The 56,198-nt window shown below is 42.9% G+C and overlaps 4 protein-coding genes across 4 annotated transcripts in view; 1 reads left to right on the plus strand and 3 right to left on the minus strand.

The window, feature by feature from the left end:
• LOC112237728 (kelch-like protein 41b) overlaps positions 1–2,159 on the minus strand; it is a 3,648-nt gene extending 1,489 nt beyond the window's left edge. The window contains exons 1-3 of the mRNA XM_024406329.2: positions 921–2,159; positions 537–694; positions 303–410 (exon numbers count right to left, since the gene is read on the minus strand). Coding sequence (XP_024262097.1) covers positions 303–410; positions 537–694; positions 921–2,030 — 1,376 coding nt within the window. The 5' untranslated portion in view covers positions 2,031–2,159. The remainder of the gene's footprint in view (positions 1–302; positions 411–536; positions 695–920) is intronic.
• Positions 2,160–3,953: 1,794 nt separating this feature from the next.
• LOC112237727 (collagen alpha-1(XXVIII) chain) lies at positions 3,954–34,095 on the minus strand. The gene is given in 37 exon segments (XM_024406326.2): positions 3,954–4,928; positions 5,028–5,219; positions 5,516–5,753; positions 7,219–7,472; positions 8,033–8,590; positions 8,727–8,763; positions 8,855–8,890; positions 9,014–9,094; positions 9,183–9,251; positions 9,359–9,427; positions 10,208–10,276; positions 10,405–10,473; positions 10,558–10,626; positions 10,775–10,803; positions 10,806–10,842; positions 10,954–11,022; positions 11,116–11,187; positions 11,321–11,389; positions 11,504–11,575; positions 11,687–11,755; positions 11,870–11,938; positions 12,047–12,115; positions 15,128–15,196; positions 17,331–17,399; positions 17,558–17,626; positions 17,727–17,795; positions 26,836–26,889; positions 27,093–27,137; positions 27,624–27,668; positions 27,759–27,785; positions 27,966–28,010; positions 28,099–28,152; positions 28,898–28,957; positions 29,088–29,108; positions 31,886–32,460; positions 33,430–33,577; positions 33,738–34,095. Coding segments are annotated over 35 exon segments (3,636 nt in total). The 5' UTR covers positions 33,572–33,577; positions 33,738–34,095; the 3' UTR covers positions 3,954–4,928; positions 5,028–5,031.
• A 6,201-nt stretch (positions 34,096–40,296) lies between these two features.
• Positions 40,297–45,393, plus strand: LOC112237725 (ATP synthase subunit beta, mitochondrial). Its single transcript, XM_024406324.2, has 9 exons — positions 40,297–40,454; positions 41,325–41,498; positions 41,722–41,896; positions 42,061–42,182; positions 42,271–42,455; positions 43,475–43,756; positions 43,889–44,101; positions 44,464–44,665; positions 44,987–45,393. Exons 1-9 carry the CDS (start codon positions 40,352–40,354, stop codon positions 45,082–45,084), a joined length of 1,554 nt encoding a protein of 517 aa, XP_024262092.1. The 5' UTR covers positions 40,297–40,351; the 3' UTR covers positions 45,085–45,393.
• A 1,913-nt stretch (positions 45,394–47,306) lies between these two features.
• LOC112237726 (retinol dehydrogenase 7) lies at positions 47,307–54,350 on the minus strand. The gene is made up of 5 exons (XM_024406325.1): positions 54,246–54,350; positions 48,755–49,069; positions 48,302–48,560; positions 47,963–48,126; positions 47,307–47,722 (listed from the first exon to the last, which is right to left on the minus strand). Exons 2-5 carry the CDS (start codon positions 49,065–49,067, stop codon positions 47,499–47,501), a joined length of 960 nt encoding a protein of 319 aa, XP_024262093.1. The 5' UTR covers positions 49,068–49,069; positions 54,246–54,350; the 3' UTR covers positions 47,307–47,498.
• Between the last annotated feature and the right edge of the window lie 1,848 nt (positions 54,351–56,198).

Here is a 56,198-nt window from a genome sequence, read left to right on the forward strand (position 1 = left end):
TATTTTCCCTAACCTAACCCTAATTGTATCCCAAACCCTAAACATATTCCCTAAGCTTAAAATAGCCTTTGACTTTTCCCATGAATTTTCCTTGTTTTACTATCCTCATGTGGAATTCAGGTCCCAACAAGGATAGAAGAACAAGACCACACACACACACACACACACACACACACACACACACACACACACACACACACGTACACGTACACATACACATACACATACACATACACATACACATACACACACACATACACACACACACATACACATACACACATACATACACACATACATACTTGTCATCAGTCTTTCCTCCAATGCAGTACACCAGGCCCTTATGGGAGACCACAGAATGGCCGTGGATCTTCAGGGGAAGCTTTTTGGTCTCACTCCACTTCATCTTCCTGGGGAAAGCCATTACAAAACAGGAGGGTCAAAAAACACTTCAAATGGTAGAGAGAAGTGCTGAGAAGTCCTATATCTTTCTACTGTACTGAGTGAATGATTCATATGAATGCTATTCCACTCACTGGACATCATAGCACATCACAGAGTCCAAACACTCGTTGCTTTGGAGGTCTTTTCCAGCAATAGCGAACAGCAGGTTCTCACACTCTCCCATGTTGAAAAGGGCTCTAGGGGAAGGCATGGGGGGCAGAGCTACCCAGTCAGCTGCAAGAGTGTCCAACTGAAATACACAGGGTTGAATGAATGAATGACTGATTGAATGACTGCACTCATCTATTACGAATAAGTGTTCTGAATAAAAACAGTTTATTCTAACATCAAACAAAGACTTTGTCGATGTAACTTAGGGAGCTAACGTAGATTCTGAAAGGCAAATATTACCAATAGAAGATTTGAAACGAAGTGAGAGAAGTGAGCCAAACTCTAAATGAACAATAATTGGTTACCTGATAGAAGTAGCACTGTAGGGGAGCGTCCTTGTCCTCCTCGTCCACAAACAGTCCTCCGATGAGGTAGAGCTGGTTCTTCTGTGACGCCAGGCTGACGTGGTTCCGGGGGATCTGTTCCGACATGGCCGCCAGGAAACACTCGTTCTCGTTGACGTCGTACGCCACCGCTGCCGTGTCATTGATCATCAGGATCAGGTCGCGGACGTACATGCCGTGGCGACGGTTATCGTTCAGGAAACCTGGGAAAACGTCCTCTGCCTCGCCACCCTCGCCATCCGCCCCCTTGTCCCCAGCTACCTTGTCCTTCTTCTCTGGGAGCTTCCCCTGGAATGCGTCTTTGATAATCTGGACTTTCTTCAGAAGTTCCGGGTCGGCCTTGATGATCTCGTCTGTCTCCACTTTGTCGTGGAAGTATTTCTCGGGCATGAGGCGAAAGCGGATGCACTCAAAGGCGTCACACAGTACCTGGACACGTTTGTCTTTGTCGTTGCGGACCCATTTCATGAGGGCTTCGAACACCATCTCCTCCTTCTCCACATTGAGCGAGTCGCCACCGATGACAGCGAACAGTTCATGAGCGGCCAGCTGGAGGAACTCCTCGTCTTTAGAGAGGATATCGAAGCGGTCTGCGATGTAGTCACGGGCGGACACCGCCAACCTGGGCACGTTGAGGACCAGACCCATCCTGAAGATTGCCAGACAGTTGGTCACGGAGAGCTTCTTCTGAAGATAGTTAACACACACGGTGAAGACTGAAGGAATCTGGAAACGATTGGCTACGGCAAATATGTCCTGCACATTTTCGTCGGTGAGGTCAATCTCGGCCGAGTACAGATACGTGATGATCATGTCCAAGATGGCGGGATTGACATCGTCCAGGACCACCTCCTTGTAGGCCTCCACCTCCTTGCTGTCCTTGGAGAAGAAGATCTCTCTGAAGTATGGGCTGCAGGCAGCCATGATGAGTTTATGGCAGGGGAAGCTCCGATCACCCACTTTCAGAGTGCAGTCCACAAACTTGTTTTCGTTCAGCAGCTCCTTGAGGCCATCCTGGAGCAAGGTGCTCTGGAAGAGGCGCAGCTCCTCCTTCATGGCTTTGGGGTCCATGGTGTTGGGAAATCGGTGGCTTGCAGAGGGGAAGAAATGGTGGCCACAGGTCCTCTTGGCACCCAGTCCAGGCTAGAAAAGGCTGAGCAGAGAAAAGGTTCCCAGCCTGAATCCCCCACTGCCTACTGCAATTTAATCCTTTCCCCTCTAAATATAGCTGCCTGCCTGCCTGCCTCAGTCGGTAGGAATCTCAGCACTGCCAAATCTGAATGCGGAGACCGACTCATACAGCTGTCACAGACTGAAAGAAGCAACTGGGGTATTCCGGGCTATAGTCCACTACCATGATTCAGCCTCAACACTGTCATTGGTTTAGTAGTGGCTAAAGAGGGATAATGCTGTCAATGCTAATGGTTAATAACCCAATATTGGTTGTGTTGACCACTGGCTCCACCCTGTATCTCAGTAGCTTTAAATAATTTCAAAGGAAGTTACATGTTCTTTCATTCCCATTCCTTCATTTCCAAACAGCCATACAAGCTACGGTAATGCCTCTCAATTAAACTTTTTAAAGTGGATTCTTGGATAATATGTCCCTATGCTACTGTACAAAATACAATGTACTGTCATTTTGCATGAATTTAGCCCTAAGACTGACAAGGCTTGGATTCTACTGAGGAAGGTTGAGAAAAGTTGAGGATGGTCGAGCGGCAGCAGCTGGCCTCTCCACCTATCAACACTCCTCATTTTCCCCTTCATTGTTCTGGGGGGTCATAGGACTGCTGACAGGGGGCGAGGCCTTCAACTTCAAGCCCTGAATATAGCCACTTTGTCCTGAATTACACTGTACTATCAGAGTAGGCTTTAATCTCTGTAAAACTCAGATGACTACAGATAAAATATATAGCAGGTAAACTTAGCTTAATTATAAGTCAAAGTGTTTGGAGTTGGGCGGCAGTGCGGACACTAAATATAGACCATTTGGACAGGAGTGGAGTGTCTCACACGTAATATAAATATAGTGTAGTGCACAGACTAGTGTCACCTCGCCAATATCAGAAATGGATCCCTATGGATTGCTGTGGCTACAGGAAGAGGTTCCTAAGTCCATAGAAAGTGGGATTTAAAGAATACTTTCAAAGTACATTCATCTTGTTAGTATTGATGAAAATATTAAGTGGTTTAGTTGAACTCACAGACGTTTATTTACTCTCTATGAAAAGTAATTTTCTCGGAGCATGATACATTTGTAGACAGACACCATCCATATTACTAGGACAAGTTCCACAAATGGTTGACATCTCATTACAGGCTCTCAATCAAATAGATTTTCGTTTTAACTATGACCATTTCTTCTGACCATGTAAGTGTGATCTCTGTCAAACTTGATTGAATTTGCAACATGTGCACATATTATATTGTTACAGTTCTATAGGCGTTATCAAGTGAGCTACCACTGGAACAGCTGGGGGTCCCTGATGAGAGAATTGAGAACCACTGACTGATTCAGTCAACCGTTCAATGGACACAAGGTCATTCGTGAGTCTTTCACAAGACACTGCACTGGCCATAGACATATACAATATTTAATAGCATAACACAACGGATTACATAAACTGGATTGACACACTCATTCAAAAAGAGCTGTGAGCAAACCGCGCCGCAAAACATTCTAATGAGCCGGCGCACCTACATTTTAATTATCACTAAAAAGAGCAAAGAATCCTTTTGTGAACTGTAAAGAACCATTGAAGAGCTCAAAGGATTTTTTGAGTCATTATGGTTCCACATAGAACCATCACCTTTCCCAAAGAACCTTTGACGAACCCTCGTTTCTGGTGTGTATCAGGCAAGGCAACTTTTCACCAGTAGAGGACACCATACAACTATAATATAATCCATGTGAACCAGTGTGAAATAAATGGCAACAATTGTAATGTAGAAAACTGTACACTAATGTACTTGTATGACAAACATTGCAAATTCAGACAAACAAAATCACATTTTTATTCATAAAAATCTCTAGACATGAATGGTAGAGCACCGTTGGTTGACAGCATAGTGAGTTGATACAGGGTTGCTTCTTGGATATAAAATGAGTTGCTCATAGGTTCTGTAAACGTGTTAATACTGGGTCACAAGCAAGATGTATAGCATTATTGCAGGAACATGTTGTGGCACCAATGTTGTTATTCCTCAATTTGAACAAAGCAGATATTACAATTACGCTAGCAATATAAAATCAGTGATCAGCATAAAATAGTTATGACATGAGATATATACAATACATACGGATTCTATCGAAACAAATCTATAGACCATTCTGATTTGGCACTGGAACCATGTATGTATTAATTAATCTGTGAATCAGTGTCTACTACAGAAAGTGGTATTTTCTATTATTTCTTGACTACATTCCTGAGTGAGATTGACTGAATTGTGTGTTAAAATGATGTTATATGATGAGCTATCCATTCATTTTGAATGAAAATTTCCACGCTATAAGGTTGAGAAATGACTGAAATTTCAGCCTGTTTTGGTGGGTTGGAGTTTTGGCCTTCCATGGTGACATCACCAGATGGTAAATTAGTTAATGGACCAATAAGAAAAGAGAGTTCCAAACCACAGTAAGGTACTTAATTGTTACCCAGAAATGATTTGATATTGAGATAAAAAAAACAGCTGCATTGGACCTTTAAGGAAACATTTGACAGAGATTGGCGGTAAAATTAAAGTTCAAATCAGTCACTGGAATTAGTTTAGGAATATTTATAATAAGTGCGTAGAGTTTTAGGTCAAGGGTAGGAGAGAGGAACTAGGGAGTGTCAAAGGAGCATTTATTCAATAGTTGTGTCATAGTGTCATGACTTGACCTCCTTCCATTGTGAAGTACACAGTGCCATGGAACATCAGTTTAAAGACTGAATTGAGCGAGACAACGACAGATGTCTTCTCAGCCTGTTGTGAAGAAACCACATGACAGCATTCACAGAAAACCCATACTTGATGAATATTCAACCGAAACCAAAGATCATTGAAAGAGGAGCTATACAATACCGGCTCATTCTTGCACACATGTCCTCTTGCACTCCTCCTCTGTGTCGAAGCGGTTCTGGTTCCCCTCACAGGCTCCATACCAGAACTGGGCGCATGCGTTGGCCTGCTTGTCGTAGTACCAGCGCATTTTGTAATCCCGACATGGGCCCTGGTCTAGGACCAGTGCACAGCGAGGGTCCAGAGGCACAAACTCTGACCGGGCAGAACACACGATGAAGATTGTTAGTGAAGGCCCACTAAATAAACAGACGTATATAAGGATGTAGGGGCCATGGCACACTAGTATACTGATTCTGTTCATTGGCAGATATAGCTAAAGCATCAACAAAATTAGGGTCAATTTCAGTTGGAATCATTCAGTAATTGATTTCGACAGGCTTTGTAGTAATCTGAACGGCTCATATGAATCAACAGACACAGGGTAGACTGCCATGACTACATAGATATAGCACAACGCTCAGCTGTTGTTGGCAGTGGGTCCAACATACCTTTGGGAAGTTTGGGTCGGGGTGCAGGCACTAACTGGACAGAGCCTGAGGACCCAGAGGATGAAGATGACGTTCCTGATGACGTTCCTGATGAGGAAGAGGACCCTCTTGTATTTGAAGATGAGGATTCCCTGGCGGAGGAGGACGTGTTGCGGTTCAACGTGGGAACGTCCCCGCGACCAGTCTCCCAATCTGAGGTGTAAACACTTCTATCCTGGCCTCCCTTACGCTGCCCTTTCTGGAGCCGGAGGAATAGAAAACACACAAGGAAGAATGAGGACCAACAAAGTCCTTACCCTATTGTCAATTAGTAACAAAACACAAATACACCGTTTTAAAGCCTGAAACAGAGTAACGAGACCAGTGTTACTATAGTGAGATAATGTACAGTAGACTAAGAGGAGACAGTGTTATTATAGTGAGATAATGTACAACAGACTGAGAGGAGACAGTGTTACTATAGTGAGATAATGTACAGTAGACTAAGAGGAGACAGTGTTACTATAGTGAGATAATGTACAGTAGACTAAGAGGAGACAGTGTTACTATAGTGAGATAATGTACAGTAGACTAAGAGGAGACAGTGTTATTATAGTGAGATAATGTACAACAGACTGAGAGGAGACAGTGTTACTATAGTGAGATAATGTACAGTAGACTAAGAGGAGACAGTGTTACTATAGTGAGATAATGTACAGTAGGCTAAGAGGAGACAGTGTTACTATAGTGAGATAATGTACAACAGACTGAGAGGAGACAGTGTTACTATAGTGAGATAATGTACAGTAGGCTAAGAGGAGACAGTGTTACTATAGTGAGATAATGTACAACAGACTGAGAGGAGACAGTGTTACTATAGTGAGATAATGTACAGTAGACTAAGAGGAGACAGTGTTACTATAGTGAGATAATGTACAGTAGACTAAGAGGAGACAGTGTTATTATAGTGAGATAATGTACAACAGACTGAGAGGAGACAGTGTTACTATAGTGAGATAATGTACAGTAGACTAAGAGGAGACAGTGTTATTATAGTGAGATAATGTACAGTAGACTAAGAGGAGACAGTGTTATTATAGTGAGATAATGTACAACAGACTGAGAGGAGACAGTGTTACTATAGTGAGATAATGTACAGTAGACTAAGAGGAGACAGTGTTATTATAGTGAGATAATGTACAACAGACTAAGAGGAGACAGTGTTATTATAGTGAGATAATGTACAACAGACTAAGAGGAGACAGTGTTACTATAGTGAGATAATGTACAACAGACTAAGAGGAGACAGTGTTACTATAGTGAGATAATGTACAACAGACTGAGAGGAGACAGTGTTACTATAGTGAGATAATGTACAGTAGACTAAGAGGAGACAGTGTTATTATAGTGAGATAATGTACAACAGACTAAGAGGAGACAGTGTTACTATAGTGAGATAATGTACAACAGACTGAGAGGAGACAGTGTTACTATAGTGAGATAATGTACAGTAGACTAAGAGGAGACAGTGTTATTATAGTGAGATAATGTACAACAGACTAAGAGGAGACAGTGTTACTATAGTGAGATAATGTACAGTAGGCTAAGAGGAGACCGTGTTTTCATTAGTTCAATGGAGCATGCAAGTCAGGTCAACTATAGATTGACAGTAGATTGTTCTGGCAAGTGCCTCTGCTAAATGTCTGTTAATGTGCTGTAAAGACCTGTACTGTGGCAGTGCCAAGGTCGATAGGCTGGGTTAGGTCTACCCTGCCACCCTGACTTTGAGTGCTGGTAGTGGTGACTGTTCGCCTCCCGTTGTTGAAGTCCTCCTGGTTGGTGGTCCCATAGCCATTGCCATAGTTCCCGTTGCCATTGTTCCCATTCTTCCCGTTCCTGTATCCATTGGTGACACGGTTGTATATCAGATCACCGTTCTCGTCTTCACAGAACTTGCTGACTAGCTTGGACTCCAGAGCTGAGAGAGAGCGACAGAGTAACAGGAGTTGTGATGACTGGGAACAGGTGATGAATCACATTGTACCGGTATTAGCCTTGGAGACTTTGCAGCAACTTGATGCAGTTAACTTGGTACATTGGGTCAATTTACAGACTACACCGTATAATAACAGTAGACCTAATGCTAACGAAGGGGCAGGAGTTTTTCTTCACTATGTCAGCTGACCAGGAACAACTCTAGAGGACAAATATACCAGGGCCATTCAACATTCAGCTAACAGTGTAATGACCTAAAGCGTCATATGACACCACCTACAGATAAAATACTATGGTGTCTTAAAGGAGGCCTGGGTAAGGCAAAAACGTTATAAATATTTCTCATTTTTGCTTTTCGATAGAAATGTCAAATATATGTCAACAAAACTTCCTGCAAAGGACTATTCTACTGATTATATTGAGTGATAATCCCAAAAATCATGGCCTTTTTTGTTTGGGTTTCGTGTGGAATCACTGATGACTACACCAACACAATAAACCAAAACCAACTGAATGTAACACCAACTTGGCATTTTGCCTTACCTGGCAGTGTGTTGAAGTCATCAATGAGGTACATGTGTTCACTATCAGGGTCTGACGCAATCAGGTTGAGCTCCCTCAGGAACTCTGACTGCGTGGGGTCCGACGTATTCACGATCCCCAATGCGTACATCTCGATGTTGGCTGCGTGCGCCTCCCGCACCGCAATATCCAGCTTCACCGGCTCCCGCTTATCCGTCTGTCCGTCCGTAATAACTATAGCCACTTTACTCACCCCTTTGCGAGAGTTGTAGAAGGCCTCCTGGGTGGCCTTGTGGATGGCGGTGCCTGTGTGGGTGCCCTCACCTATATAAAGGATATTTCGTATGGCCCGTTTGACGTCCTGCTTGGTCATGTGGCGCGCCAGGTTGAACTCTATCTTGCCCTCCAGGCTGTAGAGGACCAGGCCGATGCGGGTGGCGTTGTGGCCCACCGTCACGCGGTCCACCAGGGCCGCCACAAAGTCCTTGATGATTTCAAAGTTCTCCGGCCCAACGCTCTCCGAGCTGTCAATGATGAACACCAGCTCCATGGGCCGCTCCTTGCATTTGATTCCGCAACCTGGAAACAATGCAGAGATATACGATTCGGACGTAGAAAGGATGTTTTCCAATGCACTCTCGACAAAGGCCTACTGTATGTTGGAATCAATGTTAAATTATACTACACAAGCACAACAAATAAATGCTTTATTTACCACAAATCTCCTTGATCATTTTAATGATGTCTTCTCTCTGTGGGTCAAAATCCAGATTGACATGGTGACTAAATGGAATAAAAAAGACTAATGTGAACTCAAAAGACAGCTAAAGACTGAGAACTTACTGTGAGGCCCATGTCGCCTTTGAATCCTGGTCTGCCCTAAAAGGAAGCAGTAAAACATTGGTCTGATCAGTTTCTACTCTGATTGCAGTTAATTGTTTATTACAGTATGTATCCCTGTTATCGAATGAATCGCCCTGATTGACCCATGACATGACTCACTGATTGGCCAGGAACTCCAGGGTCACCCAAATCACCTTTGACCCCCTTCAGGCCCCTCTCCCCTCCAGAGCCGCGGTCACCCTGTCATAGAGCCAGATAACACAAGGTCAAAGGTCACAAAAGTTCAAATACACTGCCATATGTTTCAAACCACTGTGTCTGTCGTCACCTTGGCCCCTGGGAATCCTTCCCCTGGTGGCCCCCGAGGGCCCGTCACGCCCTGAGACCCCGCCTCACCCTGAAACGGTCCACAAAATACAGAGAAGATTTGTCATGCTCAACTCAACATTTTAAAGAAACAAGAAAATGTTTATTTGCTTGCTTAGTTCGAATTACTAGACCTACCTTTGGGCCCTGAATACCCTGCCCAGGGGGCCCCGTTGGCCCTGGTGGGCCCGGTCGTCCAATGCCACCCTAGAAATGAGCAGAAGTTATAACCATATGTACAATAGCAATTAAAAAGTGTCAGCACAACACAACATAGCCCAACCACACTGCACTACCTGTGTCAAACCTAGCTAGTCACACAAAATGAGCTAAGCAAAGGGACAAATCCTTCACTTTTCACTTAACAAACCTAGAGTTAAAAAGTGACCTGATCTCACAGGGCAGCCGTTTCACGAGCAGGCAATTTCACAGCTTGACTGTCTCTGGCTTTACTGTTCATAGCCTGACACACATTAGCAAGCTTACTGTAGGAGACCAGACCTACTGATGTGATGGACAGGGCTACCTCAACCCTCAGGTCTGCCCGCTCCCTAGGGCTTCTAGGGCTATAGGAGATGAAAAGCCTGGAGAGAAACCTGGATGTAATATTATAAGCTAGACTGCCGGCTCTGGGTATTGTGTTGGTTATAGGCACCCTGGTCCCAATGGTTCTCATTAGACCCTTATGTTGGGATATATTCACATGTTCTTGGAAGTGTGTTAAAATGATATATGTCCTGTAAGAATGAAACGCTGATTACCGCAGCCTTTGAATACAAGGTCCCTGGGGATATGTGTTCACACGTACAAGCTGGATCTGAAATGTGGTGTCTGCCAGCATGAGGTAATACTAGTATCGATCACCATGACTCAGTGGGTTTATGATGGCGCTGAACAAGGCTAAATCGGTTTCGCATCAGAGCTGGGATTGATTCTTTGCCAACTGTTTAGCAGGTCAGCTTCTTCATGTCAGACTACAATACATACCGGTAGACCTTGTAGCCCCTCGCCGGGGGGGCCTGCTAAACCTGGCAAGCCCCTGAAGCCAATATCGCCCTAAATGGGAGAAAACACACGGCTATCATGATGTCCTCTGCTAATTGAGGTCTTCTGTTCACCCAGGGCTGTTGTCACTATCCAAAATAACCCAAATCCGACACCCTCACACAGAACCATATCTTTACCTTCGGACCAGGGATGCCCAGCCCCTCCAGGCCTGGTTCACCAGGAAGCCCCGGTAGACCAGGAGTTCCCTACAAACCACAGGTAAACACTGGGATCAACACTGGTACAACTCATGCAATAGCAACACATGAATAAGCAGCAGTGTTGCTCACCGTAGGGCCAGGATAACCATCGCCTTTGGGCCCAAATGGACCAGATGGACCAGGACCTCCACGATCACCCTAAAGGTTTGTGATTAAATAAAAGTACATCAAGATTCAAGTAAATAAATATCAGTACATCAATGAATTATGCTGATTATTCCGATAAATATGTAAATCCTATGAATTATTCCCTATTATTCTAGTAGTGTGACATAGTGTGTCTCACCTTAGGACCAGGCAGTCCATAGCCTGTCTCCCTAATGGTCCAGATGGACCAGGTGGGCCAAGATCGCCCTGAGACAAGAGTTATAATATGGTTAAGAGACAGTTATAACATGGTTATGATATGGCATAAACCTCATCTACATGGTGAATTGTAGGCATTTTGGGACAGAGGGCTGTTACCTTAGGTCCTATGATGCCCCGCCCTGGGAGTCCTGGCATACCAAGTCGACCTGGTGTCCCAGGCTCCCCCTAGAAGAGGTCAGAAGTCAAAGGTTGCAGTGTGACCACATTACACTACAATACAGAGTGTTGACTGATGATAATTGAGGACAATGTCCTCACCTTTGCTCCAGAGGGCCCGGCGATTCCAGGAGGCCCACCCAAGCCCCGAATGCCCCTCTGGCCCTGGTCTCCCTATGTTGAGAGACATCATTCGTCAAAGAAACAGCACAGAAAACCAACCTCAGAATACCACAGCTGTCCAGATTAATGAAGATTAAAATCTTGAAGCAGCGATGTGAGGAGAAAAACCTGGGAATCTTCTTACCTTCTCACCCTGGGTGCCAATCCCCGCAGCTCCCTCTGGTCCCCTCAGACCACCAACACCTGGTTCACCCTATATAGACAAACACAAACAGACAAACAAGCAAAGCATATGAATCCAATGGTCACATTCAAAGAGGTACAGTATCAACCTATGGTGACGGAGAGATGGCAGAAGATGAAATACCTTCTGTCCCGGGGCCCCATCCTCTCCTGGGAGGCCAGGAAAACCAGCCAATCCTGACGCTCCTGGCTCACCCTGAAGAGAGATCGTTGGTTGTCTGTCTCACATTGCATCGACTACATATCCAAATGTGACACCACAACGAGGACAAACTACACATTGCGTTTCCATTGGAAGAGGACTCACCTTAGCTCCAGGTTCGCCAGCCCCTCTCTCTCCTGTTGAACCTAGCTCCCCTGGTAAGCCCTGATCACCCTGTGGATGAGAGGAGCACCCATACACAGTCATTAGCATTAGCGATCGCCTAAACATACCATAACCACAATTGATCCAAAAGTAAAGTCAAGGAAGAAGCATTCAAACACAGACCTTGGGCCCTGGATATCCATCTCCTTGTGGACCCCTGCCCCCTGGTGGCCCCCGAGGCCCCTCCATACCCTGGTAGGACAGGAAGCACAAAGTAGGCACATTAGGACAGTAATCCATAAACTATGTATGGGTGATACTTGGAGAAACCTGTAATAATGAATAGGTGGGCCTACGTACCTTCTCCCCCTGAATGCCCAGCCCTGGCAGGCCGAGAGGCCCTGGAAAACCTGGAGGGCCAAAGCCACCCTGAGGGTCACAAAGAGAGTCAATTTTGGCATCATAGCTATAATTACACAAACACAAGCTTGTGGATGTGTTACAGGAACAGTGAATGAAATAAATATACAAAAAGGACATATACATACATATATATTAGTTTGGATTTTCACCCTTTCATTAACTGTTATTAAATGAAGGGAAAGTAGTCAACATAACACAAATACTGTGCTAAAAATCCTCCTGCTAGTCACCTTGCTATTAAATATTGAGAATGTTCATGCAATTTACTATTTTGATAGGCAATAAAGTAAACCAACTCCAGATCCAATGACCCAGTAATACAGTGGGGCAAAAACGTATTTAGTCAGCCACCAATTGTGCAAGTTCTCCCACTTAAAAAGATGAGAGGCCTGTAATTTTCATCATAGGTACACTTCAACTATGACAGACAAAATTAGGGGGGGAAAAAAAATCCAGAAAAATCACATTGTAGGATTTGTTAAGAATTTATTTGCAAATTATGGTGGAAAATAAGTATTTGGTCACCTACAAACAAGCAAGATTTATGGCTCTCACAGACCTGCAACTTCTTCTTTAAGAGGCTCCTCTGTCCTCCACTCGTTACCTGTATTAATGGCACCTGTTTGAACTTGTTATCAGTATAAAAGACACCTGTCCACAACCTCAAACAGTCACACTTCAAACTCCACTATGGCCAAGATCAAAGAGCTGTCAAAGGACACCAGAAACAGAGACCTGCACCAGGCTGGGAAGACTGAATCTGCAATAGGTAAGCAGCTTGGTTTGAAGAAATCAACTGTGGGAGCAATTATTAGGAAATGGAAGACATACAGAGACCACTGATAATCTCCCTCGATCTGGGGCTCCACACAAGATCTCACCCCGTGGGGTCAAAATGATCACAAGAACGGTGAGCAAAAATCCCCAAACCACACGGGGGACTTAGTGAATGACCTGCAGAGAGCTGGGACCAAAGTAACAAAGCCTACCATCAGTAACACACTACGCCGCCAGGGATTCAAATCCTGCAGTGCCAGACGTGTCCCCCTGCTTAAGCCAGTAAATGTCCAGGCCCGTCTGAAGTTTGCTAGAGAGCATTTGGATGATCCAGAAGATTGGGAGAATGTCATATGGTCAGATGAAACCAAAATAGAACGTTTTGGTAAAAACTCAACTCGTCGTGTTTGGAGGACAAAGAATGCTGAGTTGCATCCAAAGAACACCATACCTACTGTGAAGCATGGGGGTGGAAACATCATGCTTTGGGGCTGTTTTTCTGCAAAGGGACCAGGACGACTGATCCGTGTAAAGGAAAGAATGAATGGGGCTATGTATCGTGAGATTTTGAGTGAAAACCTCCTTCCATCAGCAAGGGCATTGAAGATGAAACATGGTTGGGTCTTTCAGCATGACAATGATCCCAAACACACTGCCCAGGCAACGAAGGAGTGGCTTCGTAAGAAGCATTTCAAGGTCCTGGAGTGGCCTAGCCAGTCTCCAGAACTCAACCCCATAGAAACTCTTTGGAGGGAGTTGAAAGTCTGTGTTGCCCAGCAACAGCCCCAAAACGTTACTGCTCTAGAGATCTGCATGGAGGAATGGGCCAAAATACCAGCAACAGTGTGTGAAAACCTTGTGAAGACTTACAGAAAACGTTTGACCCCTGTCATTGCCAACAAAGGGTATATAACAAAGTATTGAGATAAACTTTTGTTATTGACCAAATACTTATTTTCCACCATCATTTGCTAATAAATTCATTAAAAATCCTACAATGTGATTTTCTGGATTTTTTTTCTCATTGTCTGTCATAGTTGAAGTGTACCTATGATGATGGCCTCTCTCATCTTTTTAAGTGGGAGAACTTGCACAATTGGTGGCTGACTAAATCATTTTTTGCCCCACTGTACATGCATGCCTCATCTATAAAATGCCAGCTTGGCTCACTTTATAACAGCTCCGTTGACACTATAAAGTTACATGGCGTAAACACAGAATATTAGCTAACTGCATTCTTGCTGAAGGATTGCACTCATTATATGATGAACGCACTTGCCAATATCCCAAGGATGAATTTCACCACAAGGCTAAACGTGCCAAGACTAATCTGACCAAGAACAAACACAATTTTAAGGTCAATTAATGTTTAAATCTGTGAGGATGATCATCAGCTACCGGAATTCTATCGCTGTTTGCTTCATTCATAATGGTGTAATTAAGCAATAAGGCCCAAGGGGGTGTTGTATATGGCCAATAAACCATGGCTAAGGGCTGTTCTTATGCAGGACGCAACGCAGAGTGCCTGGACACAGCCCTTAGCTGTGGTATATTGGCCATACATCACAAACCCCAGAGGTGCCTTATTGCTATTATAAACTGTTTACCAACGTAATTAGAACAGCAAAAATAACTGTTTTGTCATACCTGTGGTATACGGTCTGATATATCATGGCTGTCAGCCAATCAGCATTGAGGGCTCGAACCACCCAGTTTATAAACGTCATCAATTCATATCCCATAATCAGTGTGGGACCGTGATTCTATTTCTGACAGTACACACGTTGTTCAGGTAGAATGAGGATGCATCCCAATAGTGTTAAGTAGCTTCCTCTCCTTGTCTCCTCCCCTTTATCTGAAAACACAGACTAGGTGAAATCAAAAGACAGGAACCCTTCTGAACTAGGACTATCCATCCACCTGTCCAGACCTTTAAAAAACAATGAAGGAAAAGAGATGAGGAGAGGAGGCCACTTTAGACAATTGATATGAACCCTTTACATCAGCCTTTACTTCACCCATGAACTTTCTCACAGCACAGCGTCCAGGCCTTGACCCCTGTGTGATTCATCACCACACAGATTCAATAGAGGCCTCATATATAACCGCAGTCTGAATGAGACCCAGACACCAGTGCTTCTGGCCACTCCTTACCCAAGAGGCTTTATGTGTTCCTGGGGAATACTGCGTGTTTGTGTGAAGGCCATTCACCCAGATGTAGTTTTACAGTCTATACTGTACCTCGTCTCCTTTGATTCCAGCGCCGGGCTGTCCTCTGGGCCCCCTTGGCCCCTCCAGGCCCCGGTCCCCCTGCGGAGGGACAAACACAGCTCTTAAATTATTTTCAACTCTGCAGTCTCTCACACACCCGAGAGAGAAACTCACACCAGCCATACAGTGAAGGCAGAATCCCAATTTGAGATCTGTGCCCATAACTCAGACTTTCATCTATTGATGTCAATGAGTGATATAGATTTCAGATTAGGATTCTGCTTTAAGAAAGATAACAGCAACACAGACAGTTATTAATTGATGGGAAAACAACCATGATCCCGCTAACCAACAAGGCTGATGGGAACAATGGAACATTATGAAAATGTTAAACTGAGCTTTTCCTTACGTCTTGGCAAAAGGTTCAAGCATTCCGTTGTAATTTGTGTTTACGTCTATCTATGTGCCACGCCGAGGATGGTTCGCAAGGTGACAACGGACGTTCGTTTACTGTGTCTGTTCCTGCGTGAGAGACAGGAAGTCTAAACAGGAACGTGAAAGGGGTTCTGGAAACTTCTTCAGATATCTTCCCAGCCTTGCATGCATCCACTCTGGACCTCCAAGGAAAGTTCCAGGGAGACCACACAGGTCGAGGCGGGTTCTGACAGAGGTTGAGATGCTGGAGGACATGTTTCGTGTTACTCTCATTTTTCCAGCGAAGGGCTTTGGCACTGAGCGTGAGTAGATCAGCACTGGGGGAGATGGAAACCACAGCGACCACCTGAATGTCGCTGAGTGTTCTTTGTACTTAACTACTGCAGGAGTCAGGCTCCGACTTGAAAATGATAGAAGACTAAAATAAATAAACATGGTGAAGGACTTTACACAATAATCACATTTGAAGCAGAGAGAGATGTGTGTAAAACATGTCCATTACCTCAGAGGTTACCTCAGGTCTGGGGAGAATACACCCTGCAGCTACAGCATTAGCAATACCTAAGGACAAACCAGCAACATACCTGCACCGGAGCTTAGATATAATGTACTCATAAATCCCCCATTTCTTCACCCCAGCAGGTGTTGATGACAAGGGTAGCAGGAAAAATCTTTTCAGTTCTCATGAATCTGGAACTTGTCAGAACTTGTGACTAGCAAGAGAGCACTGCAGCTCACAGTCAGAGCTGTGTGTCTGGGGTCAGCCTCAATGCAGGAAAGTAAAAGCCTTGAGGCCATCTCTAACGGTAGACGCTTCTAGATGACTGGTGGAAACTCACACCGTCACTCTCTCCAGGGTAAACTGCCAGATAAATATCTCTAATGATAGGATCTGAGTGGACTGAGGTTTCAATGAAAAACATGCAATAAAAAGGATGCATCTCCTCAGTCAGTTGACTAGACTATTATGAGTCAAAGTTGCAACTTCGCCAAACAGAGATTACATTTGGCATGATGTTACTTAAGTGCGTTCCCAAAACGTAATCAAGCTTTGTTTACACAGGCCATTCAGGAATGATCAAAACAATTGTTGATCGGTGTTCTCACCTGCCACTGGAAGCATAATGTTTTCCTTGTCGCGAAGTAGGCAATATATATCTATATAAAACTGTATAAAACTATTACCATAACACAGCTCTCTCTCTAAAGGAATGGCATGTTTGCATTGCATTTACAACCATTCTCTTACAAGTCGCAACAAGGGCGTAAGCTACAGTATAACATAATATCTTTTGAAGGCAAGACACTCACTGCAATTCAAATAGCATAGCCGTATCCTGGTAACACTTGAGTTCAGAGGATATGTTAGAGCAGGGAGAAAGAGAGAGGTCTGGTTTGGGCAGATGTGGCCCATGTGTGCCTGAGCAACCCAGTGAAAAGCAGATGGACTCATTTCTTCCTTCTGGTCTCAGTTGAATGACTCACTCCTTTCATGTTCTACAGGGATTCTGAATAGCTTCTGGATGTTTCCCAGCCCAGGGCCTGTATGGGTTCACCTGACGTCCTTTGGAACTCTGCCTACCTGCATGCTGGAAGTTACTCCGTAGTAGAACAAGAAATCACTGATCGATAGATCCATTGCATGTGACACTGTGATACCAAATAGAGGTGTAATTCAGATGGACTTTTATGGCGCTGCGTCTTCTCCTATAACCATCATCCATGTGATGTTGCTGGTTTTACAGCCACATATCTGGAGCCCAGACCGGGACACATCTCTGCAGACGCTCAGTCATACCTTTGGCCCGGCGAAGCCTTCTCCTATAGGACCCTTCTCTCCTTGGACGCCCTGTGGCCCTTGAGGCCCCTGTGAAACAAATCAACCAATGGTGAACAGACTTGAATAACCATAGACTCCATACACAGCTACATGAACACCCATTTCACTGAATCATTTATGAGTATTCATAAATGCAAGCGTACATTGTGGTCAAGTATGCGTACATTGTGGTCGTGCTAACTCACCGGTTGTCCAGGCTCCCCTAAGCCAGGTGGCCCTGGAGGCCCCAGTCGCCCCTGGAACCCCACATCACCCTGCAGAGAGAGAGTGGAACACCCGCGAGGTGAGCTACAACAGGTGGTTGGGGAAAAATATAATTCCCTCATTTTTCAAAACAATGGGATGGAGTGATACCTTGGGTCCAGGAAGCCCAATCCCAGTTTCTCCTTGGATTCCAGGTGGACCAGAAAGTCCCCGCTCCCCCTATAAAACACACACACACACACACACACACACGTAACCATGCAGGAACAGACACACACACTTCAGTATACAGGAAATTCATATCGAAGTGTTTGGCACAACAGCCATTCATAACTCTGTGTCTCTCCCTCTTTCTCCTCCACTATGGGCCATCAAGACCAGAACTTTTCGAATGAGGTGACATCATTTCCTTTGAATTCCTCTCATCTCCATCACTAACCCAGCCATTACCTCACCACATAAACCAATACACATACACCAAACAAATCACACACACTGACCTCAAACCTTAACTTTTCCCCCTCACACATCTTCCATCTTCCATTCTACTGGGGGGTCAGGCTAGCACTAGGTGTTCTGAAACTCCTGGAGAATTCCCTCATAGTCAAATCACTATTGTTAAAAGCCTTTATTCAAAACACAGTGCCCTCTGTAATTATGTAATTATTGGGACAATGAATCATTTTTTTTTTCTTATGGCTCTATGCTCCAAAAGTTTGGATTTGATATCAAACAATGACTGAGGTTAAAGTTCACTGTCAGCTTTAATTTGAAGGTATTTTCATCCATATCAGGTGAATCGTGTTTTTTTTAACAGCACTTTTTGTGCCCCCCCATGAGAAAGTTAGACACACAAATGTCATACCCCCCCAAAATGCTAACCTTCCCTGTTACTGTTATGGTGAGAGGTTAGCATGTATTGGGGGTATGATATTTGTGCATCTTTCTCACTCATTATTGATGATTCACTCAGGATGATCCGTAATCATGGTAGCATCTGCATTAATGTATGTGTTTAGAAACATATTCTATTCTTAATTACAATAAAAGTGACTCCAAAATTACACAATACATTACTTAGCATTCATTTTTTTGGGGCTCAAAATAATCTGAAACAGAACCAAAACAAAGAGCAAATGCATTCAAATGTGTAGAGTTACAAGCTTGACGTAGTCATTGTATGCTATGAATATGGGACCATATACTTAACATTTTACTACTTTAATACACATAAGTGAAATGGGGGGTGACTATGTACTTAAAGTGCTGTAATTTCAAAACGGTTCACCCAATATGGGTGAAAATACCCTAAATTTAAAGCTGACAGTCTGCACTTCAACTTCAAAATCATTGTTTGATTTCAAATCCAAACTTTTGGAGTATAGAGCCAAATGAAGAAAACATGCTTCACTGTTCCAATAATTATGTATGGCATTCTAATAGCAGTGTGAGAAGACTGATAGTCTACATACCGCACATTTTTTTCTGTTCCATTTCCAACATGTCGTGCAAAGCTAAATGTTAGACATTAGTCTGCCATTCATTTGATCTTGGATGACAGTCAAACAAGCAACATGAAGAATCTTTCGAAACAATTAAGCCTCTGACTGCCTGACTGTGAGTGTGGGCATATGTCAGACTTGGCAGTAATGTCGCTGAGAGAAGTTTGAAAAACAAACTGACAAGATAATAACATGATTACAAATCCCTCAAAGGGTCTGTGGCGTTCGTGCAATGACTGATGATACTTAGCAAGTAATGTATCCATTCAAAACATTAATGTACACATACTTGGTCAATCGTCTGCCATCTGCTTTTGAGCCACACTTGAATCGTTCTTTCTGTAGCTCTGGTCCAGGGTGTGACGTGCGGCTTGCAGAAGGCTCAGCATCGGCAACCCGCACGGAACTCCCTGGACCAGAGCTAGTCAGTCTACTCAGTGGGAATGATACCAGCGTAGTACTCAATACCGAGGTCTCGAGACTAGAGGTTGACCGATTATTATTTCCCGATACCGATTATTGGAGGACCAAAACAGCCGATACCGATTAAAATCGGCCAATTTTTATTTATTTATTTGTAATAATGAAAATTACAACAATACTGAAGGAACACTTATTTTAACATAATATAATACATCAATAAAATCAATTTAGCCTCAAATAAATAATGAAACATGTTAAATTTGGTTTAAATAATGCAAAAACAAAGTGTTGGAGAAGAAAGTAAAAGTGCAATATGTGCTATGTAAGAAAGCTAACGTTTCAACATGAGAACATATGAAAGCTGGTGGTTCCTTTTAACATGTCTTCAATATTCCCAGGTAAGAAGTTTTAGGTTGTAGTTATTACAGGAATTATAGGACTATTTCCCTCTATACCATTTGTATTTCATTAACCTTTGACTATTGGATGTTCTTATAGGCACTTTAGTATTGCCAGTGTAACAGTATAGCTTCCGTCCCTCTCCTCGCTCCTCCCTGGGCTCGAACCAGCAACACAACGACAATTAGCACGCGCTAACTAGCTAGCCATTTCACTTCGGTTACACGAGCCTCATCTCGGGAGTTGATAGGCGTGAAGTCATAAACAGCGCAATGCTTGACGCACAACGAAGAGCTGCTGTCAAAACGCACGAAAGTGCTGTTTGAATGAATGTTTACGCGCCTGCTTCTGCCTACCACCACTCAGTCGACCTCTACTCGAGACTACATATTGAGTATCTCGGTCTTGTCTCGGGTGTTGGATACATGTGAACTCGGTCTTGACTCAGAGTAAAAAAAAACATTGAATTATCAGCTTCCATTCAGTCAGCCAGATACACACAGTCCTATCTTGAAACATTCATATCTTAATAGCCTTGATATCTATTAGACATTTTTGCACAGTCACAAACCTATTGGACCCAGGCCAGTGTGTGACAGGTTGGTGATTCTGAAAGGACAGCAACCGCAATACCAGCCCACTCATGTAGGAGAGTGCATATTTTGTAAAATACGAAGGGCCAGTGGTGTGGTGTATATATAAGCGTCAACAAAACTAAGGAGATGATTGTGGACTTCAGGAAACAGCAGAGGGAACACCCCCCTATCCACATCGATGGAACAGTAGTGGAGAGGGTAGTAAGTTAAGTTCCTCGGCGTACACATCACAGACAAACTGAATTGGTCCACCCACACAGACAGCATCGTGAAGAAGGCGCAGCAGCGCCTCTTCAACCTCAGGAGGCTGAAGAAATTCGGCTTGTCACCAAAAGCACTCAAACTTCTACAGATGCACAATCGAGAGCATCCTGGCGGGCTGTATCACCGCCTGGTACGGCAACTGCTCCGCCCACAACCGTAAGGCTCTCCAGAGGGTAGGGAGGTCTGCACAACGCATCACCGGGGGCAAACTACCTGCCCTCCAGGACACCTACACCACCCGATGTCACAGGAAGGCCATAAAGATCATCAAGGACAGCAACCACCCGAGCCACTGCCTGTTCACCCCGCTATCATCCAGAAGGCGAGGTCAGTACAGGTGCATCAAAGCTGGGACCGAGAGACTGAAAAACAGCTTCTATCTCAAGGCCATCAGACTGTTAAACAGCCACCACTAACATTGAGTGGCTGCTGCCAACACACTGACTCAACTCCAGCCACTTTAATAATGGGAATTGATGTAAAATATATATCACTAGCCACTTTAAACAATGCTACCTAATATGTTTACATACCCTACATTATTCATCTCATACGTATATACTGTACTCTATATCATCTACTGCATCCTTATGTAATACATGTATCACTAGCCACTTTAACTATGCCACTTTGTTTACATACTCATCTCATATGTATATACTGCACTCAATACCATCTACTGTATCTTGCCTATGCCGCTCTGTACCATCACTCATTCATATATCTTTATGTACATATTCTTTATCCCTTTACACTTGTGTCTCAGGTAGTAGTTTTGGAATTGTTAGCTAGATTACTTGTTGGTTATTACTGCATTGTCGGAACTAGAACCACAAGCATTTCGCTACACTCGCACTAACATCTGCTAACCATGTGTATGTGACAAATAAAATTTGATTTGATTTATGCAGGTACTATATAAGCCTTATACCCACTTTTTTTTCAGTGGGCATTGCGTATACTTACTTCTTAATCCCCACTGAGCGTACCAAAGTGTAGTTAAAAAATATATTATATATATACAGTGGGGCAAAAAAGTATTTAGTCAGCCACCAATTGTGCAAGTTCTCCCACTTAAAAAGATGAGAGAGGCCTGTAATTTTCATCATAGGTACACTTCAACTATGACAGACAAAATTAGGGGGGAAAAATCCAGAAAATCACATTGTAGATTTTTAATGAATTTATTTGCAAATTATGGTGGAAAATAAGTATTTGGCCAATAACAAAAGTTTCTCAATACTTTGTTATATACCCTTTGTTGGCAATGACAGAGGTCAAACGTTTTCTGTAAGTCTTCACAAGGTTTTCACACACTGTTGCTAGTATTTTGGCCCATTCCTCCATGCAGAACTCCTCTAGAGCAGTAATGTTTTGGGGCTGTTGCTAGGCAACATGGACTTTCAACTCCCTCCAAAGATTTTCTATGGGGTGGAAATCTGGAGACTGGCTAGGCCACTCCAGGAATTTGAAACGCTTCTTACGAAGCCACTCCTTCGTTGCCCGGGCGGTGTGTTTGGGATCATTGTCATGCTGAAAGACCCAGCCACGTTTCATCTTCAATGCCCTTGCAGATGGAAGGAGGTTTTCACTCAAAATCTCACGATACATGGCCCCATTCATTCTTTCCTTTACACAGATCAGTCGTCCTGGTCCCTTTGCAGAAAAACTGCCCCAAAGCATGATGTTTCCACCCCCATGCTTCACAGTAGGTATGGTGTTCTTTGGATGCAACTCAGCATTCTTTGTCCTCCAAACACGACGAGTTGAGTTTTTACCAAAAAGTTATATTTTGGTTTCATCTGACCATATGACATTCTCCCAATCTTCTTCTGGATCATCCAAATGCTCTCTAGCAAACTTCAGATGGGCCTGGACATTGTTACTTTGGTCCCAGCTCTCTGCAGGTCATTCACTAGGTCCCCTGTGTGGTTCTGTGATTTTTGCTCACTGTTCTTGTGATCATTTTGACCCCACGGGGTGAGATCTTGCCAGGAGCCCCAGATCGAGGGAGATTATCAGTGGTCTCTGTATGTCTTCCATTTCCTAATAATTGCTCCCACAGTTGATTTCTTTAAACAAAGCTGCTTACCTACTGCAGATTCAGTCTTCCCAGCCTGGTGCAGGTCTACAATTTTGTTTCTGGTGTCCTTTGACAGCTCTTTGGTCTTGGCCATAGTGGAGTTTGAAGTGTGACTGTTTGAGGTTGTGGACAGGTGTCTTTTATACTGATAACAAGTTCAAACAGGTGCCATTAATACAGGGAACGAGTGGAGGACAGAGGAGCCTCTTAAAGAAGAAGTTACAGGTCTGTGAGAGCCAGAAATGTTGCTTGTTTGTAGGTGACCAAATACTTATTTTCCACCATAATTTGCAAATAAATTCATAAAAAATCCTACAATGTGATTTTCTGGATTTTTTTTCACCCCCTAATTTTGTCTGTCATAGTAGAAGTGTACCTATGATGAAAATTCCAGGCCTCATCTTTTTAAGTGGGAGAACTTGCACAATTGGTGGCTGACTAAATACTTTTTTGCCCCACTGTGTGTGTGTGTGTGTGTGTGTGTGTGATGTTATGGAATATCTGCATTGGCCCATTTTCACTCATGTATTCCAGTGGCACGTTGTGTTAGCAAATCCAAGTTTATAATTGTAAAAGACTAATTGATGATTAGAAAACCCTTTTGCAATTATGTTAGCACAGCTGAAAACTGTTGTCCTGATTAAAGAAGCAATACAATTGGCCTTCTTTAGACTAGTTGAGTACCTGGAGTATCAGCATGTGGGTTTGATAACAAGCTCAAAATGGCAAGAAACAAAGAACTTTCGTCCGAAACTCATCCGTCTATTCTTGTTCTGAGAAATGAAGGCTATTCCATGCAAGAAATTGCCAAGAAACTGACGCTGTGTACTGCTCCCTCAAAACACCAGTCTCAACTCCAACAATGAAGAGGTGACTCCAGGATGCTGGCCTTCTATGCAGAGTTGGAAAGAAAAAGCCACATCTCAGACTGGCCAATAAAAGGAAAATATTAAGATGGGCAAAAGAAGACACTGGACAAAGGAACGCTGTCTGGAGCCGCCTCTTCACTGTTGACGTTGAGACTGGCGTTTTGCGGGTAATATTTAATGAAGCTGCCAGTTGAGGACTTGTGAGGTGTCTGTTTCTCAAACTAGACACTAATGTACTTGTCCTCTTGCTTAGTTGTGCACAGGGGCCTCCCACTCCTCTTTCTATTCTGGTTTGAGCCAGTTAGCGCTGTTTTGTGAGGGGAGTAGTACACAGAGTTGTAAGAGATCTTCAGTTTCATTCTCGGTAACAAGGAGGGTAGGAAAGATGTTTCAACTTATGATATCTACCAGTAAATGCTAACTAAGGCAACGTTGGGTATGCAAACCAAGTTTGGTCCGAAGTGTTGGTTAGTAGGCTATTTGTAATGTGCAATTGTCATCATGTGCTGTTTGCGTCTGGGGTGCAGGGATGGGTGGACATAGTCCCACAAGCTGGGGAGCCAGGACCTGCCAGGCCAAGCGGTGTGTAATCATGTTTGCCAAGGGAAGCCAGAAAAAACATGTCTGTTTCTGGTCTGCCTATGTTGATGTCCTGCAGTAGCTAGATTGCTAAATCGGCCCTTTGGCAAACCATGGATGGAGACGGGGATTTGGACTTGTGGTTTTGAATGAACTGTCTGCACAGGCCAATGATTATGACGGCAATTCTGATCTAACCATGACTGAATATGTTGTTCCACAGGCCTGAGATGATTGAAGTTCAATATGTAGACTAGATGTAGCCTAGTAGGCTCATGTTAACTAGCTAGAAAACTTAGCTGGTTCATTGTTGCCCATGCAAGGAGGTCAGGCTAGCAAGCATTTTAGCTAGGTAGTATATGACAGCAAAAGCTAAAAGTGTATTGTATGACAGAGCCATAGACCGTTTTGCCAACTTGAAAGAGAGGAGGATGGCATTGGTGTTCAACTAGTGTGAGTGCAAAAAATATGCACACAAAAATCAGAACCAGGGACAGCCACATGATATTTCGTAACATTGATTGGACTAAATTGCTTTTGGTATCTTTACATTTGTTTTCAGTATATTAAACTAAGCATATATAGCCTCGTTGATTTGATGATGTTTAAATGTTTAAGTTGAAATGGTGCTGGAATAGCGGAGGCAGTGCCCCTGTGGTCTTTGTGCTGACCTGCGGGAACTCTGTGGTTCTAAATCAGTAGCTGTTTAGTAAACTGTCAAAACATTAACTTGCTTGACCATGCTGCAGGTGATAACTGTTTGTAGCTGTTTGGGGGCAGGGGAGTTGTAGCTCCCCCCAGTTTTGTGATGAAAAAAACGTATGTGTGTAGCTGAATTTATGCCACCACTGTGTGACTTGTCTTTTTGTTGTCACAACCTTACTGTATATATTGGTGGCGCATGAATTAATGGGTTATAGCGCAAACAACGCAATTATCACAACATAGGTTGTAATTTGGCCTTTTTTACTGGCTTGGCTTGCTCAGTGATTTTTTTTCCCCACCCACCGCTACTGGCCAGGCCCACCCAGATATGATCTGGTTTAAGCATTGTTGTGGACTTAGAACATAATATCTTCATATTTTTTCTATACAAAAAAAAATTGATGTTGAAAAAAAAAAAAATCTGAAAAACCTATAGGAAAACAGGATTTTTCCCACAGGGCGCCTTTCCTTCCCACTGTTTGGGAACGTTTTGGCAAAATTAGAGTATACCTGATTCGTCAGTCACCACTACATAGGGCCGATGGAAAGACAGTCACACACAGCATGATGTTAAAGGATAAGTAAGTCCATTCACTCAGACATAATAAACCAGTGGGTCCCAATCATAAAACCATACAAAAACACTACCATTAAGCATTTCCCAATCAAAATTATTTCCCATTGCAAAAACATTTGAAGTTTAGCACACAAAGTAACTGGTAAACTAAAATTAAAATGCAACAATGTTTCATACACAAGTTATTTTCAAAGAGATGGCTAACAACAGCAAGCGCGCTGCAATAAAAAATACAATTCCACTCACCAGATGACGATTATTTGAAACAACTTCTTGTTGAAGTTATTATTGAAAAGGGGGAAGCTAACAAATTAGCAACAACACCCTCTTCAATAACACCTGCTGCTGCAAACTAGCCTACAACAAAAGCTAGCTAGGCCATGGGAAACTACAGCTCGCTATTGCACAGTGACCTCTTGGCCTTCGAGAAGGCTTTTGTAAAAAAAACGGTCCCACACAATAAATCAACATGTGATTGGTTGATTCCACTGTCATTCCAAAATGTTGCCAAAATACAGTTTAATGGCAGATGCCTTCTATCGCGCTTCTGATGGCCTAGCCAATGGCTGACTTAGTTAGCTAGATTGATCTCCCCAGAGACCAGCAAAATAAAAATCCTGATTGGATGTTTTTTTTTTCTCGCTTCAGTGTTAACCCTTTCCTTTCCAACAAAAATTGAAGAGATTAAATCAGAACATCATTGAAAAGAATAATATAATTATAATAATGATTTTATAAATCCTTAGCCCTTCTTTCATGTTATAGAAGGCACATTTTTCCCCACTGTAATAATTTGTAGAGTGGCTCTATTTTCTCTCAGCATGCATTTTTCCACTATTCTGAATGTCTAAAGAATCCATATGTTGTTCTGAAATATGAACACAGAAACACTCTTATTATGGTGGTGATTTGACAAAATGACTATCTTCTGGTCTCGGTCTGGACTTAGTGTCAGATCTGATCCAAACCAGATTCCATAAACCCAGACAGAACTGATGTAGTCCTGCCAATAAACTATGATGTAGTTTATTAGTTATCCATATGGATTTGAGATAGTTTCAACCCATTGATCAAATGTGACCTAAGGAGTGGGGGATATTCTGGCACGTAAAACAGACCAGTCATTCAGTCATTCAGTCATTCAGTCACAAAGTAGTTGCTTTCTCTTCCATCCTATGGGCAGATGTGGTTCATCTAACTAATGGCTTTTTGTGAATGATACTGTTAATGAAAGGTATTGGGTTTTATTAAGTAAAACTCACTTTTTTCCCCATGATACCCTCAGGCCCGACATCGCCATTTGGACCAGGTAACCCCTGTGAGAAGACAGAATAAAGTAGTCTAGAAATGGACAAGTATACAAACACAATTGAGTTTTAAATTTAGAGGACAGCTTGAAGGACATGTTTTACTTAGATAGTAAACTGGGGTCTGTCAGTGACTAACCATTGAAACTACCTTGCTTGTGACATTCTTAACAAAGATGGGTGACACAAAGGATTCTAGAACAGAGGCTTACCTGTAGCCCTCTGTTTCCCCTGGTGCCAATGGGCCCCTCAGGCCCCTGGAGAAGGAGGGGGTCAGTCAGTTCATGTCAAAACATGACAAACAAACAGGAGGCACAGTCAACACACTGTCTGCATTCATCAGTGCTACATCATAGCCCAGACAAACAAAAACTAGCCAGCAACACAAAAGGTTGGCTAAAGTATAAACAGACTGGTATGTACTGACACTAAAGCTAAACACATAAAATATCATTAAACAAAAAAAGCTAAAGAAGACACTTTGACCCAATGGTCCCTTAGGTCAGGGGTGTCAAACTCATTTAGTTCATTGTTTAAATATGTTTTTTTAATTACTCAAACCGCCCAAGGGCGGGATTGGACCCCGTCGCAGGCCGGATCCAGCCCGCATGCCATATGTTTGACACCCCTGCCTTAGGTCCTTGGTAGGGATGTGATTGGGACGGGGGCAGGGGAGTTGTAACTTAATTTGACTAAATAAAAAAAACATTTGATGACAAAAACAAAAGAAAAAGACACTGTACCCTGTCTCCTTTGATTCCAGGCGTGCCACATTCTCCTCTCTCCCCCTACAAGGAAAATGAGGTAGGTACATTGTGTCACATTTACGAAATACTAGGACACCCAGAGGGATATTGATCTGGAGATTCATACTCTACCTGCTCTCCTTTGTAGCCCGGCTTGCCCTGAGTAGAAACAATCTTGATTAGCGAGGAGACAGTGATCAAAACATTGTCACAGACCTCAGAACAGAATCCTTGTCTTTATAGTTAGCAATGCTGAGTTGTTGAAGTCTGTGTCAATAGCTGTGTACATTCATCTAATAATATAACAGCAGGTGTTTTGGTTATGCCCTCTGTACTGACCTCTTCCCCATCTCGACCAGGAAGTCCACTGTGCCCGCTCTCACCCTGTAAGAAAGAGAGAATTAAGGTTTTGAAAACACAATGACAGACTAATTGGAAGAAGACACACACAGGCAAAGCAATTCACCAGTACCTTCGATCCTTTAACACCTGGGTTCCCATCATCCCCAGAATTCCCCTTCTTGCCCTGTGGAGGGAAGGGAAATCACATCAGCATGGTATGGAGAGAAACATCTCATTTGTGGTGTGTGTGTGTGTACTCCTCAACAGCATCTGATCAGTGTGTGGCAGCTGCTTCTGGTTTGGGAAACTGCTCTTTTGGGCTGTTGAAGGATAATGGCGGTGATTACTGTGTACAGGCCCTTTTACTAAAGTACATCAAAGTACATCCAGTGGGGCTTCCTGGTTTTGACCCTCTAGATTATGATCGTCTACAATGTCTGGTCACCAAGGGAACAGTCTACAGTAGTAATTATCAGTTAGGTAAAATGACTACAATTACCTATTTACTGGTGAGGATATCGTGACTGCCTTTGTCGTAAAAAAAACGAATGCATCCTTATTAGATATCCTGGAAACATACATTTTTATGTAACATACAACAGCAGAATTCTGATTCCCAAGCCAATATCTGTACCAGTTTGCTGATCATAAAGTGAAGTAGGAATGTTAAGCATTTGCTACACTACCACTGCTTCAGGGAAGCAGATATGAATTTCCTCTAACCACGCAAATCAATAAAGCCTTCCAAAGCCCCTCAATTATCTCAAGTGTAAGCATCAAGGCAGGCTTTGTGTGTTGGTACCGTACAGTCCATCAAATTGGAAGTAATCGTCCACTACAGGATGTTCAATTCGAAAGGGGTCTGTGATCTCAATGTATTGATGTCGAGGGGAGCTTGAGGATGACGCTGGTCATGTTCAGACACTTACCTGGAGGCCAATGGGTCCCCTCTCTCCCTTGTCACACGCACACTTCAGGGCCAGAGGACACTTAAACCACAAGAACACAGCATAGGGGGTCAGACAGGAGTTCAGACTCCTAAAGAGGAGAGTTCATTGACTAATGTGTGAAAAGGATGCAGTATATCAAGATTAGTAGGTCTAGAAAACAGGGACTTACCCCCTCATCAGCCAACTCCGTCTGTGAAATGAGAAAAACAAATCATTGGTCAAAAAGTAGTCTACTTCATATTTATTCTACACATATCTCATGGCGAGACAGTGACTGTTGAACAAAGTCAGGACATTCCTCTCCCCACTTGGCGCAGACATAAGTCTAGTTTTGATTTACGTTTGGTTGAGATTGTCACGGATTCCCACTGCTGCTCATTCTGTGCAGGTCTACGTCACCGGCCTCTAGGCATCACTGAACTGTCTCATTACGCACACCTGATTCCAATTCCCCCCTGATTAGTAATTGTATATATGTCCCCTCTATTCACCACTGTCTTGTGGGTTATTGTTCCCATGTCCATTGGGCTTGGTGGTGGTGGTGGTGGTGGTGGTGGTGGTGGTGGTGGTGGTGGTGGTGGTGGTGGTGGTGGTGGTGGTGGTGGTGGTGGTGGTGGTGGTGGTGGTGGTGGTGGTGGTGGTGGTGGTGGTGGTGGTAATAATTATTATTTGTGCACTTGTTATTATGGGTCGCATCCTGTGATTTAACCTCACTCTTCTGTTTGGGTTACATCCCTGTATTTTATATACGTGTTTGTTTTGGGCTTCGTCCCCATACATTTTCATGGCATGTCTTTTTGGGTGGAGTATTAAACCCCCCTATTACAAATTCCTCCGCCTGTCTCCAATCATTTATACTATGTGACTGATGTCAACTAGTGTGAATTCAATGTTAAATCAACAAAGAAATGTCACTGGGTATAAAAAAATACATGATCAGTTTTCCATGCTAATTCAACGTCATGTTGAATTGTATTGTTAAAATGATGTGGAAACAAATTTGATTCAATCAGTTTTTGCCCAGTAGTTCCTTTCCATAGTTTAGGCCACAAACAGACTGCTAATGTTGGCTTATGTTGCTTGCGATTTCAATCAAATTCCTACTGCTAGACATCTCATATTGTTGTACAGAAGATTAAACACAAGTAGCCTAGCTTTAACGTTTAACAACGTTTATTAGAATTTAAAGTTACATTGTATCACCAACGTGTAGGCTACACCGATGTGGATTGTGTGTAGACTGGTAATTTTAATGTTGATTGCTGAAATACCTGTTTAGGTGCATTTTGGATTATCCAAGTGATATGGGGTTGGTTCATGTAACCTGTTTAAAGTTGCTCATTTCAGGAAAGTTTAGGCTTGAGTGGTAAGTTTTCCCAGGGTTCTCTAAACTCAGTTGTGTGACTAGTTCTTAGTCCATCTCAACCTCTGCCTCCATCTCACCGTACAAGTCTACTACAACCTCCAGCCCCTGATCCTGTCAGCTGGAGACCTAATCCTAAAAAAAACTGGTACAAAAATTATTCTGTTGCCCAAAACTTGTTATTGCTTTTCTGTCTGGACATGAAAGCCAGCCACATTCTTTATGGTGGGAGAATGGTTGAAATTCCACAGAAACAAACACAAACCACATGCAATGGTCAATATAACGTCTCGGCGCAGCCAAAGTATATTTCTGCTTGCAGAGAAGCACCTGAAGCCACCACAGAAGGTCTGCTTATTCTTACTGTGAGCGGGTTGGAGATGAACCAGCCGGAGACAGAAGCATACAACAGATAAAAGACAAGCTAATGGGACAGACAGTCTTATGACATACAGATGCTGCCTGAAACAGGATGAAAGCCTCTGTGTGGACTGGGTGCTATTGGGTACCCGACTGAAACTCAAACCAGTCCATAAGGATCTAGCAGTAGAGCGTTAACTAATGCAAGTGCTGGTGGTTAATGTGGATTTGATGACCAGATTTTCTTGATCATGTTCTGTCTAACGCCTGCGTCGACAATTGGTTTAGAAGTCGAGTGGTGTGCCTGAGACTCATAGAGCTACTTAGCCATGCATGATCTTGCTGAGCTTCCTTCCTACTGCACACAGCAGTTTTCCACAAAGAGTTTTAACGTAGAACATATTTTATAGTTAAACAGGTCCTGAACTCATTGTGTCTCTAGACCTACTGTACTGTTTCATGCCCAAATTAGTCTTCTTGGAGAGACATCAATGGGTTAATTTCCCTTAATACTTACACCTGAGGTTTAAGTTAATGTGGTTAAAATAGTTTGAAACACCAGAATGGTTTCCAACAAAATGCCTCAGGAACACCAGCCAGGGGCCACAGTCAAAAATAGTGACGTCTGCATTTCCCCATGTCAAGTTTAGACTAAACAAGGTGCTAGTGCGAAAACAGTATGATCATAAAGGTACTGTGTCTGTGATGACAGAGGGGGCCAAATCACCAGGAACTATGACAACAACTTAGCAGGTGCAGTGAGTTGAAACCACACAGGATGCCCCCAAAAAGTATATCAATTATTCTCAGTCCTAAACTGAATGCTTAAACACTAAATATACATGAGTACTTTCCAACCGGCAAAGAAAAAGCATGCGAGTCTTAACATGAGTAAGCCTACATAATATTGTGTAATCCAAATATATTTGCATCCATTTCTTCTCAACACATTGCCAAGGCCCAGCTTGTTGAAAACATGGTAATATCCAAAGAGCGATGAGCAAACTATGGCCCGGTTTTGACAAAGCCTGATTCATCCTTCTGATGGTGGATGCTAATTCCCAAGAGGGAGGAGTCCACACAGATTTAAAATGCTCTACCTTCAGCAGTTATACAGCCATGAGACACATGCAGCAAACTACAGAGAGACTTCTTCTTTAGACACCTAAAAATGTGGACTGAATTTACATCTCAACAAGCCACAACCTGAACCAGATGATGAAACGTGATGACGTTGCACTTACAATCTCTTTGATGACCTTGTCCACGATGCCCCTGTCCTGAAGGTTATGTAGGTAGCGACTGGCTGGGGAGCTGGCCAGCTGGCGAAGCTGTGCCACGTTGGAGGCGTCATTGGCCGCGGGCGTGATGCCCACCATGAAGAACTTCACGCCCTGGTTTTTGGCGTCTGCCACGGCGGAGAAGATGTCTGGGTTCCTGGGGTGGGGGATGCCGTCCGTCAGCAGTATGGCCACCCTGATGCTCCCTGGCTCTGACTCCTCCATGTAGATCTTGGTCAGGTTGGTGATGGCATAGGTGGTGTAGGTGCCGTGGCCGATGTATCTGATGGGCGCGATGCGAGTCTTGAAGTTAGCCACCCCCCTCCACTGCTTGAAGGTCTGCTCAATGATCACATGGCTGCTGAACTGCAGGAGGGCGGCTCGCGAGCTGAGAGCCCGGGCCGTCTGGAGCTTGACCACCTGCAGGCGTTCAACCACATCTGTGGCGAACATCTTCTCCTGGGCGTGGTTGTCCTTGGCGCTCTCTGAGCTGTCCACCAGGAAGGCCAGATCCAGGCCACAGCCCTCGTTCAAAAGTGCTGAGAACATGAAAAAAGTAACCAATTGTTAATTTATCATGTACTGTGCACATTACACAAGAGGTACTGCTAATTTGTCAGTCTTTGGTTGGCAGAGGGCAGAGCTGGGGTCAATCCCATTTCAAAGCAGGAGATCTGATATGGGTAAAACTGGGTATTTTCTTATGTTAACCGCTAACACCAAAGAAGGTTCATTCATCTGTTCAATCATCATGTACGTACCGGGTACACCATTAGCTAGCTACATTACATGGTTCACAGAGATGAGGTCACTACCATTTCAAAGCAGGAGATCAGACCTGGGTCAAACTAGGTACTTTCTCACATCCAGCTCAAGACCAACATTGGCCAGCAACTGATCACAAGTCAGAAGGTTAAGTTCTGAGATACTGAACCTTAATGACAGAGAGAAGATTGAACCCAGAAAAGGTCTGATATGATTTATTGATCAAGGTGGAAGTGAAGCTTGGAGGGGCACCATGACTTGAACTGTGAACTGATGTTCCTGATTCCTGTCTGATATCTAAAAGGCTCTAGGAGACACGACTCACACGAGGCATCCTAACCTACAATATTTTTAAAGGAGCTAGGGCACAGATCCAATATAAACCGGGAATAAATCACATTTATGTTCAAAGAAACATGTCCGAGAGAATGTGCCCGGGGATACATAGCTCTTGTTCTGTTCCTTGAACAGAACAGTTGCCACTGAGATGGATGGGTTTCTAAAACTGGCTGTGAGATATAATCATTTTTTAAGTAGGTCCCATCTTCTGCCAAAGACTCTTTAAAATGAGATGATTGCAAGTTTTTCTTGTAGCCACACATTTTTTCAGTGATGGAAGCTTAACCTATGTATTTTCTGAAGTGAAGGTATCCTACCATTTCTAGCAACACTATGTCTCAGAAAAGCTTTTCTGTGTCTCTCCTTTCAAACTAATAAACAATAAACATTTTTTTTACTCTTACATTGGCCATTCTTGGGTATGACGTTGGTTGTCAGTAGTTTGTTCTTGCCTCTCCTGTCCACAGTTCTCTCATCATAGTCATCCTGAGCCCAGAGACTGTGGAGTCTACAGAGCAGCAAGAACCAGTACAGAGAGGGGGACATCACCACCTGTTCTCCTCCAGAGAGAGAGAGAGGGAGAGAGAGATTCATATTGTGTTCAGGTAGAAACTCACATGAACATCTGCACACCAACACAGAGGTGCAAAAGTCCACCATTGACTGAAACCAATAACCTGTATCATTTTAACTTGATCCTGCACATACTCACGATACAGTGCTGCAGGCTCAGGTATCCAATATACTCAGCTCAGTACAGTGTTCAGGACAGGGTAAGGTGGACGTGAGCGAAAGAGAGAATCATAGGGGAAAATGAAGACTGTTTCAGGTGTTGTTCAGGTTAAGTTCCACTTAGACTCCGGATATTGTCCTGCTCCTGTGGTGGGGATGGTGTCCAGTCTGCAGGATGGGAGCTGGTCAGGCCAGGTAGGATGTCTGCAGTACGGCAGCAATGAGGGGAGGGTCTGTGAAAGGGCTGCGCTCTGGCTCACACTGGGTTCCCTGAGGTCTCTTTAGTTGCAGCCATCCTCACTCAGACACAGTGAATAACAGTAGAGGCAGAACCAGCCCCTTTTCACTCACAACCACTCCATGTTTGGAGAGGGGTGGGGCAGGGAGCTCTCGAGGGGCAGGGCTAGGCTGTGGGAGAGAGTGGGGGTGAAATGTTATTTTTTATAATAGTTTTCATTTTTATAAATAGGGGATGGGATGGCACATCTGGGCTGTAATAACAAAAATCATATGTATATGCATATATATATAATATGGGCCTTTGTCCATTCTTGTTTGTTGCCTTGTAACTTTTACTATTATCCACTGGTGAACCAGGGTAAATTCCCGTTTCTGACCCATATTCACCTGATGTCTCATTCTGGGAATAATGGCTTCCGGAAGCCTCACCCACAGAACAAAGCAGAGCTTTTTGTAAGGAGACTGGTAGTGATTGACTTCTAGGGCTCTAGGCAGCACACTTTGCTAGCACAGTTTTCCATGAGTCACATTAATGTGAAGGCACTAGTCTTTGGCTGCAGCTGCAGGGGGTGAGGCAAGACTATAAAATGTTTAAAAGAATAGCTGTAGCTGCTCCTCCAGAGAATTTAGCACTCCAACAATCAGTTTCAGTTCACAATTCCCCGTTCACCTTGTCATTATGGTTTGGCATTTTTAAATAGGAAGATTTTTTTACTTTTGATTCACTCCACTGTGCGAAACCAAATCTGGAATATAGAGCTCATGCAAAGGTAGTGAAAATCCAAACCCATTTCCCTGGCCGCCAGACTTCTGGCCGCCAGAAAGAGAATCATGCAGCTCTGCTCCAGCTGTGCACTTGATGGTGACAGCGTGTTTTTTTTATAGCCCACAGTATTCCAAACCTGGAGGCAGAAAGCAATCAGAGGTGAGCTGTCACTCAAAAATGCCATTGTGAGAAATAGGCCTGCTCAAATCTGGTTCAGATACCTCCCCCTTTCATGGTGAGAGAAATAAAACATGGTGAGGATCTCGCTGACACTTATTATATGGTGCTGATCAGCCCAAAATGATCTCTGCTCAGTTCAATTCAACCATCAAGCAATTATAATGTTTCACGGTTTGGTTCATTTCAAGTTGAATTCATGCTTGATGACAAGGTGGTGATCTGACGTCTTTTCCCAGTGGGATATACATATTGTGTGGTGCATATACACCTGTACAGTAAATTGAAAAGGGGTTTGGCAAGGACATCAATTCACCTTTTCCTGATAACTGATGACATGATTTTGACATTAAGTCGAGCAGCCAGGTGGTTAATCTAAAGCATCTTTGTACATTCTCAACACACACTTAATGCAATTCACAATGTGCTTGCAATCTGTACTCTTTGATTTCCTAGCAGGTTAGAACTTAGTGTGGGGATGTCCCAAGGATCCCAGATAGCACTAACCAATCCAGAACGTGTCTGTGAAAGGTCAAAGGTCTCCTGTAGACCGTCTTCCATCAAAGTGGTCATGTCACGGACTGTCATGAATCGCAGTACAAGCTGCTTTCATTATGATGAATGGCCGAGGTGTCGGCTGAAACCGCCACGAACATTGATGTGAAGAAGAGCATGAAACAGCCAGTGAAGGATTTCCAGAGAGGTGTGGCCAACATGTGAAAACATAAATTGTAGTTGACAGGGAAAGTTGGATGTTGTAGCATCCAATCTAGACCAATGTCTGACTTCTGATCCTATACGTACTTATGAAACTAAGTATCTGTGTTTATTTCAGTAACACTTTCAGGTATAATGAAATTGATTTATAAAGGGTTACAAATGGTTAATTATCAGTTTATAGATACCAGATATACCAAATACCAGATAGATAGCCCCATAGAAAAGACACAAGGCCACTGAAAATAATTTACGCTGAGTGTACAAAACATTATGAACATCTGCTCCTTCAATGACATAGACAGGTGAATCCAGATGAAAGTTATGATCCCTTATTGATGTCACCTGTTAAATCCACTTCCATCCGTGTAGATGTACAAGTTAAGCCTTGTGATAGTTGAGACATGGATTGTGTATGTATGCCACTCAGAGGGTGAAAGGGCAAGACAAAAGATTGAAGTGCCTTTGAACGAGGTATGGTAGTAGGTAACAGGCGCACAGGTTTGTGTCAAGAACTGCAACTCTGCTGGGTTTTTCACGCTCAACAGTTTCCCATCTATATCAAGAACGCTTTTGACTTCTTGTAGAGTCCCCCATGCCCCGACAAACTGAGATATAGAGTGTGTATGTCTTTCTTAACCAGACAAAACCATCTTAAGAATGTTGAAAAGCCCTGACTCATCTGTGTAGACAAAGCCTGAGGAGACAGGGGCATGGAAATCATTACCACAGTACTTCAGTAACGTTCATCCATTTTCGTATTTTAAGACAGAAGAATGTTTATTTTGGAAGTTGGTGTGACAACCTTGTCATATAAAGGCTTAAAAGAGGAACTGAGAAATAAATTGTAATAAAAGTACTAATTTTAAAAATGCAGACTTACAAAGTAAACGCACATGGTTGGTGTCTAAAACCAATGGCTCTTCCACACAGTCAGGAAACACCTTTTCAAGAAAACAGACCCGATTAAACATTGTAGGCTCCTGTGCCGATTAGCCACTCCCACAACTTAGGCAATACAATGAGCAATGCAATTCAACAGGAAATGTTTGGAGATGATAGAAAGTGCAGGTTATGGATTAAATTAATTATGAATCGATACAGAAAATAAATAACATTGCATCACAATAAATTACATTTGAAAAATGTCAATAAACAATTTAAATCTATATATTAAAAAATAGTAATGTAGTCCATAGTGAAGGCTCTCCTTCACATTTGGCATGTAGCCTTCTTCACTTTCCATAACAGAGGATATTCCAGCTATTCCATACTGGAATTCTAACACTGAGTGGTAGCATTCACGATCACACTTAATTCCACGTTGCAACAATAAAGAGAGGATTTGAAATTATTTTTCAAATGTCATTCAATCAATCAAATGTAAAATTTATAAAGCCCTTTTTACCTCAGCCGATGTCACAAAGTGCTATACAGAAACCCCGCCTAAAACCCCAAACAGCAAGCAATGCAAATGTAGAAGCACGGTGGCTAGGAAAAACTCCCTAGAATGGAAGGAACCTAGGAAGAAACCTAGAGAGGAACCAGGCTCTGAGGGGTGGCCAGTCCTTTTCTGGTTGTACCAGGTGGCGATTATAACAGTACATGGCCAAGATGTTCAAACGTTCATAGATGACCAGCAGGGTCAAGTAATAATAATCACAGTGGTTGTAGAGGGTGCAACAGGTCAGCACCTTCATTTAACTAGGCAAGTCGGCTAAGAACAAATTCTTATTTACAATGATGGCCTACCGGAGAACAGTGGGTTAAGTGCCTTGTTCAGGGACAAAACGACAGATTCCTACCTTGACAGCTCAGGGATTCAATCCAGCAACCTTTCGGTTACTGGCCCAAAGCTCTAACCACTAGGCTACCTGCCAAGGATGAGGATGGAGATGAAGGACCAACATTTCTAGTGCAGCCCCACACTCTAGTGGAAAGACAGTGTACGTGCTGAAATTGAGCTTGTGCACAGTGTACATACTGTTCTAAACACAGTCGGGGGTGTGGAGCTGTGTATGTGTGTGTTGCTATGTTTTGGGAAAATGAATATTCACTTGCTGCATTATGCAGACTCAAATCAAATCAAACCTTATTTGTCAAATGCGCCCAAATACAACATGTATTACCTTGAAATGCTTACTTACAAGCCCTTAACCAACAGTGCAGTTCAAGAAAGAGCTAAGAAAATATTTACCAAATAAACTAAAATAAAAAATAATAAAAGGTAACACAATATAATAATTTGGACATGTACAGTCGTGGCCAAACGTTTTGAGAATGACACAAATATTAATTTTCACAAAGTCTGCGGCATCAGTTTGTATGATGGCAATTTGCATATACTCCAGAATGTTATGAAGAGTGATCAGATGAATTGCAATTAATTGCAAAGTCCCTCTTTGCCATGCAAATGAACTGAACCCCCCCAAAAAACATTTCCACTGTATTTCAGCCCTGTCACAAAAGGACCAGCTGACATCATGTGGGCGATTCTCTCGTTAACACAGGTGTGAGTGTTAACGAAGACAAGGCTGGAGATCACTCTGTCATGCTGATTGAGTTCCAATAACAGACTGGAAGCTTCAAAAGGTGGGTGGTGCTTGGAATCATTTTTCTTCCTCTGTCACCCATAGTTAAGTGCCGTCATCATTGCTTTGCACAAAAAGAGCTTCACAGGCAAGAATATTGCTGCCAGTAAGATTGCACCGAAATCAACCATTTATCAGATCATCAAGAACTTCAAGGAGAGTGGTTCAGTTGTTGTGAAGAAGGCTTCAGGGCGCCCAAGAAAGTTCAGCAAGCGCCAGGACCGTCTCCTAAGGCTGATTCCACTGCGGGATCGGGGCACCACCAGTACAGAGCTTTCTCAGAAATGGCAGCAGGCAGGTGTGAGTGCATCTGCACGCACAGTGAAACGAAGACTTTTGGAGGATGGCCTGGTGTCGAGAAGGGCAGCAAAGAAGCCACTTCTCTCCAGGAAAAACATCAGGGACAGACTGATATTCTGCAAAAGGTACAGGGATTGGACTGCTGAGGACTGGGGTAAAGTAATTTTCTCTGATGAATATCCTTTCCGATTGTTTGAGGCATCCGGAAAAAAAGCTTGTCTGGAGAAGACAAGGTGTGCGCTACCATCAGTCCTGTGTCATGCCAACAGTAAAGCATCCTGGGACCATTCATGTGTGGGGATGCTTCTCAGCCAAGGGAGTGGGCTCACTCACAATTTTGCCTAAGAACACAGCCATGAATAAAGAATGGTACCAACACATCCTCCGAGAGCAACTTCTCCCAACCATCCAGGAGCAGTTTGGTGACGAACAATGCCTTTTCCAGCTCCTTGCCATAAGGCAAAAGTGATAACTAAGTTGCTCGGGGGAACAAAACATCAATATTTTGGGTCCATGGCCAGGAAACTCCCCAGACCTTAATCCCATTGAGAACTTGTGGTCAATCCTCAAAAGGATCATAAGGCAAACAAAAACCCACAAATTCTGACAAACGCCAAGCATTGATTATGCAAGAATGGGCTGCCATCAGTCAAGATGTGGCCCAGAAGTTAATTGACAGCATACCAGGGCGGATTGCAGAGGTCTTGAAAAAGAAGGGTCAACACTGCAAATATTGACTCTTTGCATCAACTTCATGTAATTGTCAATAATAGCCTTTGACACTTATGAAATGCTTGTAATTATACTTCAGTATTCCATAGTAACATCTGACAAAAATATCTAAAGACACTGAATCAGCAAACTTTGTGAAAATTAATATTTGTGTCATTCTCAAAACTTTTGGCCACGACTGTAGGTAGTGGTGAAGTGACTGTGCATAGATAATAAACAGCGAGTAGCAGCAGTGGGGTGGGGGGTCAATGTAAATAGCCCGGTGGCCATTTGATTAATTGTTCAGCAGTCTTATGGCTTGGGGGTAGAAGCTGTTAAGGAGCATTTTGGTCCTATGCTTGGCGCTCCGGTACTGCTTGCTGTGTGGTAGCAGAGAAAACAGTCTATGACAATTTTTGGGGCTTTCTTCTGACACCTCCTAGCATATAGGTCCTGGATGGCAGGAAGCTTGGCCCCAGTGATGTACTGGGCCATATCCACTACCCTCTGTAGTGCCTTACGGTCAGATGCCGAGCAGTTGCTATACCCGGCGGTGATGCAACTGGTCAGGATGCTCTCGAGGGTGCAGCTGTAAACTTTCTGGGGACCCATGCCAAATCTGGGGACCCATTCCAATTTTTTTCAGTCTCTTGAGGGGGAAACTGTGTTGTTGTGCCCTCTTCACATGCCACACACACACACACACACACACACACACATGACTCCAGACTGATTGTTATTGGTTAAACATAAATTACACCAGATCCTTCCAGAATCCTCACAGTGTTCTCCCATGTAGTATCTCTATTCTGTAGTGACCTTGAGTTTGTATCTGTTGTTGTCTGGGTTGTTAGAACACTGTGCATTATTATTCTTGCTGCATTGACATGATAAATAATTTGTAACGTTTGAAAGACAATCACAATGTATTGTAGCTTATGATAGTCATATCAATGCAATACTAATCAGCTGGACGGATGTCACGATGTGCGCCTGCTCCGTTTGCCTGCGCGCACGCTCAGTTCAGCTCACATTCATTCATTATAAAGGCACAAGTCGTTTTGTCTCTTTCCACCTTCAGCCATTTTGACAATGTTAGGAGCTGTGGGACGCTGCTGCACCGGGGCTCTCCAGGCACTTAAGCCTGGGGTCCAGCCCCTGAAGGCCCTTGTTGGATCGCCATCTGTCCTTGGACGTAAGTTTTGCAGGGGTAGCTAATTCATTGGAAAAAACGCTGTTTGGCGCGGACCTGGTATTAGGCTAACTGCTAGGTTAAAGCAACAAGCTGGCTTCCTTCAGTGTAGCAGGCCTCACTTTTTTTTTTAAATCTATAATTTCGTCTACTGATTTAATATTGAGCGTGAAACGTGTGTCATGTATTCAATTTAATTGCTATAGTCCTATGTGACCCAAGTACATATAGCTGCGTGGCATGATTTTTGTGCAAATAGAAATGACCTTAGTATGTCATGACATGAGGTTTGGAGGCTCGCGCCAGCGAGTGCGTACTGTGGCTGGCCAGCTAACTGGCATTGAATGACTGTCACTGACGCTAACTAGTCAAATAGTGTTGGACGAGTAGAAATTAATTTCTAAATGTTTTTGCTTTAACTAGGTATAAATTTGCCAATTTTGTTTTCGTCATACGTTGTCTGGCTAACGTATCTAGTTCGCTAGCCATCTGTCACCTAGCTAACGTTAATTGATTAGGCCAAGTTGCAGAAGTATAACTATCACCTTAGCTTAACGTTACTTGGTTGCCTAGACATTTTGTCGTTTTCTATGAATTTGGTAACAAGCTGACGTTAGTTGATGGCTTTAATGAATGAGCTGTAACTGATTATCCTACACAACATGGCCGAAAATACTTGACATTGAGTCAGTCTGGTTCTTTGCTCTTGCGCACATAGCTAGCAACACAGGTGATATTATAAAATGTTTTTCTCAGCATTTCGTAGGCTAGCTTGACAATGGCCAGCAGACATCACTGCGTCTTATTAGTTCATTCACTGCAAGGTCATGTGGTTCTGGGTCAATGCATTCTTACATTGGTTTACTTTTACAGGCAGAGACTACTCTGCACCTGCTGCTGCTGCCGCCTTCGCCCATGGCAGGATCGTAGCGGTCATCGGTGCCGTCGTCGACGTCCAGTTCGATGAGGGCCTCCCACCCATCCTCAATGCCCTGGAAGTCGCTGGGCGTGAGTCCAGGCTAGTGCTGGAGGTGGCACAACATCTTGGTAAGTAATAAATGTTAGCTGCATTTAGAGGCAGCATAATTTGTATCTTTTTCCTGGTCTTTTGAACAATCAGATTGACCCTTTTGCTAATAATTGGGCAAAATATCATAATTGTGTAAATGCAGCCATCGTTTTGCAAAGGCATTGGACCAACATTGCATAATCGGTAACATCCAGCTCAGATATTATTTGAATTGCTCCACAATAAGTTGTCAACTTTCAGGTGAGAACACTGTGCGTACCATTGCCATGGATGGTACAGAAGGTCTTGTCCGTGGACAGAAGGTTGTGGACACTGGCGATCCCATCAGAATCCCAGTAGGTCCCGAGACCCTAGGCAGAATTATGAATGTTATTGGAGAGCCCATTGATGAGAGGGGACCAATCTCCACCAAGCAGTAAGCACTTTGTCTATCAGCAAATTCATAATAGGTTTAGAAATGGTAAACACAACAATTAAGGAAATAAATCTTTTTTTATGCATGATTCAAAGAACGGTCTTGAGTCTGTCTGAATGATAAGCAATTGGAAATTATTGTCTTTAATCTTTATATTTATTTAGGACTGCTGCCATCCACGCTGAGGCCCCAGAGTTCACTGACATGAGTGTGGAGCAGGAGATCCTGGTAACTGGCATCAAGGTGGTAGATTTGCTGGCTCCCTACGCCAAGGGCGGCAAAATTGGTATGTGAGACAACTGACATCATTCTTTCACATATTTGCAAATATTTAGCTAATGTTTAATGAAAGCAAATTGTGCCCTTTTCTATAGGTCTGTTTGGTGGGGCTGGTGTAGGCAAGACTGTGTTGATCATGGAGCTGATTAACAATGTGGCCAAGGCCCATGGTGGTTACTCTGTGTTTGCCGGCGTGGGAGAGCGTACCCGCGAAGGAAATGACTTGTACCACGAGATGATTGAGTCGGGTGTCATCAACCTGAAGGATGACACCTCCAAGGTGAACAACTGGCCACATTTGACAGTCATAAGCAGGTGCCTCTATTTAACCCTTAAGATGAGGTTTTAATTTTTTTTTTTACTTAATTAATGTCAACTCCTGCATGAACTAATTAGCATTTAAAATCTCCATAATCTGTCCATTTAAGCTAGAGATCTGCTTTTTTCCATTAGATGTATCAATCCACCTATAATACTTCTGCAACTACAGTGAAGGGTGACAAAGCTAGAGCAGTGTTTGTCAGACCATGAGCCATCCTGAAAATTGGTCTTCTCACAATTGTCTGTAGTGTCCTGACTGGTTTGGCCTGCATACTATTTTGACCCCTCTATTGAAAGATGAGACTAATGAACACTGTTTTGCCCCCCCCCACACACACACGTGTCTTGGGACTTGTCTAAAGTTGGTACAGCAGATCTGCTAACTGTCTGTAGCATCATAACAGTTTGGGATACGCACTAGTATGACCCCTCTAAGGGTGACTCTCACAAACACGTTCCAGGTTTGCTCTAGGATGGCCTCAAGACTCCTCTGAAGGTCCCCTGATACCAGTCAAATACAGTTCTGGTAGTGTATATCTGGAGACAGTCCCGAAAACGAAACAACCTGTTTTTCAATGCGTTTGTATAACCCAATAGAATTTAAGGCCAACATTTTTCATCTCTTGTTAAAAAAAATTTTTAGTTTGTGACAAAATAGCATAGAGCATCACGGTGCCATCTAAACCGCTATGAAATATATTTTCCATAACGAAAACATTTTCAGCTGTTTGACGCTGGTTTACCAAAGTGTGATGCAGAAACTTAACGTGAAGCATAGAAATGGATCATATCTACTGCTTCTTAGACTTGCTTTCAATGAAAATGGCTAGTCTCTTATTCACGTTTCTATGAATTGTTGTAGCATATCACCAGTCTGGAAAGTTGACCTCATTACCCACTTGATGTTCACATCAGCCTTTCCCCTTTAGTTTCTATTAGATGTGTTTTCTAATGGTGCCCTCTCTTCCAAACCCCTAGGTGGCTCTGGTGTACGGACAAATGAACGAGCCCCCAGGCGCCCGTGCTCGTGTGGCTCTGACTGGTCTGACTGTGGCTGAGTATTTCCGTGACCAGGAGGGTCAGGATGTGCTGCTCTTCATCGACAACATCTTCCGCTTCACCCAAGCTGGCTCCGAGGTGTCTGCCCTGCTGGGTCGTATCCCCTCCGCTGTGGGTTACCAGCCCACCCTGGCCACTGACATGGGTACCATGCAGGAGAGAATCACCACCACCAAGAAGGGTTCCATCACCTCTGTGCAGGTAAGCTGGAGTTCAAGCAGCATAGGCTTGTTGGAGGACCACGCTAACATGGCAGTCTGTAGCACCCAATAGTCTGACATGGCTTCAAGACTGAAACGCTACCTGTGAATGTAACAACCTGTCTTCTCTAAGGCCATCTATGTGCCGGCTGATGATTTGACTGATCCTGCCCCTGCCACCACCTTCGCTCACTTGGACGCCACCACTGTGCTGTCCCGTGCCATCGCTGAGCTGGGTATCTACCCTGCTGTGGATCCCCTGGATTCCACCTCCCGTATCATGGACCCCAACATTGTCGGCGCTGAGCACTATGACGTTGCTCGTGGCGTGCAGAAGATCCTCCAGGTTAGTGTCTTAAGTCACCCTCGTGTACCAGTCACCCTGACCTTTGAGTTTATTTTTACAAGGACAGTGCACATTAATCAATGTTTTGGGGAAAGAGCTGGATTTAGCCACCTGAAATTTTCAGCTGCACACCCTGGGCAGGTTATTGAAAACAATTCCCATAATGAGCAGTGAGCACATGCAGAGCAACATAAGACAATCAACACGTAGCATGCAGACAGTGCATTAACAATAGCGTAAGATGCTTAAAAGCAACTGTTACACACTTCACAAGCTAGACATGGAAAGCGGCACTACACCGTTTCTAATGATGAATGACCGACCTTGCCCCTAACATTATGCCTTCAACTCTCCCCTCTCAGGACTACAAGTCCCTGCAGGATATCATTGCCATCCTGGGTATGGATGAGTTGTCTGAGGAGGACAAGCTGATCGTCTCTCGCGCCCGCAAGATCCAGCGTTTCCTGTCCCAGCCCTTCCAGGTGGCGGAGGTCTTCACTGGTCACGCTGGCAAGCTGGTGCCACTCAAGGAGACCATCAGTGGCTTCCAGAGCATTCTAAATGGTACGTAGTACTTGTGATTAGGTTTTAAAGGTGGACTCTGCGATATGATGTAGGTGTGTGAAGTAAACAGCTTAGTGGGTCAACTTCTGCAACTACTAAGAGCGTTAACGCACAAGGTTGAAGTTCGCTGTTTTGGTGCCGTGGCTCCCACGTAACAATCGAGTCATGCGCGCCTAGTCTTGCATCTCACTCGTTGCAATATCTGCAGTTCTGCTCGTGGCAACATTTCGGTCCGTCTACCTTTTTTTTAAACTGATGAATATCCTTGGTGTTGCCGGTGTGACATTCTGATTGGAGCGTATGGTCATTCTTTCCCTCCAGGTGAGTACGATGCCCTGCCCGAGCAGGCTTTCTACATGGTCGGACCCATCGAGGAGGTGGTTGAGAAGGCCGCACAGATGGCGAAGGATCTCGCATAAGTTCATCTTTAACTGTGAGGAGAGGGAAGGAAAGAAATGGAGGGTTGTGTAGAAGGAGCACTTGATTTGTAATGTCACATGCAACAATTCCCTGTCATGTAAAGTTATAGGTAATCTTTCCAGTGGAAGAAGATGGAATGAATTGTTTTTGGTTTGGTCTCTACTGTATATTTTGGCATTTTTCAATGTAATGTTGCAATGCTATTCCTGTCTGGGTGCAGACTGGTTGTAAAATGTCATCCTACAGCAATGATCCACTAGATGGCGTTCAAAGGCTTTGAGTGACTAAATAAAACGGCTTAAAGTTGAGCGAAGTTTGTCATTCTTTATGCAGTGATGTAATTTATAAGACCTACCTACAGTAATTGTAAAATGCTTCAGTATAGCTTGCTGCTGAGATGTGAAAGGTGCAATATGCAGAAATCACTCTGCCATTACCTGTTTTTATTTTTACTATTTTCTACATTGTAGAATAATGGTGACCAAACTATGAAATATCACATTCATGTAAGTTGTATTTGCGATTCTTCAAAGTAGCCACACTTTGCTTTGCACAGTATTGGCATTCTCTCAACCAGCTTCATGAGGTAGTTAACTGGAATGCATTTCAATTAACAGGTGTGCCATGTGTTGTGGAATTTCTTTCCTTGATGCATTTGAGCCAATTAGTTGTGTTGACAATGTAGGGGGGTATACAGAAAATAGCCATATTTGGTATAAGACCAAATGGGGAACAACAGCTCAAATAAGCTCAGCGAAATGAGTCCATTAAGACGTGAAGGGTAGTCAATCTGGAAAAGGTTAAGTGTAGTGGCAAAAACCAAGTGCTATGTTGAAACTGACTCTTGTGAGGACCTCCACAGGAAAGGAAGACCCAGAGTTACCTCTGCTGAGGATAAGTTCATGAGTTACCAGGCTCAGAAATTGCAGCCCAAATAAATGCTTCACAGATTTCAAGTAACAGACACATCTCAACATCAACTGTTCAGAGGAGACAATCAGGCCTTCATGGTTGAATTGCTTCCAAAAAGGACACCAATAAGAGACTTGCTTGGGCCAAGAAACACGACCAATGGACATTAGACCGGTGGAAATCTGTCCTTTGGTCTGATTAACATTTGAGATTTCTGGTTCCAACTGCAGTCTTTGAGTTGCAAAGTAGGCAAACGGATGATCTATGCATGTGTGGTACCCACTGTGGTGTGGGGGTGCTTTGCTGGTGACTCAGTGTTTTTAAATTCAAAGCACACAACCAGCATGGCTGCCACAGCATTCTGCAGCGATACACCATTCCGTCTGGTTTGCGCTTAGTGGGACTATCATTTGTTTTTCAAAAGGACATTGACCCAAAACACACTTCCGGGCTGTTTGACCAAAGAGAGTGCTGGAGAGCTGCATCAGATGACCTGGCCTCCACAATCACCTGACCTCAACCCAATTGAGATGGTTTGGGATGAGTTGAACTGCAGAGTGAAGGAAAAGCAGCCAAGTGCTCAGCATATGTGGGAGCTCCTTAAAGACTTGGAAAAGCATTCCTCTTGAAGCTGTTTCTATTCTAGAATGTAGAAAATAGTCCAAATAAAAACCCTTGAATGAGGTGTGTCTAAATTGTTTTCACTGGTACTGTATGTATTTAAGGTAGAAATCTGACATGGGCTGCAAGATCGAAATAAAAGGGTGTAAATCTTTCATAGACGTACTTATCTCCTACCAATATTTACAATTGTTATAGAATTGAATATTTCAGTTGTGAATGTGTGGTATTTGAATCTGCTAATATCAGCGAAGTTGAGAGAATCTGAATGATTCAAATCTTGTGAACTTCCTTTTTGGTCACTTCCCTCCAGGTGCAGGTTTCCTTCAACATACCAATATCAGCACACCAAGGACAAAGACACTCAGACTTTGATCTATACCCCATTTATCTTGTAAAGTTTTCAAAGACCAACCCAACACGGCCCATGTCATACTGGCCAGAGATGGAAGAGGAAGTGAGACATCCCACAAATGTTCTGTTTCAATGGAAGTCAATGAATTAAGTAGACCAGACCCAGCTGCGATTGAATTGGTGTCCATGGTAGAGCCATTCCCTTAAGTAAACTGTAACTGAATTTTTTTTCCAATGATGAATGGCCTGAGTGAACTATCTTCAGTTATCCACCATCTTTGATACGGGCATAGAGAATGCACTGAATAAAAGAGGGGAAACAAGTGCAACCAAATATCAATTATGGCTTTTATTTTTTTGTTACAGGTCAGAGGTTAAACAATGTCTAGCAAAGCATACATCATACTGTATTTCGCCCTGCAGACCGTAGGGTACAAAAGTGTTATATTCATTAAAGACAATCAGTAGCACAGCACAATCAAGTATTTGTTCTGACAGCATAAACACTGACAATCTTGAATCAGCCTTAGTTGACAGCCTTGGCTGGTAGGATGGCTTCCTTGAGCAGTAGCCAGTCGGCAAACCTGGTTGGCATGTAGGACATAGGGATCCAGAAGAGCTTGGCATCCCACCCTGGTGAGTAGCGGGTGCGAGGACGGACTGCAGAGATAGCATGCTCCATACAGCTCACCACCTTCATCAGGTCAGCGTCAGACATCTTGGCAAGCTTCTCCCTCATCATCACGTCCACTAGAAGGGACAGGGAAGGTTAGGAACCATGTTACATGTTTGTCTTTAGCTATTCAAGATGGCCACTTTCACTAGAACATCGGGTGAATAATGCTTTCTGAATAGATCAAATCCTTTGAAAGACTGGGTGTCACAGTGGGCAGACAGAATCAAAAAATGGCCACATTTTGCATAGGATAAATAAAACATTTGTGTAAATGAATACATTCCAGAATGTAAGAAAATCAAACCTATATTTACCCTTGTCCAAATAATCAGGTCCATAATCATCTCTGACTTCTTGTGGCATCTTCTCCCACAGCTGCTTGATGCTTTTCCCCAGGACTATCGAGTCAGTCACGGTGGTCTTGAAAAAGCCTGGCTCAATGCAGAGGACTTTGACTCCGAAAGGTACCATGTTTCTCCTGAAAAACAAGGTAACAAAACTTCTGTTACAGGTTTTTATAGTTTCATCAAGTCAAACAGTCAAAGTTGTATTGCTTATGGTTCACCATTGCTAGATTACTGAATATATGTAAAACATTTTTAAAAAACACTGATAAAAAATATGGCATGGATAGGATAATGTTCTTGTTTCACCTGAGACTGTCATTGAAGGCCTCCACTCCATACTTAGACACAGTGTAAGGTCCTCCGACTGGACTGATCCTGCCGAACACACTGGCTACGTTGACCACGCGACCCCTGGCCTTCTTGATGAGGGGCAGCACACTCAGGGTGACTGCGATGACCCCGTTCAGGTTCACGTCCAGCATGGACTTGTAGTCATCAATGGTCAGCCAATCACAGGGGGCCGAGGGGATGGCCACACCTGCGTTGTTCACCACAGCCCACAGGCCTAGAAGGTGACAGGTCATTAGGTAGGTGATTATATTCACAGGTGTTTGGTAAGAAAAGGACATAAGGACAAAGATTCCGGCACTAACATGAATGTCAACTGAACTGGTAATATTTCATAATTTGACTGGTATAACTTGAAACAAATGATGATGATAGGACTGTTTGCTTTTCAATATAAACACAGACACTCACCCCTAGCCCCAACTTTGTCTTTAATCAAAGCAGCTGCTTTGTCGACGCTCTCGTTCTTTTTGACATCCAGGTGGAGGGTGGTGAATCTGCCTGAACAGGCCTTCCTCAGATCTTCCTCTCCCTTCTCTGTGAAGCAGGATGCGATCACACAGAAACCCAGCTCGTCCAGATGTCTGGCCAGTAGGTTGCCGAAACCAGAGTCACACCCCGTGATGTAGACATATTTGTCTCCTTTGTCTGGGACTCTGGGGATCTCCCGGAACCAGCGGTACAGGTAGTAAAACACCACCAGTCCAAGGAGGTACAGAAACATGTCTGGGACAGGATGAGACAGACAGCCTTTTAATAAGTCATCTCTTGTTTATCAACATTTTAAGCTAAAGGTTCTGATCTGTTGTGTCAGCCACATTGCATAAAACAGTTTTTTTAAATGCTAGTGGTTGTATTAATTTGGGATCTATCGCATCCCACAACTGTCCCAGACTATGTTTTGAATATTTATTTCTCGCACAGAATTGAATAGTCGACTTTTGTACTATGGGGGATAGTAGACATAGGCTAGTGATTTTGCTGTTCGTTAGGCCTACTCATCTTGTTGGCTGATGAAAAGTAAATGTGTACAGTTCTTCCAATATCTTCAATATGCACCTTGGAATTGGATAAGGATGCACACAGTTGCGTCCCCGATGCGTCTGTCTTAACTTGTAGCCTGTGAGAAAGACCCGATCAAGTGACGGAGAGCCGTGTAGATTGCGCAGCACACTCAGGGAGAAGGGCACAACGCAGCACTCTGGGCCTCAAAAAGCATGGATTTTTTTAAAGGTGCATTACAGTCACAAAGAGGATGCCGCTGTGAAATTCGAGGCATTATCAAGTGCTTGTCATATTGGGAATGAGTTACTATTGGAGTGTGTACACCCTGCGTAAAAAACAAAGCAGAGCTCATGCCTTTTAAGCAACTTTTTTCAAATCATCATTAGAGTCTCATCATGCAACCTTACAATGTATTAAAAATCTAAACAAATAGTCCAACATTTGTAGAACAACTAAAGTTACATTAATAACTCTAAATTAACCATATAGGAGTACCTATTTCTTTGTTAACTGCTCAACATGTGTGCACTCTTTCAAATAATTTGGAAAAAATATTTATATTTTATTCAGCTTTGTTCAATTGTATTCTTCATAAGATAAAATAATGCCACGGAATTATAAGTAAATCTTGTCTGCTAAATGAACTAGTATAGCCCACATCCAATTGGCATAGCCTCAGGACCTAACATACATGAAGGGACCCTTGCGTTATCTCCCATATGATCGATGAAGATTTCCATATGGCAAATGGACAGTCCCTTACTAGACGTCTGCAGGGGTTATGTTAAAATAGGCCGACAGCCTCGGGTCGCCCTCCGGGGCCCGGTCTTCCGGATAATCCAAAAATAAAGTTTCCAGGACACTCGGTTCCGCAATATAATTTTGTTTTAATAGAAAATGTTCTCTTGTACTGGAATATTCCACTAGATGGCGACTGGCTGTTTGTATTGCAAATGGATATTTCATCACCAAATGGACATGGCCGTTTCTCGTAAATGGAAAAGACTTCAAAGACGAAACTCGAAGAGCACAGTGGTGGCGTCGAGACCACAACGCTCTTTGAGTTAATGCACATTTTGTGCGATTAAAGGTTGAAAACGGTAATACAGCACTAATTTGACCACTTCACGTCAAAGTACATAAACCTACGGTGTAAGGAAAAATAGAACCAGCCATTTATCTATCGTAGTTTATGAGAAATCGTACAATGTCCATTTCATGATGCTAAAACAAACATGGTGAGACACAGTGTGGGGCTTACAGACACACAGAGCCTGCAATAGTTATCGGCATTCGAACCATCAACAAACCGCTAGACCTAGAGCTCTGAAACTTTATAAACCTGTTCTAGAGCTTAAGCCAGTAGTGCACAGTGAGATATGTAGCTCTAGAAGGTTCTCAGGCCGAGAAACAGCCTTGTCCATTTGCCATATCTTCAATTCGAAAATAACGACATTTAGAAAAGTCCCAGAATCACAAGACTTGGTGCATTGAAACCGCCTAGGCCCATAGAGATGGACCATACACGTTTCTGGCCGATAGCTCTTTCAGGGACTAGGTAGCAATGAGAAAGTGCATTTTCAGCACTAATTAAGGTCGCTGTTCGGGCTCTGAATGACCAATAGATCCGAAACTCAGGATTCAGGTCGCCTCAGCTAGGCCTACACATAATGTCAGAACTGGACCCACAGCTCGAATGTAACTATGTTGTTTATGTTTTTTTTATGGCTTTAACAGAAGGAGCAACGAATTGTGGGCCAGCTCTGAAATATTTGATAGTTGGCTTCTAAAAGATTTGGACAAAGTGAGTGTGGTGTCAGTATGTATAAGTTTGGTGTCAGAATGATATCTTATTGACTGATGGCTGACTTGATGGCAGTATAATATTTTGGCATTGTACATTTTATATTGCAAATGGACAGTGTACATTTCCAATGTATTTAATGAGGGATTTACCATCACTAAATGGACTGGCTGAAATCAACACCAACAAGCGATGGAGTGGAACCACTATCACTGCTAGGCCATCCCGAGTTCAACGAGCCAGACAATTGGGCATTTCAGCAGTATATTAGAGCATTTTCAATTTGTGATGGTAAATGCCTATTGTAATACATTGCAAGTGGACAGTGTACATTTGTACATTTCCAATGTTTTTAATGAGGGATTTACCATCACCAAATGGACGGGCTGAAATCAACACCAACGAGAGAATGGACCGTGTCCATTGCACATTTGCTATAATGTCAGTGTGAACATGCTCTTCTGCAAGTTGACAGTGTCCATTGCCAATGTATATCCATAAGGACTTCCCATTACAAAATGGACATGCTGAATCAACACCAATGAGAAATTCTGACTTCCTATGACCAAACATGACAAATAGACCTTATTGGTTGATTCAGGGCTTAACATAGTGATATATATCATTTGGTCAGTATATAGGCCATCTCGACATTATATATGCCATTTGCACATGGTTCACTGACTTTTGGGTTCGGAAGCCGACTTCCTATGATCATATATGGCAAATGGACAAAACATAGGCCTTATAGACCATCTCAATAAAATAAGACAAATGTACAGTTGAATTCGGAAGTTTACATACACCTTAAACTCATTTAAATACATTTAAACTCAGTTTTTGATAATTCCAGACATTTAATCTGAGTAAAACTTCCCTGTTTTAGGTCAGTTAGGATCATTACTTTATTTTAAGAATGTGAAATGTTCGAACAATAGTAGAGAGAACGATTTATTACAGGTTTTATTTCTTTCATCACATTCCCAGTGGGTCAGGCGTTTACATACACTCAGTTAGTATTTGGTTACATTGCCTTTAAAATGTTTAACTTGGGTCAAACATTTCGGGTAGCCTTCCACAATTTTCTCACAATAAGTTGGGTAAATTTTGGCCCATTCCTCCTGACAGAGATGGTGTAACTGAGTCAAGTTTGTAGGCCTCCTTACTCGCACATACTTTTTCAGTTGTGCCCACACATTTTCTATAGGATTGAGGTCAGGGTTTTGTGATGACCACTCCAATACCTTGACTTCGTTGTCCTTAAGCCATTTTGCCCCAACTTTGGAAGTATGCTTGGGATCATTGTCCATTTGGAAGACCCATTAGCAACCAAGCTTTAACTTCCTGACTGATGTCTTGAGATGTTGCAAGCATCCCCCTTTTCCTGCCAGGACAGGAAAATGGTCTAATTCATGCACTTAAAGAGAAAATACCTGGTCATCCCTACTGCATCTGATCTGGAGGACTCACTGAACACACATGCATTGTTTCTAAATTATTTCTGAGTGTTGGAGTGTGCCCCTGGCTATCCGTAAATTTAAAAAACAAGAAAATAGTGCCATGTGGTTTGCTTAATGTAAGGAATTTGAAATGATTTATAATTCTACTTTTGATACTTAGATATATTTTAGCAATTACATTTACTTTTGATACTTAAGTATATTTAAGTATATTTTTACTCAAGTAGGATTTTACTGGATGACTTTCACTTTTACTTGGGTCATTTTCTATTAAGGTATCTTTACTTTGACTTATTACTCTATTACATGGATTTATTAGGCTTTTTAAAATGTATGGAAGCCAGGAAATGCTAAATGTGTTCATGTTTATTTAATGGTCAATTACTGTGAGACCAATAGTTATTTGCTTAACAATCACTGGCTAACGAAATGTCGTGACCGCCACAGCCCTAGTCACATCTACCCAGCTCCACCCCCCATTCCTCAGTATACCAAACAAAATGCCAGGGTCATCACGGGAAGTTACAGAAATACGCACATTACACAATATGAGGTTAGACATAAATCAAGTGGGATGATAGCACCTGCCTTTTACAGTTCATCACTAATATGCATCTTATAACAGTAGCTTATAGTAATAACATTATTGTAGCTATAAGATAATCAGGAAAATAATTTTAAGATCAACCACATTCATTCAGGGAGAGTTCATTGAAGCGCATGGAATGACAGAGACAGGATTGAACAGAGCAAGGATCAACAGTTATTAATGCCGGTGTTGTGCCTAAGATCTCACCCTGCCCGAATCCCCCTTATTCATTGCTGTGACTTGCTTGCTAGTTGAGATATCTGCTCTTTCACTTCGTTGTCAGTTAAACCTACATTTCACTGATCTTAGTAGCAGAAAGCATTTTTTGTCAACAGTTTTCATTTAGGCTATTTGTTTCAAGTGTATGTGGCGGTTCTGGCTTGTATGGCGCGCTGGTCGAACCCTTCCTTTAGCGCCCGCCCGCACGCACCCGGGGACGCCCCGTGCCGTCCCCGGCAAGGTGCCGCCCTGAAATGTTTATTGCTTGCCAACATTTTACTCCCTCTATGTTTAATATAACACAGATACATTAATCATTCATTTCGGTTGCCTATCCTGACGTGAAGTTTGTCCTATAGAAAGTATTTGACTCTGATGTGTGCTACAGAAAGTATTTGACTCTAGCCACAAAATTAAGGAAAATAGAAATGGGGAGGGGTTCTGGCACAACACCGGGTTCAAAGTGCACTGTGGGCTGTCTTGTGCAATTGCTATTTGTAATCAATTGCAAAACTTGCCAAAGGTCATTTAAACCACAACTAACAAATACTATTAAAAATGTGGTTCAAATAAACTGGAAGGAATAAGCGCAACACTCTTACATTCCCATTTGATTGTAATGTGAATATCATGTTAAATGCAAGCTTTCGATGTTTCAAATAACACAATATGGAAAGTTAGGGCGCATTACATATTTGAAAGCCCTGCACATTACATAATAATAAACAGTTGTTCGATAAATTATGATGGATTGTGATTGATAGCCTATCCTCAACTTTTGCATGTTCAAGAAGATTACAGTCTGGTGGAATATTGAAGTCGTACCTGTTGGAGAGGTTCCTTACCAGCGCAACAAAGTAACAGTTTTCAGAAACTACGCAAGACCAAACTCTGCCCGAGGACGTCACATGTCTAGCACTGGCCAATCGGAGCCAAGTTATGTAATTAGAGTTAACAAGGTCAACAATGATTTGATTAGATATCGTTTGGTAGGAACTTCAAACTTCTTAACATACTCTTGACTCTAGACATACTCATGTAAAGTGTTGGTCTCATGTTTCCTGAGTTGAAATAAAAGATCCCAAAATTTTCCATATGTACAAAAAGCTGATTTATCTCAAATTCTGTGCATACATTTGTTTTCATCCCAATTAGTGAGCATTTCTCCTTTCCCAAGATAATCCATCCTCCTGACAGATGTGTCATGTCAAAAAGCTGATTAAACAGCATAATCTTTACACAGGTGCACCTTGTGCTGGGGACAATAAAAGGTCATTAAAATGTGCAGTTTTGTCACACAACGCAAGTTTTGAGGGAGCGTGCAATTGGGTGCTGACTGCAGGAATGTCCACCAGAGCCGTTGCCAGATAATTTAATGTTAATTTCTCTACCATAAGCTGCCTCCAACGTCATTTTAGAGAATTTGGCAGTATGTCCAACCGGCCTCACAACTGCAGACCATGTTCAACCACGCCAGCCCAGGACCTCCATATCCAACTTCTTCACCTGCGAGATCGTCTGAGACCAGCCACCCGGACAGCTGATGAAATTTAGTTGTATTTCCGTCTATAATAAAGCCCTTTTGTGGGGAAAAACTAATTCTGATTGGCTGGGCTTTGCTCACAAGTGGGTTGGCCTATGCCGACCCAGGCCCACCCATGGCTACTCCCCTGCCCAGTCATGTGATATCCATAGATTAGGGCCTAATTAATTAATTTCAATAGACTGATTTCCTTATATGAACTGTAACTCAATAACATTTCTTGCATGTTGCGTTTATATTTTGGTTCAGTATAGTTCAACTCAATACTAACTCAAGGTCATGCCTTGTATTACAATGATCACTAGATGGTGGCAAATACTTGTAGGCTATTGAAAATGGGCATTATCAATAATATAAATCATTTCTGCTCATCCTAGGTTCTTAATATGAGGCTGTTTGCTACAGCAGGAAAAGGATCCCACAGCAACAAGAAATGTTCATTATTATGTGGATTATAATTCATGTACATTTTTGTAGGGCTTGATACATTTTTTGTATGGGAAAATCAAGTCTGAAATTTCAAAGTGTAAATTACAATCTTCAGAAGCCTTTTTAAACCTCCAATACACTACAAGTTGTACATTTCCTGCATTGCAGGAAAGTTCTCCTGCAACAGGGTGATAAAATTAAGATCCTACATCTGTACATTCGTTGACCACATCCAAATCTGTGTCAGTCAATTATCTATCACCTTATCTACCACTCTAAGTACATTTTTGTATTAGGTTTTTAATTGACAGAATATGCTACATTAATTGATGAACTACTATAGACGTAGGTCTGACCTAGGCAAGCTGTATTAGTAGTCAGTAAACATGACTATCTGCCAATGCATTTGAATAGCCATAGTTTACAATAGAGCAGGAACAATGCTTGCAGTGGCCTGTAATGGTCTGCAATGTCAATTATCATAATGTTGCTATAATGGGCAACACTACTTACTTTGGGAGTTAATCATTATGTAACAAACTGTTCGCTTATTTGGGCATGTTTCACAAGCATGTTTCCAGAACCTTTCCCTCACCTGTCAGTAGCCTTCACAAGCGCTGTGTCACAGGCCTATTCACCTGCTTCCCAATGGTGAGAGAAAACATACCATTTACAGTTGCAATTCACAAACAAAAAGGAAAATTGGTTTGAGTTAAAGTACTACTCCTTGAATAAGGTTGTGGTCTCAAATTGGAAGTGTTGTTGCTCGTTAGTAATGGCTTCCCAACCCCATGAAAGCAAATAAA

This window comes from Oncorhynchus tshawytscha, linkage group LG07 (assembly GCF_018296145.1).
Source record: "Oncorhynchus tshawytscha isolate Ot180627B linkage group LG07, Otsh_v2.0, whole genome shotgun sequence".
In the NCBI taxonomy this organism is placed as follows: Eukaryota; Metazoa; Chordata; class Actinopteri; order Salmoniformes; family Salmonidae; genus Oncorhynchus; species Oncorhynchus tshawytscha.

What these genes read in the sequence shown, in the direction of transcription:
- LOC112237725 (XM_024406324.2), top strand. Translation starts at nt 40,352, where the DNA reads ATGTTAGGAGCTGTGGGACGCTGCTGCACCGGGGCTCTCCAGGCACTT. An exon ending in GGACCAATCTCCACCAAGCA is followed by an intron (nt 41,897 to 42,060) that starts GTAAGCACTTTG and finishes ATATTTATTTAG; the next exon opens with GACTGCTGCCATCCACGCTG. An exon ending in CGCCAAGGGCGGCAAAATTG is followed by an intron (nt 42,183 to 42,270) that starts GTATGTGAGACA and finishes CCTTTTCTATAG; the next exon opens with GTCTGTTTGGTGGGGCTGGT.
- LOC112237726 (XM_024406325.1), bottom strand. Translation starts at nt 49,067, where the DNA reads ATGTTTCTGTACCTCCTTGGACTGGTGGTGTTTTACTACCTGTACCGC. An exon ending in GCCTTCAATGACAGTCTCAG is followed by an intron (nt 48,127 to 48,301) that starts GTGAAACAAGAA and finishes CTTGTTTTTCAG; the next exon opens with GAGAAACATGGTACCTTTCG. An exon ending in ACCTGATTATTTGGACAAGG is followed by an intron (nt 47,723 to 47,962) that starts GTAAATATAGGT and finishes TGTCCCTTCTAG; the next exon opens with TGGACGTGATGATGAGGGAG.